Source organism: Sapajus apella, unplaced genomic scaffold (assembly GCF_009761245.1).
Source record: "Sapajus apella isolate SASKATOON/1434 unplaced genomic scaffold, GSC_monkey_1.0 scaffold27, whole genome shotgun sequence".
In the NCBI taxonomy this organism is placed as follows: domain Eukaryota; kingdom Metazoa; phylum Chordata; class Mammalia; order Primates; family Cebidae; genus Sapajus; species Sapajus apella.
Window position 1 is genome coordinate 14,044,785 of NW_022436967.1, and position 72,089 is coordinate 14,116,873.

Below are 72,089 nucleotides of genomic sequence, written 5' to 3' on the forward strand. Positions count from 1 at the left end.
CCACCTGCTGTTTTGGTCATTTTTTGCAGAAAAGGCAAGTGCTGGGAGCCTCTAGTCAGCCATCTTGATGTCCAGCTCCCTAGTCTTTTTCTTGAGGCCCTGTCACATAGACAGTTGACTGTCCATGTGGCTGTTCTAAGCCTCCAGCACTTTCAGGGGTTGATTTGATACTGCATGACCCAAAGCCTCACTAAATCAAATTGTTGGACATCGGGCATGACCCAAGGATCCCAGGGAAATAAATTTCTACTAGGCATGAAATTCCAGTGGCTTAGAGATTACTTCCCAAAAGCTGGGAGAAAAGGCTAGAACTCTTTTTAGTCAAGGTTAATTTCTTAATTATACACTATCTTATCCTCTAAATTTAGAAAAACATCAAGAAAATCCCAAGAAAATTTATTTCTATTCAGTCAACATAATTGAATGTTTATCATAACACTTGCAATACAACATGTATCAGATTTTGGTGCCTATCATATGGACAGAGCCTATCATATCATTGATGAGTGGTTGTGCCTATTGTATCAACAACCATACAGCCGACGTCCAGAACTCCTTCCGTCGAATTATGCATTTTTCATATGGCATTGGCTATATTAAGAAATGTTATGAAGAGGAGCATTATGAAATCTGTCACTGTGTTTGTAAAGGATTTTGCTCAATATCTTACATTATCACATGTGTTCTTTAACAGGAACTCTAAGGAAAGTAATTTTTTTCTTTATAAGCAATATGTATCATAATTGATCATGCTTTACTCTTCATGTCGACTGTTTAAAAACTTAGTCACATAACTAATCCAAATTTTCTCAGAATATAGTTTGCATAAATTAGAATAAGTTTGGCATCAAGCAACCTAAACCAAAACTAACTGTGGCTTGCACAAACAGGGATGTATTTTATCCTATAACAAGTAACCTATGGTGCATAATTGTTGGTAATTGTTTTGCAGCTGTAATTTATAGGCATGAAGTTGAGATCTCTGTTGTTTGCCTAGCCTTACCCCATGGCTACAAAATGACTGCAAGAGATCTAAGCATCATGTTTCCATTTCACTTTCAGAGGCAAAAAGCAAAGGGAAAGATTTTTGCCAGAGATAAATACACAAATTGTTTCACAATTACTGGAAAGTAAAAATTCTTTCTGATGAGTCATTCAAAACAATTCTGCTTAATTTTGTTATGTAGAATCACATCAGTGATGAACTGTAGCTGAAAGGCCAAGTCTGTACAAAATAGAAGGAAGTTAAAAATGGCTCTGGGGAAGGAAAATAATACATCTGTGCCCTGTAAATTTTCATAAGTGTAATATCGATACTGTCCTTACTCATAGCTCTATTTTCATTTGTACTTTTATTTTCTATTCACCTCAGTTTCTTATTTTTGGTGTATTTTCATGTTGCTTCATGTACCTTTGTGAATCCTCCTAAATTTTTTTGGAATGAGATACGTATTTGTTCCTATACGTACATATACATACAAAGTGAACTGATTTTAATTGCTTCTCTATAACACGTTTTATAGAAGCCAATTTGGAAATCTTTGTTGATTTGCTTCCCACAGGCATCATTAAAAACCTTTCCATAATGTAGGAGTAAATTTGATAATAACAAATCATATGGACAGTTTTAAAGTTTTTCAACAGCAATGAGCAGCATTCATTTAAAAAGTTAGCACGGTTTTCAAATATTTTTAAAAATAGTCTCAATGACAGGAACATTTTTATTTTGTTTTCTTTCATTCTTGTTCTTCAATCTCTCTGGAATTTTCAGTGAACCATGAGATTACTGATCTAGGAATAACAGCTCCCGGGCATCACTAGCTCATAATTCAGCAGAGTAATGCAGGGTATACTCTAGCTCTCCTCCCTGCCTTGGCAGATGGGTGGTGGGTTTTGTTTGTTGTTTTGTGGCATGTAATTGTGTGGGTTTGTATAAGAGAGGTAGGTGAGAAAAGCAAAGGGAAACAAAGAGAAGACGAAGCCAAGTTTGTTTTTTTTTTAAATCTAGAATTTTGTGTCTTGACTGTAAAAATAGTGTATTTAAATATTTAAAGGACTAGATTGGGAGATAACTGGCATATGTAATTACTACCACTCTGACAAAGAATCTACTAAACTTGAAATTAACAGAAATAAATAGAATATAGCTATATAGAAAAATACAGTTATGACTGACTCGGCAAAGAGAAAATCCCTTGAATAATGATTACAAGTACTACTCTCAAAGGTTGTGTTTGTTTTGTTTTTTGACTATAATAATAATTTTAAATTAGTTTATGTCATTTATGTTAATGTGACAAATATTAAAGTATTTGGGGAAATTTAGATTAACTTTAGTGAAAGGGATTTTTTAAAGTACCTTTTAAATATTTTTCTTAATTTTAAATGATGATAGTATATTCATTAAATACATTTTAGATCACATCTAAATGATGACAAACACTATGGAAAATTATTTAAGCATATAGATGAGCACTGGAAGGGAACATCAAAAAACTCAACACTGATATATTAGGGTTATATGAATACTTGTTATTTTCTATTTTTAATTCATAACTACATGCTGTTGCAAAAATTTTTATTGAAATAGGTAACATGTTAAGAAACTTCTTTACGTTGTTTAATAATATATTACACAATTGGCTTAGCACCTGACAATAACATCTAATAAAATTTGAAAATATGTACATTTATATCAATTAGAAAAAATATTGGTTCTAGTAATTCAGATACTTGAATATCCCCATTCATGTAGAGAATCCATCTTTATGTACAATTACAAAGAAAGAAGAAGAAAACCCATGTGATCTTGTAGGGATTGTTGAAGAGCTGAAGTCTACCTTGAAGCAGAAAAAGCTAATTCACTATGCATTACTAAGTAATGGCAAATAGCCATTCTTTGAAAGTAAATGTGGTTTTTGGAAATATTCCAAAGTCATTGGTATCCAAAGAATGGAGGTGATTAGATTGTTACAATTCTTAAACATAAAATTGAATGGACTTACTTTCTAAATAGACTAGACTGACTGAGTTTGGAAAGGCAAGAGGTAGCTTAATAAATATTTGTAGGTGTCTTTGCCTTTTTTAGGAAGTTGTGCTGTCCTAGGAGGTTGTGCCTATCCTCTCCAATTTGTTTTGAGAATAGACTAAGGAATGAATATAGCTTTGAAAGGAGTTGGAATATAATTCTAAAAGGCATACTCTCCAAGTGCCTTGATAAATGGCAGTAATATTTCTAAAAATCTACATAAGTTACCAGTGTGACAATTTTGAAGACAACATTCTTATGCATCTTTAAATTCTGATTAAGGTGCTTTTCTAATAAATTTAAAAAATAAATAAAAATAAACTAATAATACAAGAAGTTCTTCCATCAGGCTAACAGGTATCAGTTATGCAAAGATATTTCATCTCCAATTTAGTGGCTGAGGGTGAAGCAATTCCAATCTGACCAGGGCAGGGAGGGGGGCCTGGGCAAAACACTGCTGTGCTGATTCTGAGGAATTCTAGTAAGAGTTCTCTTCAGAAGTCCTGGCATCTCACTGAGAGGCTCTCACTTCTGACTCCATTGGCTGACATGTGGCTTTGAAGATCTTCCTTGTTCTCAGTGGAGGCTCACTGTCTGGTTACTGGAAATTCTGATTCATGAGCCAAAATATCCATTACTTTCTCAGAAGAGAAAGGCAAAACTTTTTGCTCTTTTCCTCTCAATAACATCTCAATTTTCTGTACCCTTACTACAAGAAAATTATATTAAGTATTGTTATTGTTTTGCCATTCATTTTCCTCTTCACAGAGATTCTCATGCTCAGTTGAATCTGAGCTGTTTTTAAATGGTTCAACTTTCTATCTTCTATTAAATGCACAGGAAAAAAAACCTCAATATCTTCCGCATTTACGTTTCAACACTTTTAAATACATATATTCTAATACAGTAAACATAATTTCTGCCTTTGCCTTTCCACATATATTGTTTAAAAAATGATAAATTATGTACTTGATATGAAAGAGAGGTTTAAGTTATCTGGTATAGGATGGGTAGATAAAAATTAGGTGACTTTGAATAGACTAAGAGAAGACAATCACTTCTCAATGAATTTTCCTCTCTCTTAGTACAACTAAGTTAAACCAAGTATAATTTTATGAGCAAGACCATTAATGAGGCTTGCTGTTGTAGAAACCATCATTAATTTGGTTCTTATCTTTACATAACTGTATTACTGTGGGGTAAACATTTCAAAGCATAATATGTATTTTCTCATTTTTAGAACATAGGTACAAAGAATGCCTAATTGCTTTAAGATTATTATGAATATTGCTCATGGTCACTTTGATTAATATCAAGGCCTTTGTAACATAAATGCTGAAAAAATAATGTGTGTAAAACCAGCAACATTTGTTAAATGGTAGTTATTCCTGAAACAGATCCTATCATTTGTTTCCCAAATCAGTAGATGAGCAATGAAAATCATTGCTGCTCATTGTACAAAACATATTCCATTAAAAAAGTAATTAGATTCTCTAACTATAGATCTGTCATGGCATCGCATGCTCATTGGCCTTTATTTTCTTTAACCAAATTCCTGTTTGTTTTGTATGGCTCAGTTCTGTCTTTGATACGTGAATGAACATAAACAAGGGGCATGATCTTTGTTTAGAAATGTCTTTCTTTTGTAATCACCCCTTTTAAGGGCTAAATTTTCCCCAGCTGCATGCTGCTACAGAAAGTAATTAAATGTAATAGTAGCTGCCCCTAATTTACAGCCACAGAGGGAAATAATCACATTTAAAGTAAAAGCCATGGATTTTAAATGGACACATATGACATTGCAGCATGTCCCCAATAAAAACAACTATTCACAAGGACCATTCACATTGAAGGTATTTTTTCTTTATTCTTGTCCATTTTTACTTGTAAAGAAAAAGTGATCTTTTTATTGACAACATTACCATCCTCCTGACAAGCACACTAAGAACAGTTTTTCTTTTCTCTCTTAAATGCCTTCATTAATCCTTGACATCATGTTTTTTGTTTTTGTTTTAAGGCTCTTCCTCAGCTTCTGCTTTGGCATTCCCATATGCTCCAAAATAAAGCATTTAAACAGACATTAATTTGCCTCTTAGAATCTAATGAGATATTGATTTTCACTGAATCTTGGCTTTAGATAATTTATGTCTCAAAATCAAGAGATGTGCTCATTAAATCCCAGTTCTTTATAGAACCGGGATACTTTGCAAAGTCAGGGGTAGCTCATATATCATTTTTACTTGGATAAAAATTAAATATATTTAAAACTAGATTAAATTACGAGAATGATCTAAGTTAATCTCTAAAAAAGTTAAACTCCTTCAGGCTTGTTTTCTAAAGTAAAATAAATAAAAGGAATATATTTTCCAGAAAGTAACTATTTTCATAATATAAGGGGTTAGAGGCATTTTTGATAGTTCCATGTTTTACAGGCTGAGATGATAGGAGGACATATGATTGATAATAAGTAAATTTAATAAAACACTGCATTTATCTCACAGTCATGCTGAATTGGTCCCAGAGTACAAATCTAGGAGAATGTATAGCTAGGAAATTTTAAGTACTAAAAGTGTTGAAAACAGTTTCAATTTTACTTGCTTAAATTTGGTCTTTATTCCAATATATTTCAAACTTTGAATAAATTGATACTATTTTCTACCACGTACTCCTTTTAATAATAAATGTTTCTTTTTTTTAGAAATTCATGTTGCATTTCTTTGATGTTTTCTAAAGTTTTTCCTAAAATTATCTATCAGTGAAAATCAAATTAAAAGTGTTAGAACATCATGAGGAATTGATAATTCACATAAACTATTAACACTTTCATTCTTATATATTCTTGAGGGTTTCATGAAGAATAAATGAAATAATCTTAAAACAATGTCTCTTACATAGAAAGCACCCAGTAAGTATTAGTTATCATATTTACCTAACCTTTAATAAAATATAAAATAAAATATTGATATAATATTTTCCACTAAGCTCTTATTCTTATATAAAATCAAATCATTGAATTTTTAAAAATTGCCAAAACTTTGCTTTGTGAAAACTATCATGTTAGTGGCTAAGGAAGCTGCAGAGGCCCAAGAAGCAAAATTCTGTCTATAAAGATTTTGTACCCTAGAAGGTAAATGCGATATACATTACAATTTGTTTCTTGTATTATATATTTTATATATACGTATTATTTCTCTATATCTCCACTGAGGCAAAAGTATGCCTCAGTGATGTTTAAGTGTCAGAATTCATTTAGAGCATTCATCTTTGGTATTTCTATCCTGTATATTTTTGTAAGCTCCTTAGCCAATTTTGTGAAAGATATCTTCTCATTCAGTTTTTAATATTTGCAATGAGTGATGATTATGCTTAAATCAATAAAAATAATATTACAGAAGAGCTCAATTTTATGTCATCATGTCTTTAATACACAAATGTATTTTTAATATTTTTGCAATGTCATTTAATAGGGTTATTTGTACTCATAGATAATTAAAAGGCTATTCAAGAAATGGCCTTAATACTTCCACTGTTGTTGCTGTTATTGTTAGGAAATATATCTTTATCTGCCATCATAGAATAAAAGATATCAGTTATCCTAATAAGAAATAAGACCCTATGAAAGTATAATATCTATTATATAAGGATAACAATTTAACGGAAAGACTAGTTAATGTGTGTTCAATAATTAAATTTATAAATATTTAAGGGATAGCTTTCTACTAATTGATAGACATAAGACTGATAAGTACTAAAAATTGCTTGTAGAATTCTACACAAGCACATTTTTTGAAGTAGAGGTATTCTTTTTGATGGTAACTGAAATCTGGTCATAAATATACTAACCCATTCATTTCTTACAAAATTTAAAAATGAAGGTATGTGCATATGAATTTGAAAATATTCCACAGAGAGTGTTTTATGAATATATACATGCAATTTATTACTCACAGAAGGTAATCATTTTGAAGACGAAATTACTTTGCTGACACATTTTTTATGATATTGCCCAGAATGCATTACAAACTCTAATGGAGGTCATTATTTCCAAAAGCCCATAAACTCAGAATAGTTTATAGCTTTGTAAAGTCAATTTATTATACAAGAAAAAAAATTATCAAATGTCTATTTGTGTCTCATCTCCTGAAAATTTTTCCTCAGTTTAAGTGTTATCTCTTTTTTGAGGGAAGAAAAAGGAATATACAAGTTAATTAGCCGTAACAGAAAGGTTAAATTGGCATTTTTAAAGCTCATATATATTACTCATATTTTATCTAAAAATATTTTACTTTGAGCAAGCTTATTATGCTGATATGTAACATCAAGGTAGAATAGAGGAATTACAACTATTTCAGAAAAAGAAAATAGAATTGCTTTTACTGATTATATACAGACTTAATCATTAATAGTGTTTAGTGTAATAAAATTGCTGAGCTTCATTTTGAGGACAATATGCTTCATTTCTACTTTCTTAATATATTACATTTTCCTAATCTCAATATATATTTTGCTTATAAAATACTTTACATACATAATATATGCCTTTCTTCTTGGAGAAATAATTGACTTCTAGTCTATGATAAATGAGAACAGCTCAGCCAGGTAAGTATCTCATAAATGCTCAAGTAACACACAAACAATAATAGTAAGAAATTGCAAATATGGGTTTATAAACTTATCTTTGGCACCTAATGTCAGAAGATGATAATTCAATGTACTAACTACTGTGCACAAATTTCTTAAAATACTGTCCAAAAAGATGACAATTTCTATTTTATATATGCCACAACTGTAAAGTTGTTTATTGTTGTTTACAGTTATAATTGTAAGGTTTATTGTCGAGTCAAAATGAGGAAACTGAGGCCAGTATAAAAAAGTGAAAAGCCAATTTATTCAGCTCCCAGGCAAGGTTCTATGGTCGGGGAAAGGGGCCAGAGAAGTCCTGTCTGACTTTCCAGGGCTTGAGGGTTTTATAGGGAGTGGAGGCGATTGATTGGTTATTGGGGAAACAAAGCGAAGGCAATTTCATTGGTCATAGGGAGACAGGACATGGACGGGTCAGGCTGCTATTGGTAGGTGGGTGGGACTACCGGTAAGTTGGCTGGCCAGGGACTTACTGGGCGGACTGCTATTGGGCAAGTTTAGGCGGGGCTTCTTTTAAATTTTGGCGGGGTTTTTCCAGCGGTGGGCTGGGGGTTGAGTGCATAGTTTGGTGCTGAGTGTAGACTTAGGTGTGGTATGCAGAGGTGGGTGTGGGGAAGCCACGTGGAGGCCAGATGCTGAGTAATGCCCTTGGAATGATGACGTAGTAGTTATCAGGCATGGAGAGGGATGGGTGTGTCCATTTTGCCCCAGGTGAGGCAACCGGTCTTACAATAATCATTTGATTAAAAATCTTAATCATTAGTAACAAGTGGACAAGGAGGGTAAAGTAGACATGGTACTAAGCAAGGTGTCAAAAATATCTTAGTTATTTAAAATTATTTTTAGCTATTTACTAGCATTTATTGAACACATAGAATAGTGCTGTATGGCTTACTATTGATACAGAGATTAATAACAACAGAATTTTTCATGGAGTTTGCAAATTAGAGAGAACCACATTAAAAATATTTAGCATATTTTTGTACTAGAAATCTGTCAGATTTGTCAGAAGTATATAAACTAAAATAGCATTCTGGAATGCGTTATCCATTTCTAATGGAACGACATATAGTATCCCTTTCCTTTATGGCTTGATTTTTTTCAAACCTTTGATGGGTTGGTCTATTTCAGTATTGCCCTTACTCCTAAGGCATAACTTTTATTGGATGATGCTGTTCTTAGTATATGAAGTAACCTTTCTTCTTAAAGCATGGATCTTCTGCGTTCTCAACCTGAAAACAAGGGTGTTTATCAAGGCTGCCTCTTCTCGGGAGTGTTTGAACTACAGTCTCTCTTCCCAGCACCAAACTTTCGACATGCAGCTCGTCAGCTCTTTAACTTCCTAGCTGCTGCTACTGAAGGGGTTCTTGGAGTCTTACTCTGGACATTTCAAGTTCAGGGATAGAAGCATGACTTAAAGATGGGGGGAATTGGTTTGCAGTTCTCTCCTTTCTAGGATTTTATCATTCAGGATTCAGTCTCTGGCAGCCCAGAGCGCCAGCAGTAGTTCCGTGGTACTGTAAGCCTGCTGCTCTCTCTTTGTGCTCTTTTCCACCTGTACTGTTGTTTGTACAATGCTCCTAAGAAGAAAGCTTAGGCGAATGCCCAGTTCACCTTGTCTGTGCCCCTTCTTTCAGGGATCATACCCCTTAAGTCATGCCTCTTTGACAGTCCTCCAATACCTTCAAACAGTAAATGTGTATATTTTATTCAGCTTACATGACTGTTTTCAGAGGAAGCATTAGTTCTTTTATGAAGGCCAGTTTGTCATGGCCAAAATTAGATGTTATACATAGGCTTTTAGCTTCCAGGTTAATTCGAGGCAAAATTTGTTAACCTCAAATCAAGAGTGCACTTGAAGTTTCAGGGCATCTGCATTGAATTTCTCCTTTTATTTTGGAGAATATTCACATCTTTATAATATTAATTCATTCCAGAAAATATCATTGGAGAACTTCAAAAAAGTCAGATTATATTGTTATCTTTACTAAGGTTTTAAATTTTCTCCATAGAGATCACATGCACACCTGTGATTTTTAATTTAGTTTTAAGTTAATTTTTAGGTATTTTGTAATTGTTGCTGCTGATAGGAACACTTTTCAATTTTATTTTCTAATTGGAGAGTATTAGAATAAAGAAATGCCATACTTTTGGTAAATTTTAAAATTTTCACAGCTTTTTAACCAATGCTTAGTTTTACAGATGTATAATCAAATCATCTCTAAATAAGAGTTTTGTCATTTCCTTCCAATCCTTGTATCTTTGTTTTATTTTACTTTTTAAACTCTTTATAGCTTTGATCAGTACTTTTAGTATTATGTTAAACCCTAGTACTATCTTGAGTATCTTTTTTCCCTGAATTAAATTGAATGAATCTAAATTTTCTCCATAAAGAATAACATCTGTTATAACTTAAAAAATGACCTATATCAATTAAAGAAAATTTTTTTATTCTGTTTGCTAATAAAAAATTTTTATATAAATTTTGATTTAAATTTTAAAATAGAATGTGAACTTAAAAGATTTTTTGTGAGTCAACTGATTCTTTTCATTTGATAATGTAGTGAATGATTTTGATAGATTTTCTGATGCCAGAAGTTTCTTACATGTGTGTGACCATGTAACAAACTCATTGATTATTATTATTACAGATACTATTGAATTTAATCTGATACTTTTAAGAATTATTCCATTTACATTTATATATTGAATTTGGCCTATTTTATTTAAACTAAATTATGAATCTAAGTCTTCTCTTTCTTTGAAATATGTTCTTTCTCATTTTAAAAAGCTGTAGGAAAATTTATTAATAGTTCACCAGTTGTGAAACTATGCTCACATACCATGCTCAGACCTCATGTATATTGTTTTACAATTCTAGCAATGTTTGCCTTTAAGAGAAAGCACTAGAAATCTGTCACTATTAAATTTATGCATTATAAAAGGCAAAATCAAACCAAAAAAAAAAAAAAAAAGAATAATGTAGATATATCAAAAATAAAGGTAAATATATTTTCTAAATGGGCTTTAATTTGACACAAACTTCTTGGCAGTGAGAATAAGAAGATAAACGAAAACTTAGATTGCTCTTTTTATCTAGAAGAAGAAAGGACAGCAATTTTTTCTTGGAGAGAACATTCTTTTTTCCCGGCAATAAATTCTAAACAAAATTTATTCTGTAGGGAGATTTATATAAAAAGAATCCAATATAATTATAGATGATACTATAAATAATGGTGATATAAGCTAACACTTACTGGATACTTATTATGGGTTTGGGATTGTGTGTGGTGGTACAATATTTTATTTAATCCTGGCATTGACAATTAAATCCCTACTCCAAGAATGAAGAAACCAAACTTAAAGAAGATACATAATTTTCACATGTACCTGCACCAATATTAGGCCAATTCTGTCTTTGACTCAGGAGCTCACATTTCAAATTGCTCTGCCATTTTTATACTGCTTTGTTTATTCTTTTCAACTTGCTTAGAACAAATACAGAACAGAATCTGTTATTGCAGCGATATGTTATGAAAGACTATAGCATTACAATCTATGAAAGACATTGTCTGAGGAATTCAGCCAATATAATTTAACTTCCAGGGATCTAGCCAAGCTTTAGCCATATGTCAAGAGAAATTCAAGACATTTTTTTAACTTGTGCATTAAAAATAAAAAATTCCAAAATAAACTTTTAAAAATATCTAAATACTTATTAAAAATCAATAGTTTCCAAAAAGAAAAAAAAATCTTTGATTTAAAGTATAACTTCACTTATAGAAAATACAATTTTAAATCTGAAGGTCTTAAATTAAATGTGAGTCTGTGCTAGCTAAATGGTCCCAGCCTATGCTTCTCTTGCCAGCCCTTTTACCACCAAAAATATGTCTTAACAATCTTCTCTAAATGTCATGATGTTCATCTTTTTAAAATCATCTGATATTATGACATTTTATATGGTTTAAGGAAGGCTGGTTTATATTCTATCAAGGTCAAATGTCCAGGATAAAGGTGGAGCTCTATTATAAAAGTCGGAAAGCATGACTATTCCTTTTTTCCCAGATGGAAAGCCAACCCTTCTTCATATGGAAATAGGCCACTGTGATGCAGCCAGGGAAAGTAACAATTTTTTAAAGAATATGGTCAAGTAAATTTTGATTCTTGAGCAACCACACAATAGAGTTAACACAACATGTGTTAAATCAGAGAAGGACATTGGGTCCATAAAAGTTGCCCGCTCAAAATGTGTAACAATCCCAGTACATTTCTCCATTTTACTTGGCTCCCAAGTTGTCTGGGGATAATATTCTTCTATTCAGAATAGGAACAACTATTCAATTGACCTATTATTTTCTTATATTTACCTATATGTTTTATTGGGAACATAGAAGCAGTAAAGGCACATCAATCCAATGAGTATCATTATATCAGTATGCTTTGTTTCAAACTATTACAAAAGGATGTTTTCTTTGTGTTATAATATACTTAATATTTTTACTTATGTTGCTTATTAGTGACAAGCTAGAAATAATAGCATTTTTATTATTTTATATATATATATATATATATATATATATATGAGACCATTTATTTTCTTGGTGTTTTTGATTTAAGTATTCAGCTTATGAATAAATTTAGAAAATACACTATGTAATAAGGAATAATGTGAAGATTTTGCCTTTTTAGCTATCTAGCTTTTGAAATCCAGTAACTCAGTGATACTTAACTGATCCCAAAGTTTATATGCCCAATAAAATATAGAGAAATGTTTGCTAAATGAAGTCCTTCTAGCAATAAACTTTTTTCAGCTTTTAGTAAGAGAATAAATATAAATATTTTATTTTCCTCTGTCCAATTTTAAGAATTGTCTTTTTTTGTAGTATCTTCTCTATTTGTGTGTGTGTGTGTGTGTGTTTTCTTTTCTGAATAGTGCCATCATTTTGCAATGACAAAGTTTGCCATATATGGTTTCCTAAGAATCAAATCACCATGTGTCCAGTGAAATCTGATGAGTTTGTACATTAACATTCCCTAAAATGGGCTTACAAAATAAATCCACATAATGATAATATGTGTACTAATGATAATGACAATATAGGATTCATTTTGATTCTAACAAACCCCATACTTCTATGTGTAATGTATGTACAATTGTTATCACAGGCTAATGTTCTGATAGGGGAGGGTATGTAGGATATTAGCCCTGAAGGAATCAGAAGCCAACTATGGAACCCTAATCTCCCTGTGATGGTCTGCAGTAGCATGATCTTAGAAAGCTCCATGGGTTTCTAAGACAAAAAAAATGCACGTTTTTGTTGTCATTCATAAGTGGGAGTTGAACAATGAGAATATATGGGCACAGGGAGGAGAGAATCACATGCTGGGCCTGTCAGGGAGTTGGGGGCAAGGGGAGGAATAGCATTAGGAAAAATACCTAATATAGATGATGAGTTGGGTGCAGCAAACCACCCTTGCACATGTATACCTATGTAACAAACCTGTAAGTTATGCACATGTATCCCAGAACTTAAGTATAATTTTAAAAAAAAGAAAGAAAGAAAGAAAAAGATGCATGTTTTAACCCCGAACTTTTAGTTGAACAAGACACCTTCTGTCAGATTTTGAACTAAAAGAGAAGACCTAAATAAATAGAGAAATATACCATTTTTGGCTGGGCATGGTGGCTCACGCCTGTAATCACAGCACTTTGGAAGGCCAACGTGGATGGATCACGATTCAGGAGATCGAGACCATCCTGCCCAACATGGAATGGTGAAACCCCATCTCTACTAAAAATACAAAAATTAGCTGGGCATGGTGGTGCGTGCCTGTAATCCTAGCTACTCGGGAGGCTGAGGCAGGAAAATCGCTTGAACCAAGGAGCTGGAGGTACGGTAAGCCAAGATTGTGCCACTGCACTCCAGCCTGGTGACAGAGTGAAACTCCAGCTAAAAAAGGGGAGGAGGAGAAAAAATAGATATAACATTTTTACAGATTGGAGAATATACTAATGTTAATATGTCCATTCTTTGCAATGTGTTTTATGTGTTTAAATGCAATTCCAATCACTGTTCCATACACCAAATTTTTGTGTATGAATTGATGAGCTGATTACAAAATTTATATAGAAATGCAAAGGATCTAGAATAGCAAAATTAATTTTGAAAAAAAAGAACAAATTTGGAGAAGTTAGACTACCTGATATCAAGATTTACTATGAATTGATAGTAATCAAGACAATGTCCTATTAGCAATAAAATAAGTATATAAATGGAACAGAATCAAAGGTCCAGAAAGAGACCCATAAACATTTTGTCATTTTTTAACATCAATGACAGGAACAACAAAAGATAGAATTTCAACCTTAATCATTACTTCATATCATACCCAATAATTAAAATAGTTTACAGGTAGAAAACAGAAAAGAAAAAACTGTAACATTCTAGGATATAATATTCTTGACTTATTTTGTCAAGAATAACAGAAATGGATGGGGATGAATAAATCTTCCATGTCATGACACAAAATCCCTAACCATAAAAGTAAAATTTTAATAAATTGGACTTGAAAAATACCAAGTGCTGCTGATAAATGGAGAAAAAAGACACTATTAAATTCGTATGAGGTGTGTAAAATAGTACAGTTTTATATTCTCTAATAAAGTTAAATGTATTTTCACTTTAGGATTCAGAAAATTTACTCTTGAGTATGGACCCAAGACAAATAAAAACAGGTGTCCACAAAAACGCTTACACATAAATGTTCATTTTGTTGATAATAGCCAAACTTTCTACTAACAGGTGAAAATCTAAACAAACTGTAGTATAGTAACACAATAGAATTTTACCCAGCAATAATAAGAGTAAATGAACTACTGATTATGCAATTACATGGATGCATTTCAAAAACTACTGATTGCAAAAAGCCAGGCACAAAATAGAATTAAAAAATACTGAGTATGCAAAACTAATCTCCAGTGATAAAGACTATAGAGCATTGGTTACCACAATCAAATACATATCCACAGAGAAATAATGAACTTGATTCTTATGTCATAATATAAACAAAACTGAATTATTGATGAATTTTTACCCATATGTGACAGATTAAACACCTTGAGTGTCTAGAAAATAGCAGAAAAGATCTATGGAGTAAAATATTTAGCAGATTTTAAAAACTTAGAATAAAGGAAAATATTGAGCAAATGCCCTACATTGAAATTAAGAATATTTCATAGAAATCACTTTTAATTTTTTAATTTTTCTATTTTTAATTTGTTGGTACAGAGTAGGCATATATATTTATGGGATAAACATGATACTTTAGTACAGGCATGCAATGGGAAATAATCACATCATGAAAAGTTGGGTATCCTTCCCCTCAAGCATTTATCCTTAGTCTTACAAACAATCCAATTATACTTTTATTTATTTTTTAATGTGCAATTAAATTATTATTTACTATAGGTCCCCCTGTTGTGCTATGACTAATACTAGGTGCGTGTGCACATTAAATATCCTCACCTCCCCACAATCTACCCACTACTTTTCCTAGCCTCCAGTAACCATCCTTCTGTTGCTTATCTCCATGAGTTCAAATGTTTTGATTTTTTACATTCCACAAATAAGTGAAAACATCCAATGTTTGTCTTTCTGTGCCTCGCTTATTTCACTTGACATAATGACCTCCAGTTCCATCCATGTTGTGGCAAATGACAGGATTTCATTTTTTTTATGCCTGAATAGCACTCCATTGTGCATATGTACCACACTGTCTTTATCCAGTCATCTGTTGATGGACACTTAGGTTGTATACACATTTTAGCTATTGTGAATAATGCTGAAACAAACCTGAGAGTGCAGGTATCTCTGTGATATACTGATTTCCTTTCTTTTGGGTGCATACCTAGAGTGAAATTGCTGGATTGTATAATAGCTCTAGTTCTAGTTTTTTGAGGAATCTCCAAATTGCTCTCCATTGTGACTGTGTAGTTTACATTCTCACCAACAGTGTACAAGAGTTCCCTTTGCTCCACATCCTCACTGCCCTTTTTTATTAGCTGATTTTTGGATAAAAGCCACTTTAACTGGGGTGAGATCATATCTCCTTGTAATTTTGATTTGCATTTTTCTGATGATCAGTGATTTTGAGTAACTTTTCATGTGCCAGTTTGTCATCTGCATGTCTTCTTTTGAGAAATGTGTATTTAAATCTTTTGCCCATTTTAAAATCAGATTTTTTATTTTTATTTTTTCCTGTAGAGTTGTTTGAGCTCCTAATATATTCTGGCTATTAATCGCTTGTCAGATGGGTAGTTTGCAAATATTTTCTCCAGTTCTGGGGATTATCTCTCCACTTTGTGGATTATATCCTTTGCTGTGCAGCAGGTTTTGAAATTGATGTGATTCCTCTGTCCATTTGCTTTTTGGCTGCCTGTGCTTCTGGGGTATTACTTAAGAAATTTTTGCCCAAGCCAATGTTCTGGAGAACTTCTCCAATACTTCCTTACAATATTTTCATAGTTGGAGGTCTTTGATTTACAACTTTAATCAATTTTGACTTAATTTTTGTATATAGTACGAGATAGGGGCCTAGTTTCATTATTTTGCATATAGATATCCAGTTCTCCCAGCACCATCCGTGAAGAAACTGTCTTTTCTCTGATGTGTGTTCTTGGCAACTTTGTCAAGTTCAAAATGAGTTCACTGTAGGTATGTGGATTTTTTTTTTCAGTTCTCTATTCTGTTCCACTGGTCTTTGTGTGTCTGTTTTTATGCCTGGACCATGCTGTTTTGGTTACCATAGCTCTGTAGTATTTAAGTCAGGTAACATAATTCCTCTAGTTTTGTTCTTTTGCTCAGGATATTTTTGGCTATTCTGGGTCTTCAATGGTTGCATATAAACTTTAGGATTTTTTTTTCTATTTCTGTGAAGAATGTCATTGGTATTTTGATAGAGATTGTATTGAATCTGTATATTGCATTGGGTGATATGGCCATTTTAATAACAGCAATTTTTCCAATACATGAACATGAAATATTTTTCCATTTTTTGGTGTCTTCTTCAAGTTCTTGCATCAATGTTTTATAGTTTTTATTGTAGAGATCGTTCACTTCTTTGGTTAATTCCTAGATATTGGTAATGGTCGCCACTCCTTCGCAGGGCACACACACACACATGCACACACATATACACGCACTCTCACTGGGACCACAGAGACACACTAATTCACCTAATGTGCACAGCTTTGGGGTGCGGGTGGAAATGGGAGTACTTAGAGAAAACAGGCAGATATAGAAAGAATTTGCCACCACAAAGACGGTGGCCTCACTAGGAATCTATTATTTTTTTTCCTCATCAACATTATAACAAAGTGGTGTTGACCAAAATGACATTTGGGGACCTGATATACAATGAAATATTAGGCCATTTTTTGCATTGCTGTAAAGAAATACATGAGGGTATTTAACCGCAGTTAAAGTGGCTTTTATCCAAAAATCAGGTAATAGCAAAGGGCAGTGAGGATGTGGAGCAAAGGGAAACTTTGTACACTGTTGGTGAGAATGTAAACTACACAGTCACTATGGAGAACAATTCATGAAAAAAAAAGATAATCTACAAAGAAAAGAGGTTTAATTGGCTCACCGTTCTGTAGGTTTTACAAGAAGCATGGTGTCAGCATTTGCTTGGCTCTGGGAAGGGTCCAGGGAGCTTTTTTTCATGATGAAAGGAGAAACAGAAGCAGACATATCACATGGTAAAAGTGGGAATAAGAGAGTAGGGAAAGGTGTCACCCACTTTTAAACACCTAGATCTCATCAGAACACACTATCACGAAGACAGAACCATGTCATGAGAAACCCACACCCATGTTTCAGTCACCTCCCTCCACGCCCCACCTCCAACACTGGAGATTACATTTCAATATGAGAGTGAAGAGAAAATTATCCAAATTATATCAAGTATGTGCCAATACAAATGAAATATTGCTACACACAATATAATGCGTGAATCCCACAGACACAGTGTTAAGAAAAACAAGCCAGACACAGTAGGAAAAAAGTCTACTGAATTCCATTTACAATTATGATTGTAAAAGTCAGGATGGAGATTACTTTTGAGGGTGATAACTTGAGGAGAGCACAAAGAAGGGTTCCATAGTGTAAAAAAAAATTTTTATCAGAGTGTAGGTTACTAGGATAAAATTATCTGTAAAAATTTTTGAGTTGTACATTTCAGATTTATGCAGTTTATGTCAATACTTTAATGAAAATTTGTACTTAAAATATAAATCTTTGTACAATTTTAGAGAAATTTTAGCATTAAGAAATTAACACAGCCAGGCTTGGCGGTTCACACCTGTAATCTCAGCACTTTGGGAGGCCGAGGTGGGTGGACCACGGGAGGTCAGGAGTTCGAGACCAGACTGGCCAACATGGTGAAACCTCGTCTCTACTAAAAAATATAAAAATTAGCCAGGCGTGGTGGCAGGTGCCTGTTGTTTCAACTACTCAGAAGGCTGATGCAGGAGAATTGCTTGAACCCGGGAGGCAAAGGTTACAGATTACACATTTGCTCCTCAGCCTGGGTGACAAAGCAAGACTCTATCTCAAAAAAATAAAAGAAGAAAAAAGAAAAAAAAAAAGAAATTAATGCAAGTTTAGCTAACTTTTATCCCATGTTTTCCTTTTATCCTAATAAATTAGTTTTCTGATAAAATCAATTTTTAAGCAAAATCATTCATTATGTTTTGCCACTTCTCATTATTAGATACACAAATGTATTCCTTGCAGTTGCCTCACATTTTATGTTATGCTATTCCACTATTTAAATATCTAACTCAAGTCTTTTTCTTTCATATGAATTTAAATGAAAAGTATAGAGCATAAAAGTTTAAATTAGTAGGTATAACCACCATTTTATCCATATTTTACATCTTTTCTTGGAATCCTATTACTGATGATGCTATTGCTGAACAATATTTGTGTTCTTAAAAAAGTTTAGTTATTTCAAAACTACAAGGGCTACAGTGTATGCTAAAATAAAAAAAAAAGTATGCTAAATGTACAAATTTCCTACTTAAAAAAATCTCTAAAGTTTTTGTTTCCCTTGATTTACTTGGAATTAGTTTTAGTTAAACAGTGGCAGATCTTAGTTCATACTCTGTACATTTCATAATAAAGTAAGGGTTATATTGCTAAACTATGAGGCTTCCCAGCACATGATGTCCTTGTTCCTATGTGAAAGGCATTCTGGATGCTTTTAACTTTCATTCATGTATTTATATTTATACAGCTACATCTATTCCAACTTGGCTTTAACAGCTGCAGGGCCAAACTTCTCTGACAGGAATTCTCTTCTTAGTTTCTGTCAAAAGATTATTTGCTTTTTCCAGTTAGTGTGTGATAAGGAAAAGTCAATTAGTCATCCAAAATTATCTGATGTTATTTGCCACATCATGTTGCTATTGCTATTTATAGAATATATATAAATTTTTACTCTTTCTTTTAACTGTGATCTAAAGATCCTGCCATCTAGTTCATTTAATTCAGCATTTTAAATTGTGACCATTTTTTATCCTAATTTACATAAGATTCGTGCTGCAGAAAAAGGATACATTTTCTTATCTCAGTTTTCTCTAGATGTGCTTGATGTGTTCTGCAAGATAAATTATAACATTATGGCCATTATCCTGTTTTGGTCTAGCTGTGCTGCCAGAAAAACCATCGAAAACAAATCATGGCAATATAAATCATCCATACAAAATAAAGAACAATGTATTCCAGACAGTCTGAGGTGCTAAAATGATTAGGGAAGGATAGTTTTGTTTTTCCTTTATATGAGGGTTAAGAGACTTAAATAAGCGTTTGCTACTTGCCAATTTCTTTACATATGATATATAATTAAACATAACCAGTTTTTGTAAAAAGGGTAATATTATTTCTATTGTCTTGATGAAAAAATCTGAAATGCTATCTGACTCTCATTCAGTTTGATAATAGTAAAACGAGAGTTCAGCTCATATCCACTTGCCTGAAAATTCCTCGCTTTTCTTTTAGAGAAGGCTTGCCTCTATAAAAAATCTTAAAGGGGAAGAACTCACACACTTATATAAAAAAATAGCAATTCCCTAGTAGGTAAGTGCTTCTCAGGGATGGGAATTAATTTTTTTGAAGCTATAATTTATACAGTATTAGAAACTGAATGAAATTAGTAACCTCCAGCAAACTGAAGAGAGTAAAGACTATCAATAGCTAAAATACCCTTCAAGTCACTGAGAAAGAAAGAAAAGAAGCTCACTTTTTTTTTTTTTTAATTTTTTCTTTTTGGAGACAGGGTCTTGCTCTGTCACGCAGGATGGAATGCAGTAGCATGATCATAGCTCACTGCAGCCTCATTTTCCTGGGCTAAAGTAATCCCTCCCGCCTCAGGCCCTCAAGTAGCTGGGATTAGAGGTGTGCATCACCATGCCCTGCCCAGCTAATTTTTTTTAATTTTTGGTAAAGGTGAGGGTCTCATCATATTGTCCATGCTATTTTGGAACTCTTTGGCTCAATCAATCCTCCTGCCTCAGCCTCCCAGAGTAATGGGATTACAAGCATGAGCCACCACCCAGCAACCTAACTCACTTTTAGAAAACATTAGTGTTGGTTTATCTGAAAAGCAATCATGTGAATAGTAATTATCCCCAGGAGAGCTTCTCATTCTATGATCTGTTATTTCCACCCCATTTTCAGTTGATTTCTTCATTGAAGTCTTAAACCCCTCAAAGTCATTCGTGAGTGTTGTAATTAACTTCTTCAAAACTGTTAATTTTCATATTTTGACCTCTTCCCATGAATCACAAATGTTCTTAATGGTATCTGGAATGGTGAATCCTTTTTAAAAGTTTTCAATTTACACTGCCCAACTTCACCAGAGGAATCACCATCTGCATCAGCTATAGCCTTACAAAATACAATTCTTAAATTGTAAGACTGAGAAGTCAAAATTACTCCTTGATTCAAAGGCTGAAGAATGGATACTGTGTTAGCAGGCATGAAAACAACATTAAGTGTCTCATACATTTCCATCAGAGCTGTTGGCTGACAAATGCATTATCAATGAGCAGTAATATTTTAAAAAGAAATCTTTCATTGTTTGAGCAATAGGTCTCAAAAGGACACTTAAAATATTTAGTAAACCATGACATAAAAAATGTGCTCTTCCCCCAGGCTTTGTTGTTCCATTTATAGAGCACGGGCAGAATAGACTTAGCATAATTCTTAAGGGCCCTTGGATTTCTAGAATGATAAATGATCGTTGGTTTCAACATAAACACCAGCTGCATTAGCCCCAGCAAAAGAATCAATCTGTCCTTTGAAGCTTTGAAGCCAAGCATTGATTTCTCCTCTGCAGCTATAAAAGTCCTAGATGGTACATTCTTCTAACAGAAGGCCATTTCATCTACATTCACAACCTGTTGTTTAGTGTAGCCATCTTCAATAATCTTAGCTAGATTTTCTGGATAACTTGCTGCAGCTTCTCCATCAGCACTTACTGCTTCACTCTGCAATTTTAGGTATAGACATAGTTTTTTTCCTCATGAATCAACCTCTGCTAGCTTCCAACTTTTGAGTTTCCTCATCCCTCTCAGCCTTTATTGAATGGAAGAGAGTTAGGACCATACTCTGGCTTAGATTTTGGCATTAGAGAATGTTGTGGCAGGTTTGATCTTCTATCCAGACCAAACTTTCTCCATATCAGTAATAAGGCTGTTTTACTTTCTTATTCATGTGTTCAATGGAGTAGCATATTTTACTTCCTTCAGTAGCTTTGCTTTGCATTCACACCTGGCTATTTGGTACAAGAGGCCTATCTTTTTGCCTGTCTCAGCTTTCGACATGCCTTTCTCACTTTGTTTAATCATTTCTTGCTTTTGATTGAAAATGAGAGACATGGGACTCTTCCTTTCACTTGAACACCTAGAGGCCATTAACAGGGTTATTAATTGACCTAATTCCAATATTCTTTTGTCTCAGGGATTAAGAAGTTCCAAGATGAGGGTGAAGACCAGGGGAACTGCTAGTCAGTGAAGCAGTCAGAACACAAACAACATTTAATAATTGTGTTCACTGTCTTACAAGGGCATGGTTCATGGCACCCCAAAACAATTACAATAGTCACAGCAAATATCCCTGATCACAGATAACCATAATAAATATAATAATAATGAAAAAATTGAAATATTGTGAGACTTACCAAAATGATGACACAAAGACATGAAATAACCACATACTGTTGGAAAAATGGTGCTGATAGACTTGCTTAATGGAGGGTTGCTACAAACCTTCAACTTGCAAAAAACACAGTATCTGTGAAGCGCAATAAAGCAAAGTATAATAAAGCAGAGTATACCTGCATATAGTATTTTATTGGTTCTGGAGGACCATGACTAATACAGGTAATGATCTTAAATATCCTTTATTAATCACGTTGAGCTGTCAGGGTTGACAAGTCCAGGCTGGACTCTGAGAATAAATAAGTCCTAAGGCCAAGAGGAGAACATCAGATCCTAATTGGAAGAGGGATTAGCTGTGATATTAGAAAACCCAGGAAAATTTCACCCCTAGTGAAAACAAAGGATTGATCCATTATTGAATGGTAAAGAACTAAATTCACGCAGACTACTATCCGGTTACCAAAATACCACCTCAAATACCGATTAAGTGCATATTAGTCATTGGACTTTTTTAAAAAATGAAATTCTGCCTTTGTGGGTGAGTATCTCAAGATTTCAAAGGCAGAGTTAACTGATGTTCACACCTGATGTCAAGTCCAAAAATGCAAAACAAAAAAAGATTACAGCTGAGAGTGAAAATTCTTCTTGACTAGAAATGTTGACACATCTTTGACATATCAACTATGTGTAAGTATCAGCTTGGAATTTATACCTATACAGTCACACAAACACTCCGTGATAACACATTCCTGAATGACTCAGAAGTATAAATGGGAAAGAACTGTGAAAGCAGTTTAACCCTATAATCTTTGCTTCGATTTTACCTTCAGGGTCCTCAGAAAAAAGGATTCAGTGTATAATTACAAAAGAACACTATTTAGGCTAATGCAGATGAATTTGATTCCTAGTCCATCCCAATTGCAAAGAATGAGGTGTCTCGGCAATATACTATTCTGATTCATTCTTTTACCTGTGTTTTGGGTTGTACTTTCTACCTACTCTTATTTCTAAACCTAGCTTAGTCTATTGATAATCCAGTCCTTCTCATTAGAATATAAACATACTCAGTTTTATAACCTGAATACATTTTTATATTTAAAAATATGAAATAAACAAATAAAATTCCCCTTCAACCAATGCCAAATTCTTTTGTTACCACAGCTCCATACTTCCTGGCCATTTCACATGTTGTATATTTAGAAGAATCATTACATTTCTTCCACCAAAGCACTGTGCAGTTGAATGAATTCTGATTCTGCTTTCATCCCCTATTAAAACAGCCTCCTCAGGAAGGCACCAAAGATAAGACTCGTACTTGTCCTTTAACATTATTTCTCCTTCAAAGTGTTGAAAGGGGTCCTAATCCAGGCCCCAAGCGAGGGTTCTTGGATCTCGCACAAGAGAGAATTCAGGGCGAGTCAGCAGTGCAAAGTGAAAGCAAATTTATTAAGAAAGCAAAGGAATAAAAGAATGGCTACTCCATAGACAGAGCAGCGCTGAGGGCTGTTGGTTGCCTATCTTTATGCTTATCTATGGATGATATGCTAAACAAGGGGTAGGTTATTCTTGTCTCTCCTTTTTAGACCATATTGGGTAACTTCCCCACATTGCCATGGCATTTGTACACTGTCATGGTGCTGGTGGTCTTTATGACCTGTATTTTGTGCTGACTTCCTATCTCATCCTGTGACTTAGAATGCCTTAACAGTATGGGAATGCAGCCCAGCAGGTTTCAGCCTCATTTACCCAGCTCCTGTTTAAGATGGAGTTGCTCTGGTTCACATGCCTCTGACAAAAGCACTGATAATTATTGTAAAACATTAATTGTGAAATGTGTTTTTTAAGAGCACTGGAATATTTCTTACATCAGAGCTTCATGAGTGATATTCTGTCCACCTCTTCTGCTGTCCTACTCTTATTCATTCTTGAATAGGAGTTTCCATGCATATATATTTTCCCTAATCCTCGAAATAGCTTATAAAGTTGATATTATTACCTCAGTTTTCCAGACAAGGAAAACAAAACCTCGTTGTTAGTGTAGACAGAAGAAACACCTTTTTGTGATGGTGCCAAGAATCAAAAGCCTAATTAATGAGCTATTAAAAATAACCTCTAGATTTCCAGTCTGGATAATTGTTAAAAATGTAGATATTTTGTTGAGCTTCTTTCTAACATCAGAGAAAAATATTAAATTATGTAGAAAATACCACTTTTACTAAAAAACAGTCCTTTCTTAAGAACTGTTTCACAAACTTTAGATTTTTGTATCTGAAAGTTTTTTTTTTTTTTTTTTTTTTTTTTTTTTTGGAGACAGAGTTTTGTTCCGTCACCAGGTGCCAGGCTTGAGCGGAGTGGCATGATCTCGGCTCACTCTAACCTCTACCTCCCAGGTTCAAGCAATTCTCCTGCCTCAACCTCCTGAGTAGCTGGGACTACAGGCGTGCACCACCATGCCCAGCTAATTTCTGTATTTTTAATAGAGACAGGGTTTCACCATGTTGGCCAGGATAGTCTTGATCTCTTGACCTCGTGATCTGCCCACCTTGGCCTCCCAAAGTGCTAGTAATTTGTAATATGTTGCATCCTCCTCACAAATGCAGGTTTGTGCTTCTTTAAATTTGTATTGGATCAAGAGCAAATTAAAATTTTATGAATATTTGGTTACAAACCTATTGCACAGGAATCACAAACATGAGGTTCAAGTGTTTATTAACTGTTGATGTGTTTTGGGAGGCATTTCATCCTGTGTTTCTGCTCATTGAACTACCTCTAAAACGTGTTACAACATAGGGAGAAGCACTGTTCTTAATGGTTAAAAATGTGGGCTATTTACTCCTGCATTCAAATTTAGCCTCAATTTGCTATCTCTGTAGCCCTATGCAAATTTCTCTGAGTCTTCAAAAAGGGAAATAATTAACAAATAAATATTCCTGCTCCAGACGGTGGTCTGGAAGTGAGATGATGTGTGTGAGGTGCTTCCAACACATGCTCTCTGCTCATTCTTGCCAAGACACATTGACCCACACTGCTCTGTTCTTTGGCAGTATCTTTATCTCCCTTTCTTCTCCTTTCCCTAACCAAAACTACTCCCCGGAGTAAATTTCAATTTCCTTAAATAATATCCTGATACATTCCAGATTGGGTAATATTCCACTAATTTTCCTTTGGTACCACCATTCCTTCAGTGAAAATATTTAAACTTAACCCTTAGATCAGCTATTTGTTTAATGGATTTCTTTCCTTGGAAACTATATGATAAAAAATAGAAAAAAAATAAGAATAAAAAAAAAAAAAAAAAAAAAAACCTTGTCTGCAATATTGTCTGCTCTAACACAGTGGTATATGCAGCGAATAAAGTGAATTACATAATCAACATGAGATAAAAAATAATTTAAACCATTCATTCTACAGCATGTGGAATATGTAAAAATTAAGAAATATTAGTGATTTTAAATTATATGCTATATACAAATATAGGATGTCTATAATATTAATCTGTATAACATGCATATATTAACCCTATAATATGTTTCAGGTATTGTGTTTAATATTATTTTAAAACATCAACCTCTTAAGAAAAGCAAAATGTGACTATTCTTTAGAATTGCCATTGTATTCAGGATATACTTCTCAGAAAAAAAAATTGCTTTTATTTCTTAAAAAATAGGGAACATAAATTCTGGAAATAAAAAACACTTGACTATAAGATGCCTAAGGAGGGAGAATTTTTTTGTACTAAATGATATAATATGCTATATTTATAGCTTAAACAGGAATGTAGATAAACAAAGAAAAAATAAAGACTAGCATTTACATGAGTATATAAAGCTGAACACAGGCCGGGTGCAGTGGTTCACGCCTTAATTCCAACGCTTTCGGAGGCTGAGGCTGGTGGATTACTTGAGGTTGGGAGTTCGAGAGCAGGCAAGCCAACATGGTGAAACCCTGTCTCTACTAAAACTACAAAAATTAGGAGAGTGTGGTGGCACATATCTGTAATCCCAGCTACTTGGGAGGCTGAGGCAAGAGAATTGTGAGAATTGCTTGAACCTGGGAGGCAGAAGTTGCAGTGAGCCAATATCACACCACTACATTCAAGCCTGGGCGACAGAGTGAGGCCCTGTCTCAGGAAAACAAACAAACAAAAAAGCTGAACATATCAATTATATCAACTCCAACATTGATGGCATATACAGATTACTCTAGCATATTCATTTGATGTGTGGGTGCTTGTGTCTGTTATTAAGTTATTGTTTCTCAACTCCAAGTTCACCCTTTTATATTCTGCTTTGTAATTTGAGGACAAGGACTCTACAAATCATATTTCTGCTTTGCTAGATGCCTTTTGTTAGGCCGTGTCAATACCAAGTGCAAGCGGGAACACGGAGCTAGAGGAGAGAGCAGGGTCTAGCTCCCTGATGTTTCCTTCTGGTGGTTTATTGTCACCTTTCTCTTTCTGTGAATATCACCCTAGCAATGATTCTTCACCCTGGCAGCAAAAATTCATCCCACAGCATCAGTGGAATCCATTTGCATAGCTCTTCACATACTTGCATAACTAAAGAAGTTATGTGCCTTCTCATCACATCAGATCCCTGGGCACTTGATAGAACATGAATTATCACCTGCGATGTCAATTTTGATCACTTGCTGGGTCTGCCCTGTTTTCCACTGTAAAGTTATTTGTAGTTCTCTTTCTCTGCCTTTTTCTTTGCAAGTGAATCCCCAAGTCCAGCCTGCAGTCAAGAGGAAAGAAATTGAACTTATATCCTGAAGGCAAGGGTGTCTATATTACTTGGACGTCTTCTAAAACAAAAATTTATCCCTTTCACTCTTTTTTTATTTAATGATTTATTTATATCTTTTCTGACTTGTGCATATGTATTTTACTCCTTTAGTAAAATAATTATAAATTTAGTAAAATAACTAAAATTATTGTTGCTTACCTTGTTCTATTTTTGGTGATTATGAACTCTTTCTTGTTGACTCCTTTTGATACGTCTCATCTTTTATAAATTTATTTTTTTTAGCAGTTCATTATTCTGTGGCACTGCAAGATGCTCCAGAATTGTCTTGTGTTTTTCCTGCCCCAGTCCCACCCAAATCAACCATTTCTTCAAGGAACACCATTTCCTTATTGAAGAATACAATTTAGAAACCAATATCTAGTGGCTGGGTCAGCTCATTGCTACTGAGGTTTCATTAATCTATGTAATTGTTTATTTTTATATGTGTGTATTTTATATACTTATGTATTTATATTAATATGTGTATCAGATTTTCATATATTCATGGATGTTTCATACTTATACAAAATATATCAAAGACATATGAAATATATAAACATATAAAATATATGTACAACCTATTTATAAGAGTATATGATACAGTTTGGCTCTGTGACCCCACCCAAATCTCAAGTTGTAATCCTCCTATGTAAAGGAAGGGACCTGGTGGAATGTGAGTGGATTGTGGAAATGGTTTCCCCCATGCTGTTCTCGTGATAATGAGTTCTCACCAGAGATGATGGTTTTAAAAGTGTTTGGCAGTTCCTCCTTTACTCTGTTTCTCTCCAGCTACCTTGTGAAGGTGTGCTTTGCTTCCCCTTTGCCCCCTGCCATAATTTATAAGTTTCCTGAGGCCTCCCCAGCCATGTTGAACTGTGAGTTAATTAAACCTCTTTTGTTTAAAAATTGCCCATTCCAAGAGTATCTTTATAGAAGTGTGAAAATGGACTAATGCATTATATATATATATTGCATTGTGTGTGTATATATATTGCATTGTGTGTGTATATATATTGCATTGTTATCCATATATGTGTATGTGTGTATATATATATACTGCATTATATATATATATATATACTGCATCCATATATATATGTGTGTGTATATATATATATTTCCTTGCATATATGTACATCTATTTTTCTATTTATACTTCTGTGTGTAGCCATGTTAAAATTAACATAAGTTTATATCAGTGTATCTTACTCTAATCCAGCCCACAGGATTTACTACAAATGGAATTTTTAGTTTAGTTTTGAAACAATTGACACAGCTCAGAGTTGGATAACGTGAATGTTTATCAGAAATGAACATGATTCTGGGGATTTTGAGACTCCTCACTTTGGAGAATGTCTTTGTGCTGTGAATAGTAGTTGCATCTTGTTAGGCATTGTGATTGTATGGAAATTTAAATATGTATAGGAAATGTGAGGATGCATGCACCGTTGCTAAAGAGGTGAACTGTGTCCAGTATCAGCTACTACTGTCTTAGTATCTACTTGGTGACGCTGCAGCGAAGAAGACTCGGGAAACATTTCTGCTTTGTTGGTTGGCTCCCTGTTAGGCTCTGCTCATAAGGCACACATGGAGATTGCAAAACTGGAAGAGAAAGAGAGCCTTTTCCTACTGTCACTTCCTGCTGCTCCTGACTGTTCTCTGATCCTGTGAGCATCACCCTAGTAATTTTTCTTCACTCTGAGGAGCAGTTTCTTTCTAAAGTATCAAATCTATGGTGCAATTTTTTTAATCACTTGCAGGGCCAGCCAATTCATGCACCTCATTGGTACCAGCTCCAGTCAGATGTGCCCTGTCTTTAGATACACTGAATTTCTGTTCTACACTGCCCCTTCTCCCAGCTTTCAAGATTTAGTCATTCAAATGTCTTTCCAAAAATGGGAGCTGCTTTCTGCCCTTGCTGCTTCTATCATAGTTAGGCCTTTTCAGTACCTAGAAAACAACTTTGTACTTAGTTAACAATTTTTTAAATTATCTCTGCTAAAATATCTACAAATGCTTCTTTCTCTCTGACTTTACTAATTATATATGTGTGTGTGTGTGTCCGTGTGTATATATATTCACACACTATTTACATGTATATATAGTTAATATTTTTTACTTTTTAGAGACAATGTCTTGCTTTGTCACTCAGGCTGGAATGCACTGGTGTGATCATGGCTCACTGCAGCCTTGAGCTCCTGGGCTCAAGGGATGTTCCCACCTAGGCCTCCCACAGTGCTATGATTACAGGTGTGAGCCATTCTGCCCAGCCCCTTTAACTATACTTTTGAAAGAGTCTTCATTATCTGTCGTAACAGATTATTGAAAACATATCATGTTTCAGTAATGTATCATTTGATGATATAAGATGTGGTCCTATGCTTATAATCTGATGCTAAGTTGAACAATTTGATCGTTTCAGTTCTTCCTATACTTGATTTTTGGAATTCTGTCTTTTTGACATTTAAAGTTTTATCTGTAAAATGATTTTTCTCATTCTTAAAATCTACTGAAAACTTTATTATACTTTTTCACATTCTGAGGAAGTCTTCAAGGGTAAAATAAATGTATGTATCACTTTTCAGCTGTCTAGATGTGTTCTGACTTGATAATATTTCAAACTGACTATTTTATGAAAGGTGATAAAATAGAACAACAAATTAAATCAGTGGTTGATTAAGTGAATCATACTGCCTTGTCATTCAAGCAATAAAAGTAACATTTTACAGAACTTAACTTTTTAATCTCACATTTAGTTCTTCTCTTTTCTGTTTGTCTCTGTCTCCCTCCTCATCTTCTTTCCCTTTTTCTCTCTCTTTTAGAGTTGACAACTTGAGGAAGAAGGAAAGAATGTAAGAATTTCTTGCCCTATTCTAACATTTTTTTATGTTCTGTACATGCTTTGCATAACTTATTTCTCAGCAAATCAGTAGCTATATAGAGTAAATTAAAGGAAAAAGGACCTAATATCAGGAATATTTCATTTTAAATAAAAATGCTCTGCATGTTATCTCTGAACTATCATCAAATTGCATAAACCTTCTAATCTCAATTTTATATTCTGAAATATGGAAGTAATAGCTTCTATCTAGTAAAATTCTTTTAACAGAATAAGTGAAAGAATATATGTGTGTAACACATGTAGTTCCTGATTTAAACATTCAAATAATGACAATATTATTGGCAGTGATATTTTAATCTCATTTTAAGGAAAACTTACTATTTTAATATTCACCTTAATAATGTGCAAAAGCTGTTTCAAAAACTTATCAAATAACTCATGCATGTTTAATTTTTTTTTTTTTTCTATTTTAAAAGTCTGGCTCAAGACAGTTACCTTGCACATTGTCTGAGTAAATTGGCCTTTGTAACCAGGGAAACAAATCTGATTTCTAGCCTGAAAAGAAACTTGGAAAATACTTTACAAAACAAACAAACAAAAAACATGGGTATGCACTATTTCCCTAGACTGAGTTCTCTGGGTGCTCAGAGAATATAAATTTTAGCTCATAGTAATGATCCAGACCTGCTTCTAGTAGTTGTAGTTTTAATAACCAGCCTCAGATTAAGGTATTTCCTTACACTCTTCCCAAAAGATCAGCAAATAACTGATTACCCTAGTCTCTTTCTGCAAGCTAGTAATTAAAGGAGAAATTGAATCAAATATACAAACCAACTAATGGATGAATTGAAAAGAACCAGTTTTATAGAACATGCCTAGTATTACATGTTGAGTCTCGCAATTGAATTTACACTATACTTACAAGCTCATTATTTAGCCTGTTACTATCTCATGGATGCTGGCAGAAGAAACAACATTCCTGGGTCAGACACAGACTTTATTACTTAAGCACAGTAGGCATCATGAGCATCAGCATTTTACATCAGTTTTCTTTGTCCCTAAATCCAACAGTCATGGGTAGGAGTGGAGACAACATGAAGTTCCAGATAAAATCTGCACATACAATGGAATATATTAGGTTGGTGCAAAATTTATTGTAGATTTTCCTATTAAAAGTAATGGCAAAGACCGCAATTACTTTTGCACCAACCTAATAGTACAGGAGAGAAACTCTGAGCTGGGGTGCGTCCACCACTTTTATACCAATCAGTAAGCAAGCCTTATCTTTGTCCCATTGGTAGATGTTATCTCATCCCTCAATGTCACCCTTAAAGGCACAACTTGAGTACTCCTGAGAAAAACCCTGAAAACACAATCTAGTAATGCAACCCTGAAAAAGTGGCCCAGATAAAGAGCAGACAGGGTCTACTTGGCACATCCAGCAAGACAAGGAATGCAGAAGACCCATTAATAACTCCCAACCATCTCCTCCATTTGGTCCTAATATGACTTGGCTTGTAGCAAATTTTTGAATGACTGTACTACCCCATTTGTCACTTGGATTAATCTGACTGGCAGAGGCTGTAACCAAACCTAATCAATTTATTGCAAAGCATTTCATTAACAATATGTCAACCAGTTGGATTATTCCAACCCACAGTATTGAACTCACGTATGCCCCCAGAATCCCAAAATCAGTCAATAATGAATGTGTTCCAAGAGGATCAGTAAGTCATATTTCAGGCAGCCAGGTTGCAGTCTAAGGCCAGGTCTTTTATCCATTATGATTCATATAAGGAAGCTGTAATCTGCTGCTCTTTTAGTATCATTGCCAATAAGTACAAGGGAGCAATACATGGGCTAGAAAGGAGTCCTTACTCCCATCAAGAGATTTTGTTCAATGATCTCCAACATACAAACACAAAATCTGAATGTACACAGGTCATTCTTGTCTGTATACATTTTGAACCTATTCTGGATGATCATTACATTGATTTGGTGAATACACATGGGCAGGGTTACCTAGAAATTGTAGTCTCAACCATTATATATGACAAAACTCATGGCACTTGGACATCAAGGCCATTGATAGCATCAGGAACAGCAAAATAGTTCAGAACTGGACAGGTACACATAACTTTTTCTGTTTTCTCAGCAAAGGGTCAGATTGTCAATGGCAAATGCTGCTTTACTGAGGCAGACCATACAATTGTTTTGCCAGGTTTCAGTGTCATATCTAGAAGACAAAGACAGCATTAATCATTCCTTTTTCTTTGCAACCTGTGGAATCTGATGCCTCATTAGGTGCTGAAGTTGCTTCCTTTCATGACCACAACCTTGGTGTGCTCTATCCCAACATTATAAACTTCCTTTTCTCCGATCACTCTCTACTCAAAACCATACCTTTTGTCCAGGGTAGTCAGGTGCAAGTAGGGCAAGATTGATTTTGTAAGATATGTAGAACCTATTTTAGTTCTCACTTTGGCACAGGAGGACAACCACAGGAGAACTTAGGGGGCAGTATGCTCAGTGATGTAGTCAGTTTCTTCATGATTTTAATCCATGTAAATTGAAAAAGTGAATCCAGATGGCTGAACCAAAATGAATTTTGAGTTTCTTTAGGCCTCTTTCTGGCCAGGCTTCTAACCCAGAGGATGTGGGGTGGCAAGCTCACCTGTGGTTAAGAGAAAAAACATGCATCACACCCAAGAATTGTCAGGATTGGGAACAAGAATTTTCAAAATAGTTCTACATATCTCCTACATCTTTCATCCTTGCCATTATCCAGGGGACAAACCATTTCTGGGAATAGCTGCAATCAGTAGCAAAACTGCCTTAGTTTGAGAATGTAAGACAGGCCAATTTAGAAATATATTTGCATTAATTTTTAAGATGGCTGTTTCAGTGATCCATAATAACAAATGCCTGTAAATGGTAGTGAATATAGAATGTTGTTTAAATATCTTAACTCTTGGGTCATTGTTGGATGGTCTTGCAATAAAAGTCACACAATTATAGACTGTAGATGATCTAAAAAGCCAAAAATATGGCAGTTTATTTTCAAGGGTTCCAGGCCACATGCTATGGCTGGAGTCAACCATTAGTACTAAAACAGCAATTCTAACCTTAGAGTCTACATCAGAAAGTCACAGATGATGGACATGAAAAAGGTTAAACTTACAATGCAGTTACTTTTTTCAAGAGCTGCTGGGAACAATGCCTTCCTGAAATGTGGCTTTCATCACCCCAAGAAAAATGGGTCTACTTTTGGCAGGAATCACAGGTCTAGCATGTAAAATTGGTGCCATTGCTTTCCCTCAGAAGCAAGATGGAAGTTACCCAAAATTTGGTTCAAATGTTGACACTGATGACTCATACACACCAAAAAACTTAAAAATATTTGCTGCAGACATGAGACTTTCTAAGGGGAGAACAGATTAGCTTTCAGAAGGATTTAAAACATCTTGAGATAGTAGGGAAAGGTGATTGACTTGGGTTTTTATCTAAGTTAGGAAGTGAGATCAGAGTGAAGGTTTCTACATAAGGTTGGTTCAAAGTTCTCACTAATGCCTTCTTACCATCTTGCTGAGATACAGAGCAGGAGGGAAAGAGGAAAGAGGAAAGCTTAAAAGCTGTCAGTAAACAAACACTAAAAAATGATATTGGAACTGATTCGTGATGTTTGACTGTGACTGAAATTTACCATTTTTTTAATTGAATTGAGTTTGAACTGTTTAAGTACACCATATGGCGCTCTATGAGGCCTGTAGCTTGAGACAGGTAAGAGAGGGGAAATTTCTATTAAATGCCTCATCCAAAAGCCCAGGCTTACATATTCTGAGATGCAAATATGTATCTTGGTCAGTATTAATGATGTCTAAAATATGTATGTTTACCTATTCACACAACAAGGATTCACCAATACACTCATTAACCCCTTAGGGTTAACCTTGATTTATATTTTATATATCTTTTGAGCAAGAGATACCCAGAGTTATTTACTCTGGATAAGAAATCATTGTTGCCATTCACTGTACCAGACAGCCAGACCTTGGTAATAGCCCAAGAGGATGTAAAAGTTTGGAGATGGGGCCAGTTGTTGACCAAGTCATCCAGTGCTAATATAACTTTCTCAATTTTGGCCAATTATGCTGACCCCTTGGGTCCCATACTTTACTAAGGACATTCTGGTTAAGAATTGAAAAGCAGTACCTTCATCATGTGTGAGGTGGTGATGCTATCTCTAAAGTTTACAAACTCCTGCTGCTGTTTATTCAATGATTCCAAACAGCCTCACAAAGTCAAAGAATCTGGAAAGGGAGTTACATCCTTTAGCACCATAGAATCTGGCAAAGGACTGAACACCCCTCCTGTAAGAGAAATATGTCAGGAATCCATCTTTGGCTCTGTTCAGTAGCAGGAGACCTCAGTGGCTATGCTGAGCTTTTGAGGTGCTGCTTTCATGCCCCAGGGCATAACAAGCAGCTGAATATGGTGGGTCATGACTGTAGGACATATGTATGCCTATATTTCCAAGAGAGCTCAGTATGGACAGCAATTGTGATTCTAATAGCATGTCATGTGATATGTCCCCAACTGAATCTCACCTTGTAGCTCCCATAATTCTCACCTGTTGTGGGAGGGACCCAGTGGGAGATAATAGAATTATGGGAGCAAGTCTTTTCTGTGCTATTCTTGTGATAGTTAATAAGTCTCATGAGAGCTAATGGTTTTAAAAATAGGAGTTTCCCTGCACAACCTCTTTGCCTGCCACCATCCACATAAGATGTGACTTGGCTCGTCCATGCCTTCCGCCATGATTGTGAGGCCTCCCAAGCCATGTAACCTTAAGTCCATTAAGCCTCTTTCTTATGTAAATTGCCCAGTTTCAGGTATGGTTTCATTAGCAGTATGAAAAGGGACTAACACATCATGGAACTGAGGAGGAGAATTTCTTGCCTCAGAAGCTCACTGATAACTTATGGTCATCATAGGTAGTCCAGAGACTCCAGAAGGCATGAGAAAATGTTGTTAGGGCCTCTACAGTGAAGATTTCTCTAGTGAAAGTTTTAGACAAAAAGTGTTTGCTTTATTGCAATTCAGACTGATTTTAGAGCCTTTTGTCGAAGGAGGCCCCATTCAAGATAAGCCAGTTTACATGAAACAGCAAAACTGGAATTACATAAAATTTGTAAGTGAAGAATATGTTGACTCTTGAACCCAAAAAGGCCTAAAGATGTTGAGCTTGTTTTCATGTTGTGGGTGCTGAGATGGTCTAGAGCTATTTATTGACAGTGTCAGGTCTGAAGCAGATCTTGATTTATCAATGTTTAGGAATCAACCAAGGTAGGTGGGCCTTGAGCCACGTGTGAAACAATGGCTCATGCCATTTTTATGAGCTACTTTGGTAGTATTTGTTTGTCTTTAAAGAGAATACTATGAATCTTCTCAGAAAAGGATGTCATCAGTGTAACATCATGCTTGCATCTTTAGAGAAAACTGGATGCAGTCAAGCTATTACTTGCAAAGAATGTGTGCAATGGCAGGGTAATGGAGATAACCTATTAGTAGTCAGGAAAAAGTATACTGTGTACCTTGGAAAGTAAAAGCAAACTTCAGCTAATTAAATCTTTAATCAAAACTGAGATTTTCCTTATTAGAGTCAATTTTATTTCTGCTTGGACAGCCAGGATAAGACAGGGAAGGAGCTGAGGGAAGAGGAGAAGTTATCTATCTGGTACATTATTATATTTCTTCTTGCAGCAATCTTCTAACAGGATAATTTTTCCTAATCCTTATGGGATAGTGTATTAGGGTTCCCTAGAGGGACAGAACTAATAGGATAGATACATACATGAAGGGGAGTTTATTAAGGAGTATTGACTCACACAATCACAAGGTGAAGTCCCACAATAGGTGGTCTTCAAGCTGAGGAGCAAGGAAGCCAGTCCAAGTCCCAAAACCTCAAAAGTGCGGAAAATAACAGTGTAGCCTTCAGCCTGTGGCCAAAGGCCTAAGTGCACGTGGCAAATCACTGGTATAAGTCCAAGAGTTCAAAACCTGAGGAACTTGAAGTCTGATGTTCGAGGGCAGGAAGCATCTAGCGTGTAAGAAAGATGGAGGCCAGAAGAGTCAGCAAGTCTGCTCATTCCACTTTCTTTGGCTGCTTTATTCTCTCTGTGCTGGCAGCTGACTATATGGCGGGTACCCAGATTGAGAGTGGGTCTGCCTCTCTCAGCCCACTGACTCAAATGTTAATCTCCTTTGGCAATGCCCTCACAGACATACCTAGGAACAATACTTTGCATCCTTTAATCCAATCAAGTTGACACTCAATATTAATCATGAAAGAAAGGAACTACAAGCATAACACAAATTCAATGACATGGACAGATGTCAAAGCCACCACACAGTGAACTGAAGCAACTAAAAGGATCAATTTCCAAGGTCATTGTACTATCCCTTCCCCCTGTGACATTTGCCCAAACTCCATTAGTTAATTCATGTTTCTTCCCTGCCAAACAGACTTGTTAGGTGCTGACTTACAGGTTGCAGACAAAGTGAGAGCATAAAAAGGATCAATACCCTACACGAGTTGCAATGTGCAACAGAGAGCATAGCAAGGAACCAATTATCTGGAGTGAATGGTGTCTGTGTCCAGAGCGCAGGATTTGTTCAGCCTCCTGAGTTGACTTTTTCAGCATCACTCAGGTAATGTCCAGGGCTTGTGTCATCCAGGGAAGCCACATCATCCAGGGTTGCAAGTCCTGTAGGGTCAGTTTCTTCATTTCTGGTACCAGTTTGGGTCCTAGCCACATCATGTAATGTTTGATGTGTCATGCTGGAATCCAAAGAGGGTCTGAGGGGGTGTGAACACAAGCATATCCTCTTCCCCATGTTAGCAAATCATTTGGACCATACCATACGTTACTGTTTATATCCTTCCATAAAACTGTGGGGTTTATGTCTTGAGAGATTTTAGCAAAGTGCTTTTCTATAGCTGATTAATATCTGTCAACTAAATTTTTTAAATTAAGGGTAAGTAAGGCTTGTACTAGTGGTGTTGCAGGGTCCTTACCCATACTCCCTCTTTTTTTGTGTTTTTAAGCATATTTTTAAGGGTGTAGTGGGCACATTCTATGGCCTGTCCTTGGGGGTTACATGGGATGGCTGTGGAATGTTGGATGTTCCATGTGTGATAAAATCGTTGGAATTGTGAGCTGGCATAAGCTGGACCATTATCAGTTTTTTGGTTTTTTTTTTTTCTTTTTTTTTTTTTTTTTTGGGACGGAGTTTCGCTCTTGTTACCCAGGCTGGAGTGCAATGGCGCGATCTCGGCTCACCGCAACCTCCGCCTCCTGGGTTCAGGCAATTCTCCTGCCTCAGCCTCCTGAGTAGCTGGGATTACAGGCACACACCACCATGCCCAGCTAATTTTTTGTATTTTTAGTAGAGACGGGGTTTCACCGTGTTGACCAGGATGGTCTCGATCTCTTGACCTCGTGATCCACCCGCCTCGGCCTCCCAAAGTGCTGGGATTACAGGCTTGAGCCACCGTGCCCGGCCATTATCAGTTTTAATTTTTGTGGGTCACCCCATAAACACAAAAGTTAAGAGATGTTTAGTGACATATCGAGTGGATTCTCCAGGAAGAGCATGTGCACTAATTAGATGTGTGTCAGTATCAATGGATACATGTATATATCTTAGTTTTCCAAATGCAGGAACGTGTGTAATACCTCTTTGCCATAACTGATTAGGTTCTAGTCTAGGGCTAACACCTGTTGAAGGAGGGGACATGCCTGTGAGCTGGCCATCTGGGCATTGCAAGATAATTTGTGTAGCTAGTCTCTAGGTAAGTTAAAATTGTTAAATTTTTCCAATTTTGGTGGAAAAATTGATGTGATTGGGTGGCTTGGTCAAGCAGTGATGTCATAAACCTGTAGGTCTGCTTGTTCATTGCCGTAAGCCAATGGGCCAGAGAGTGAGCTATGAGCTTGAATGTGTGTGATAAAAATAGGATGTATGCATCAATACAGTAATTGCTGAAGTTAAAGAAAAAGCGCATACAGGGTGGGCTCCAGAGTAGATTTTATGAGGCTATTTTAAGGTTCTGCAATAAATAAACAGTAAGCAGAGTCACTAACAATGTTAAAAGGGCTGAGTGGGAAAAGTTTCCAAGGCCAATATCAGAGTCCCAGTCTCAGCTCTCTGAGTGCCAGTAAATCCAGATCAAATAAGAAAATTATGTGTTCTCCACCACATTGCTACTTTTCCATGTTTACCTGAATCATCAGTAAACAGTGTCAAAGAATTAGATACGCGGGAGTGAACTATTTTTGTAGGTAAGATCACAGAAGTAGGAGATAAGAACTGAAGGAGTTTAACAGCAGGAAGGGCATTCTCTATTTGACCTGTGTAATTGGGCAAAACTGCTTTGAATTGCTTTTTACTTAAAGGAATCCTGATGATACCAGGATCATAACCTAGCAACTGATTGCATCATTGGCAGCCTGAATACATGGCTTTACTGATTAACTGAATATAGGGAGTTAGAGTTTAGTTCCAGTATATGAGCAAAAAAAAAAAAAACAAAAAAAACAATTTGGAAAGCACAGTACCAGGGTAATCTGTCCTATTAAACCTGTAAAGGAGTGTTTGGTGGGAAAAATAGACAACTGAACCTAATAGTCTGGGACTGTGTGCTCTAGTGTCTCTGAGAGATGATTTCTTCTATTTCTTCAGTTTCCCTATTTGTTGCCAGTGTTGAATATCTGGGAAAATCTAAAGCTGTATTGCCCTTTAAGATAAAAAACAGGTTTTGCAACTTCTAAGTAAGAATGCCCAAGACAGGGTAAAACCAATTAATATCACTCAGTAATTTTTTTATAATAATTTAAAGTATGTAAGTTGCCAGTATTTAATTTAAACTTTTGAGATCTTACTAACTGGGAAGTTAGCATGTATCCAAGGTATTTCCAAGGAGAGGACATTTGTACTTTTTCAGGTGCTATGATTAAACCTCTTAACTGTGTATTCTTTGCAGCAGAGGCATATAACTTAAAAGATCCCTGTTGAACTCTGCTTTCAGGAATTCAGTCCCAAGCCCTAAGAGTACGCAAAGACACATGAGCCTAGGCCTGGGGATCAAAAATCTACTTCTTGTTGTACATCAGCATGGGGAAGCCTCCCCTGGAGCATGGCAGCTGCTATGTCTTGCCTGGCCACCTCATCATATTCTACCTTGCAGAAGAGATATTGGCTGGGCTCCAAAGTTGTTTTAGCTAGCACTGACAAGTCCCATGGGGTCCTATGGAAGTTGTCTGCCAAGGCTTCAATCATTCCTTTCATGAATGGGCTAGTGACAATTTTTTTTTAATTGTACTTTAGGTTCTGGGGTACATATGCAGATCATGCAGGATTGTTGCATAGGTACACACATGGCAATGTGGTTTGCTGCCTCCAACCCCCCATTACCTACATCTAGCATTTCTCCCCATGTTATCCTTCACTGACCTCCCCACCCCCCCGCTGTCCCTCCCTTGGCCCCCATAACAAACCCCAGTGTGTGATGCTCCCCTCCCTGTGTCCGTGTGTTCTCATTGTTCATCACCCACCTGTGAGAACGTGCGGTGTTTGATTTTCTGTTCTTGTGTCAGTTTGCTGAGAATAATGGTTTCCAGATTCATCCACGTCACTACAAAGGACACACACTCATCATTTTTTATAGCTGCATAGTATTCCATGGTGTATATATGCCACATTTTCCTTGTCCAGTCTATCATTGATGAGCATTTGGGTTGGTTCCAAGTCTTTGCTATTGTAAACAGTGCCACTATGTACATACATGTACATGTGTTTTTATAATAGAATAATTTGTAATCCTTTGGGTATATACCTAGTAATGGGATCACTGGGTCAAATGGAATTTCTATTTCTAGGTCCTTGAGAAATCCCCACACTGTCTTCCATAATGGTTGAACTAATTTACACTCCTACCAACAGTGTAAAAGTGTTCCTATTTCTCCACATCCTCTCCAGCATCTGTTGTCTCCATATTTTTTAATGATCGCCATTCTAACGGGTGTGAGATGGTATCTCAATGTGGTTTTGAGTTGCATTTCTCTAATAATCAGTGGTGATGAGCATTTTTTCCTATGTTTGTTGGCCTCATATATGTCTTCTTTTGAAAAGTGTCTGTTCATATCCTTGCCCACTTTTGGATTTTTTTTTTTCTTGTAAATCTGTTTTAGTTCTTTGTAGATCCTGGATATTAGCCCTTTTGTCAGATGGGTAGATTGCAAAAATGTTTTCCCATTCTGTTGGATGTCAGTTCACTCTAATGACTATTTCTTTTTACAGAAGCTCTGCAGTTTAATTAGATCCCATTTGTCTATTTTGGCTTTTGTTGCCAATGCTTTTGGTGTTTTAGTCATGAATTCCTTCCTATGCCTATGTCGTGAACGGTTTTGTCTAGGTTTTCTTCTAGGGTTTTTATGGTGTTAGGTCTTATGTTTAAGTCTTTAATCCATCTGGAGTTAGTTTTAGTGTAAGGTGTCAGGAAGGGGTCCAGTTTCTGCTTTCTGCACACTGCTAGCCAGTTTTCCCAACACCATTTATTAAACAGGGAATCCTTTCCCCATTGCTTGTTTTTGTCAGGTTTGTCAAAGATCAGATGGTTGTAGATGTGTAGTGTTGCCTCCAGCACCTCTGTTCTGTTCCATTGGTCTATATCTGTGTTTTGGTACCAGTACCATGCTGTTTTGATTACTGGAGCCTTGTAGTATAGTTTGAAATCAGGTAGCATGATGCCTCCAGCTTTGTTCATTTTGCTTAGGATTGTCTTGGCTATGCAGGCTCTCTTTTGGTTCCATATGAAGTTTAAGGTGGTTTTTTTCCAGTTCTGTGAAGAAGGTTGTTGGTAGCTTGATGGAGATACCATTGAATCTATAAATTACTTTAGGCAGTGTGGCCATTTTCACAATATTGATTCTTCCTAACCATGAGCATGGAAAGTTTTTCTGTCTGTTTGTGTCCTCTCTTTTTTCATTGGGCAGTGCTTTGTAGTTGTCTTTGAGGAGGTCCTTTACATCCTTTGTTAGTTGTATTCCTAGGTATTTTATTCTCTTTGTAGCAATTGCTAATGGGAGTTTGCTCATGATTTGGCTCTCTGTTAGTCTGTTGTTGGTGTATATAAATGTTTGTGATTTTTGCACCTTGATTTTGTATCCTGAGACTTTTCTGAAGTTCCTTATCGGTTTAAGGAGATTTTGGGCTGAGATGATAGGGTCTTCTAAATATACAATCATGTCATCTGCAAATAGAGATAATTTGACTTCCTCTTTTCCCAATTGAATATTCTATATATATTTTTTTTCCTGCCTAATTGCTCTGGATCAAACTTCCAATACTATATTGAATAGGAGTGGTGAGAGAGGGCATCCTTGTCTAGTGCTGGATTTCAAAAGGAATGCTTCCAGTTTTTGCCCATTCGGTATGATGTTGGCTGTAGGTTTGTCATAAATAGCTTTTATTGTTTTAAGATATGTTCCTTTGATACCTAGTTTATTCAGAGTTTTTAGCATCAAGGGCTGTTGAATTTTGTTGAAGGCCTTCTCTGCATCTATTGGGAGAATCATGTGACTTTTGTCTTTGGTTCTGTTTATGTGGTGGATTAGGCAAATTTTCTTTAATGCTTGTTCTTAGCTTTTTATGAGCATTAAAAGAAATGGGTTCATGTACCTGATTGGCTTGTCAATCTTGCATTGCCGGACAGGATAAAAGCTCCTTTTCTAATGCCGCTTGCTTAAAACCGAGTCCCATAGCTGCAGTGTATCCCTTGTCTTTTCTTCTATTTATTGGAGGAGGGGGCTCAGGCAAAACCTCCATTTCCCCTTTGTTATTTTTGCCCAGTGATAGCGGGCTTGAGGGACTAGGAGTGGTAAAGTAGATGATAGTTTTCTTCCTCCTTCCACTTTTTAGGCTTTTCTGTGTGTAATGGGAACAGAACTGCCCTCACTAAAGCCCAAGTTTTAGAAATGACATTAGGACCCATTGCCCTTGTGCATGATGTTAAGATTTCTTCCTACTTCCCCAAGCTCTACATCTATCTTACCTTCCTCTGGGAACCCTGGGTTAAGTGATACAATAATTTACATTAGGTTTGTTAATTGAGCCTGCAAAACTGAGGCTCTGCTGGCTTTAAGCAGCTGTTTCAATACTTTTATATATTGCTTCTGTTGTGCTGATAACTGTTGTCCCATGTTGAAACTTTAGCATGAACAGTCACCCCAAACTTGGAAATCCTGAGCAGGCACCAATGACTTACCAACTGCACAGTCTTTACCTTCATTTTTGAGGGATCTGTCACAATTCACTGCAGCTTTCCTCACATGAGTCATCAACTGCTGAGGTCTGACCCACAGATCCAGACTTGTGCAATGGATGAATAACATACACTGGGCACAGATATTTTGCCTGTCAGTATAGCAAAAGGTCCGGGCCACTCACAGATACCAAAAAAGGTCTGGTAAAGAGCTGGCAGCCACAGCCCTGATCAGCCAGAGAAGTTCACATTTATTTAGTACAGATTAAATGAAAAAGGTCTTGAGTAAACACTACTAGAGGGTAATTGACATTGCTGACCTCCTGAGTAGAGAGCAATCATGCACCTTCAGATAATCAAAGGTTGGTTTTAAGACCAAAAGAGTCAACAAGCCATAGATAAACTCGTCTACATTCCTATGTATATACACCCTAAGCTTTTAAGAGAATTCAGCTGCCTTTGACCAAACCTTTTACCGAAGCTATGCAAACCTCCTGGCCTTCCAAGAAGGCATATATTTATTTTTCCTACAACCTTTGAGTGGTATCTTTGCTATAACCTTTCTTGCATACTCACAAACCAATCAGCATGCACTCCCCATTCTGGATCCATAAAAGGCTCCAGGCCCATACACAGGGGAGAAATTTCCCACCTTCAGGTAGAGGGACCACCCCCATGTTCCCTCCCTGATGAAAGCTGTTTAATGGCTCAATAAAATTCTTCTCTGCCCTCTTCACCCTTCAATGTCCAGCATGTCCTCATTCTTCTTGGGCATGGTACAAGAGCTCAGGAACCACCGAACACAGGTACAAGCTTTAACACAGGTGAGCTTGGGCACACCAGCATGCCCAAGTGGGGCCTAGGTGGGGCATTACCTGCCAGAAGTCCCCAGTTTGCGAAGTGACCAAGAAGAAAAATCCTACATCATCAACTTTTGAGACTCTCTAGCTACATTCTCTATCTGCCGGAGTCACAGTGCTTGCTGTTTCACAATCACAATATCTCTCTGCATACTTAGAAGAGCATAAGCAAGAACCAAGGAAGCCTTCTTTGATCTTTCTTGCTGCTGCTCAGTCCCACTAAGAGTTAGAACATAGGGAAAGCTTATTGTCTTCATTCTTGAAAATGATTTGAGTAAAAATATTCTTTAACAGATCTTAGTGACTCTGAACCTTTAAGCTCTGAATCTTGATTGTAGGATCTTGTACTTTCTTTTCTGAAAAGTCATGTCAGAATCCCATCCTCATCATAAGAATGGGTCTGATGCACAAGCTTGCCCTATAGTTATGAGTTAAAATGTTAATCTATTTGTTTCTTTGATGCTGGTAAAGAAACACCCGAGACTCTTGGTTTAGAGAGAAAAGACTATTACTCAACTCATGGCACATCAAGTAGCATGAGCATTAGTATGTTTGTTTTAGTTCTTGTCCCTAAATTCCTTGAGAATGATGAGGAACACTCAACTGATATCTGCACAAAAAGTGACTTTAATTTTAGAAAGGAATATTGAGTTTGGGAAATCCACTGATTTTTGGAATAACAAGCAGTAAACAAATATGCTCTTTATCCAAGAAGGAGATATACCTTACCACTCAAGATTAGTGTCTGAAAGCACAAACCTGAAAAATAGCTCAGTGTCTCATATTTTTGGCACATTAAGCAACAATGAAGAACTGAGTGTCCCATGAAAAACTGTTTTCTAAAACTATAGAACAAATAAAATTGACCAAAGGAAGGAGCTTTTTCTCATCATTATGAAAATCATGAACTATAGATTCACCAGCAACCTTATCACCAGGTTCTAATTTTTTTTATTGCCTGATGTATCTACTATTGTTGTTGCAGTAAGTTTACTAGAGATGAAATATCCTCTGTTTATGAAACATATTTATGACTGTTAAGAGCAGCAGATCTCACGGAATAGCATTTGAGTTCTGATAAGGGACAAACTCCCTCCTCAAGTGAATCCTTGACCCCTGGTATCTTAAATGGGCAATATCTCTCAGGAGGAGACAACAGACACCTCATACAGGATAAGGATAGTTCTGGCTAGCATTTGGCAGGTACCCCTCTGGCACAAAGCTACCAGAGAAAGGAAGAGGCAGCAGCATTTGCTGTTTGGCAGCTTCTGCTGGTGATACCCAGGCAAGCAGGGTGTGAAGTGGACCTCCAGCAAACTCCAGCAGACCTGCAGCAGCAGGGCCTGACTGTTGAATGGAAAACTAACAAATGGAAAAAATTAGCTTCAATATCCACAAAAAAGACATCCACTCAGAGACCCCATCCAAAGGTCGCTGACTTCAGAGACCAAAGGTAGATAAAGCCACGAACATGGGAAGAAACCAGAGCAAAAAGGCTGAAAATTCCAAAAACCAGAATGCCTATTATCCTCCAAGGGATTACAACTCCTTGCCAGCAAAGGAGCAAGACTGGACAAAGCATGAGTTTGACGAATTGACAGAAGCAGGTTTCAGAAGATGGGTAATAACAAACTCCTCTGAGTTAAAGGAGCATGCTTTAACCCAATGCAAGGAAGCTAAGAACATTGAAAGAAGGTTAGACAAATTGCTAACTAGAATAACCAGTTTAGAGAAGAACATAAATGACCTAATGGAGCTGAAAAATGCAGAACAAGAACATTATGAAGTGTACACAAGTTTCAATAGCCAAGTCAATCAAGTGGAAGAAAGGATATCAGAGATTGAAGATCAATTTAATGAAATAAAGCAAGAAGACAAGAGAAAAAAGAGTGAAAATAAATAAAGTCTCCACAAAATAGGAGATTATGTGAAAAGACCAAAGTTAGGTTTGATTGGTATACATGAAAGTGACAGGGAGAATAAAACCAAGTAGAAAAGCACTCTTCAGGATATTATCCAGGAGAACTTTCCCAACCCAGCAAGGTAGGCCAACATTCAAATTCAGGAAATACAGAGAACACAAGTTTCTCCAAGGTGAAATAAAGAAAAAAATGCTAAGGGCAGCCACAGAGAAAGGTGAGTTTACCCACAAAGGAAAGTCCATCAGACTAACAGTGGATCTCTCAGCAGAAACCCTACAAGCCAGAAGAGAGTGGGGGAAAATAATTTACAGCCCAGAATTTCATGTCCTACCAAACTAAGCTTCACAAGTGAAGGAGAAATACAATATTTTATGGACAAGCAACTGTTGAGAGATTTTGTCACCACCAGGCCTGCCTTACAAGAGCTCCTAAAGGAAGCACTAAATATGGAAAAGAACAACTAGTACCAGCCACTGCAAAATCATACCAAATTGTAAAGACCATCAACACTATGAGGAAATTGCATCAACTTATGAGCAAAACCACCAGTATGCATCATAATGGCAGAATCAGATTCACACATAACAATATTAATCTTAATGTAAATGGGCTAAATGTCCCAATCCAAAAACGCAGACTGGCAAATTAGATAGAGTCAAGACCCGCTGGTGTGCTGTATTCAGGAGACCTATCTCACATGCACAGGTATATATAAGCTCAAAATAAAGGGATGAAAGAATATTTACCAAGCAAATGAAAAGAAAAGAAAAAAAGCAGGGGTTGCAATACTAGTCTCTGATTAAATAGACTTTAAACCAACAAAGATCAAATGAGACAAAGAAGGGCATTACATAATGGTAAAGGGATCAATGCAACAAGAAGAGTTAACTATCCTAAATATATATGCACCCAATACAGGAGCATGCATATTTATAAAGCAAGTTCTTAGAGACCTGTAAAGAGACTTAGACTCCCACACAATAATAGTGAGAGACTTTAACACCTCACTGTCAATATTAGACAGATCAATGAGGCAGAAAATTAATAAGGATATCCAGGACTTAAAGGCAGCTCTAGACCAAACAGACCAACTAGACATCTACAGAACTCTCCACTCTAAATCAACAGAATATACATTCTTCTCAGAACCATATCTCACTCCTTCTAAAATCGACCACATAATTGGAACTAAAACTCCTCAGCAAATGCAAAAGAATGAAAATCATAACCAGCTATCTCTTAGACCACAGCACAATCAAATTAGAACTCAGGGTTAACACTCACTCAAAACTGCACAACTACATGGAAATGACTACTGCTCCTGAATGACTACTGGATAAATAATGAAAAGAAGGAAGGGATAAAGATGTTCTTGGAAGCCAATCATAACAAAGAATATACCAGAATCTGTGTGACACATTTAAAGCACTATAGAGGGAAATTTATAGCATTAAATGCCCACAAGAGAAAGCAGGAAAGATCTCAAATCAACACCCTAACATCACAATTAAAAGAACTAGAGAAGCAAAAGCAAACTAATTCAAAAGCTAGCAGAAGACAAGAAATAAGCAAGATCAGAACAGAACTGAAGGAGATAGAGACACACACAAAAAACCTTTTAAATAGTAAATGAATCCAGGAGCTGTTTTTTTGAAAAGATCATCGAAATAGATAGACCACCAGCCAGACTAATGAAGAAAAGAGAGAAGAATCAAATAGATGCAATAAAATATGTTAAAGGGGGTATCACCATCAATCCCACAGAAATACAAACTACCATCCGAGAATACTATAAACACCTCTACACAAATAAACCTGAAAATCTGGAAGAAATAAATTCCTGGTTACAACCTCCCAAGACTAAACCACGAAGAAGTTGAATCCCTAAATAGATCAATAACAAGTTCTGAAATTGAGGTAGCAATTAATAGGCTACCAAAAAAAAAGTCCAGGACCAGACAGTTTCACAGCTGAATTCTACCAGAGGTACAAAGAGGAGCTGGTATCACTTTTTTCTGAAACTATTCCAAATAATAGAAAAAGAGGGAATCCTCTCTAACTCATTTTATGGGGCCAATATCATCCTGATACCAAAACCCGGCAAACACACAACAAAAAAAAATTTCAGACCAATATCCCTGATGAACATCAATGTGAAAATCCTCAATAAAATAGTAGCAAACCAAATCCAACAGCACATCAAAAAGCTTATCCATCACATAAAAACAAACCAAACACAAACATGACGTGATTATCTCAATAGAAGCAGAAAAGCTCTTTGACAAAATTCAACAGACCTTCATGTTAAATACTCTCAATAAACTAGGTATCAATGAAACATATCTCAAAATAATAAGAGCTATTTATGACAAACCCACAACCAATATCATACTGGATGGACAAAACTGGAAGCATTCCCTTTGAAAACCAGAACAAGACAAGGATGCCCTCTCTCGGTATTGGAAGTTCTGGCTAGGGCAATCAGGCAAGAGAAAGAAATACAAGGTATTTAATTAGGAAAGGAGGAAGTCAAATTGTCTCTATTTGCAAATGACATGATTGTATATTTAGAACACCTCATTGTCTAAGAGCAAAATCTTTGTAAGCTGATAAGCAACTTCAGCAAAGTCTCAGGATACAAAATCAAGGAGCAAAAATAACAAGCAATCCTATATACGAATAACAGACAAACAGAGAGCCAAATCATGAGTGAACTCCCATTCACAATTGCTAAAAAGAGAATAAAATACCTAGGAATACAGCTAAGAGGGATGTGAAGGAACTTTTCAAGGAAAACTACAAACAACTGCTCAAGAAAATAAAAGAGGACACAAACAAATGTTAAAGTATTCCATGCTCATGGTTAGGAAGAATCAATATCATGAAAATGGCCATACTGCCCAAAGCAATTTATAGCTTCAATGCTATTATCATCAAGCACCACTCTTCACAGAATTGGGAAATACTGCTTTAAATTTCATGTGGAACCAAAAAAGAGCTCACATAGCCAAGACAGTCCTAAGCAAAAAGAACAAAGCTGGAGGCATCATGCTACCTGACTTTAAAATATACTACTATAAGGCTAGAGTAATTTAAAACAGTATGGTACTGGTACCAAAACAGATATGTAGACCAATGAAACAGAACAGAGGCCTCAGAAATAATGCCACACATCTACAACCATCTGATCTTTGACAAACCCAACATAAACAAGCAATCCTTCCTTACACCTTATACAAAAATTAACTCAAGATGGATTAAAGACTTAAACATAAGACGTAAAACCATACAAACCCTAGAAGAAACCCTAGGCAATACCATTCAGGACATAAGCATAGGTAAGGCTTTCATTGCTAAAACACCAAAAGCAATGGCAACAAAAGCCAAAATTGATAAATAAGATCTATTTAAATTAAAGAGCTTTTGCACAGCAAAAGAAACTATTATCAGAGTAAATAGGCAACCAACAGGATGGAGAAAATTTTTACAATATATCATCAGACAAAGGACTAATATCCAGAATCTACAAAGAACTTAAACAAATTTACAAGAAAAAAAAAAAGACATTCTAAAAAGGAGACAATTATGCAGCTAACAAACATATGAAAAAAATCTTATCATCACTGCTCATTAGAGAGATGCAAATCAAAACCATGTTGAGATACCATCTCATGCCAGTTAGAATGGCCATCAATAAAAAAAGAGGAGACAACAGATGCTGGAGAGGACGCAGAGAAATAGGCACACGTTTACATCGTTGGTGAGAATGTAAATTAGTTCAGCCATTGTGGAAGACAGTGTGGTAATTCCTCTAGGATGTAGAACTAGCAATACCATATGACCCAGCAATCCCATTACTGGGTATATACCCAAAGGAGTATAAATCCTTCTATTATAAAGATACATGCACATGTAGTTTATTGCAGCACTGTTCACAATAGCAAAGACTTGGAACCAACCCAAATGCCCATCAATGACAGACTGGATTAAATAAAGTGACACATATAAACCATGGAATACTATGCAGACATAAAAAAGGATGAGTTCATGTCCTTTGTAGGAACATGGACGAAGCTGGAAATCATCATTCTCAGCAAACTAACACAAGAACAGAAAACCAAATACCGCATGTTCTCTCTCATAAGTGGGAGTTGAATAAGGAGAACATATGGAAACATGGAGAGGAACATCACACACCGGAGCCTGTTGTGGAGTGGGGGACTAGGTTAGGGATAGCATTAGGAGAAATACCTAATGTAGATGACAGGGTGATGGGTGCAGCAAATCCCCATGGCATGTGTATACCTATGTAACAAACCTGCATGTTCTGTACATGCACCCCAGAACTTGAAGTATAATCAAAAAAACATTAATGTTTAATTGTATATAATACATATAAATTATGATGTATAAATAATAGATATATAAATATATAAACTATTATGTAAACTATAATTTTATATATAAACTGTTATTGTATATATTGTTATAATACATAAAACTATATTACAAACTTTATAGTTCATATTGTGTATAATATGCAACCTATTAAAATATATAAGCTCTATTTTAATATATCTGCAGTAGTAAACCTTCTAAAATATTACACACAAGTAACCACATCTGATAAAACTGTTTATGATTTGTATCAGTTTTCCATGTAGCTATAGTAATAGCCGTGTTTTCAGACAGAAAGTTTCTAACGCATTTTCATCTGTTAAATTTTGAAATGTCATTTCTTTTTGATTTTTCTCAAATTTGTTTTAAATTTAAAATTATCTGTATAGTCCTAATATAAACAACCTTTTTTCAAAGACAGATTGAGGCTTACTACATTTTTATCTAAGATATATTTTAATTGATCAATAAAACTGTTCCTCATAATTATAGGTTATAGATTCACCAGCAATATTATCACCAGCCTCTAATTTTTTTTACTTTATCACTTTCTATACTGTTTTATTACATTACATGTTAGAATAATGTATACTATTATATATTAATTTATATGTTAAATTATAAATCAGTTACATATTGAATAATTATCACATTATAATATATAAATGTATATGTAGGTGTGAGATAGAATTAATACACGGTAGTCACAGGAGAATAAAATACCATAGGCAGAAGTTTTACGAGACTAGAGGCTAAAGACTAAGACTCTGAAAAAACAAGGTGTGCAAGAAGCTAAGACTGTTTGGACCCAACATGGTGCTGGATTTGATCTAGGCTTCTCCAAAGACCTCATTATACACTCAAAAATGTACTAAATCACATACCCACCAGCACCATGACAGTTCTGAGAACACTCATATTTGGTATAAAAATGGATGGCATCAAAAAAATCTCTACCTTTCTATGGAAAATATTTTAAATATTCCATCCCTTGGTTAAAAACTCCCCATAAAGATAAAAACCCCAAAGGCCGCTGTGCAACTCTCGAGTCTGCCCACACTCCCTTTCTTGAGTGTGTACTTTTTGCTTTGCAGTCAATCTTTGTACTCTCCTATCTGACTCATCCTTGAATTCCTTCTCTTGATGGTGTCAAGAGCCTAGAATACTGGCTGGGTTGGAAGTCCCACAGCATTTAGGAACCTTCCCAAGCCCACCAGCGACAAGTGTTTGAAATATTCTTTCTGCATCTGGCAAGCTGGTTACTTCTATACTGTATTCTCTTTTTGTTTAAAATATTAAAAAGAATTCAAAATGTTTGTAATTCTCTTATTAGTTACAATCACTGAAATATTTATAATTTAAAATACGTATGTTTAAAAAACTAGAAAGTAAAAAATAATTTGAGAACCAAAAACTGTCCAATTTTATATATTTATTTATAAAATAGCCTCAGATTTTTGCTTAAAAATCTATTTAATTTTACTCTAACAGTTAAAAATCATAACTATTTCACTTAAAATGGGAAAAAAAAGTCCAGTACAAACCATAAAGGAGGATATAATTTACTATTGACAGACACAAAGTTGAAGAAAGTAACAGATAAGAACTTAGTAGTGGTAAGAAAATAGCAGATAGAAAGGAAATTTATCAGAAGAACTAGCAAAAAGTCTGCCAATTTTTCTATGTTGCTGTCATTCTTTTCAACCAACACATACTCATGAAGAAATGGACAAAGAGGACACTGGTAGGGCTCAGAGAACAATACTCTAAAACGAAAGCCTCAGAAGCAGCCCTCTCTGACCTTCTGCCCTCCTGTCTCTGCCCCTAATTCTCCCTCAAGGCCAGCCATAGAAACTAGAATCTCTCTTTTTCAAGGTGGTTCATAAAAACCAAAATCCCTTTCCCCCAAAGCCAGATATAACATCTAAAAATATTACATTAACTGTACCCTGCTTTTCTGTGTAAAAAATGGACCACAAAGAAATTAGCTGAATACTTTATCTAACTGTAGGTCATAAGACCCCCATTCCAGATAGGATCCTGACAAATGTCCAGAAGGAAGGAATCCTGCACAGTGAGGCTGAGAAGAATCTAGACAGACAGGTCTTGCTGGGTTTCCATATTCAGTCAATTAGTATTAGATCACACCATTATTGTTCAATGATATTTCTACCCAGCTGCCCATACTTCATTGAACCTAACCATGAAAATTGAAAGTTTTCTTCTGTATCTTTGGGGCTTCACTCTGAACACTCCTGTGTCACGTAAAACTGTGCTTAAATAAATTTGTATGCCTTTTATTAATCTAGCTTTTTTCGGCTGATTTTTAGCAAACCTTCAGACTGCCAGGGGAAGCAACTTCAAAGATCAGGATAATGCTAAAACTCCTACTCATGTCCTCACACCTAGCTGACTTGTTAATTATGGCATGCAATAGTCCAATATCCTTAAAACAAAGGATATGCATATATATTAAATTACATATGTAGTGGCTAAATAATTTTCCTACTATCCTTCTGAGGGACTATGCTAGAGGAACTTCCAGGGTTGGCTAGAGGCTTTGTTCCCAGTGCCGGGAGTTTCCCACCTCTGGCCAGCTAGGGCCTTTGTTCCCAGCAGTAATTTTCCCGCCTCTGGCTCCTAAAGCGGAGGCTCAGTGACTCAGGGTCTTAAAACAGTAACCAATCCAGTAAAGGATTCAAAGATCAACTGATCCAGAGAAAGTCTGAAAAAAACCCTCTCATTGGATGAGAACAAGAAAGGGGAGGGAAAACTCAGGTCTATAAGCTCCAGCTGCCCAAACCTGCAGTGGCACCCTTTCCTGGTTCCCTTCCATGGTGTGGAAGCTGTCCTTTTGCTCTGCCTAATAAACTGCACTACTGCACATTCTTTGGGTCCATGAGTTCTATGTGAGCTGTAACAATCACCGTGACACTGAGGACCCCTTCTCCATTCATCGGGGTTGGAGAGGCCAAGAACTTGAGTTCAGGAAAATTCAGTTGCATTGAATCCAGTTACAATTCTAAATTTTCAGCTGGTACCTTGTAATAAAAGATAGGTTAACAAGAGAACAACAAACAGAAGTTTATTAATGGGTATATTTTGTATATACATGACAAACTCAGGGAAAGTGTGACTCTCAGAGATAGCCTAGAACTGCAACTTATAGCATCTTTAACAAAACAACGAAATAAGACTATGGGGGAAGTAAGTAATGGGCAATTAACCAGGAAAAGCACTGTAAACAAAAAGAAGGTTTGTTATACAAATATAAGTTCGTGGTTTTTCCATTGAAAAGAGTCACTGGTGATTTAGTCATCCTTCAAAATGGAGATTTTCTTTACAGATGTAAATTTCCCTACAAAAGAATAACTTCTCTGTTTCTAGAGCTTCTTCTATTGTTGTTTCTCAAAATAATCTGCTCAAAATAATTCTTATGACAAAGAGTCCTATTTTGGGGTGGCATATTCTGATCTCCTACATATATGTTATGCAAATATCCATTTAAGAAGTTAGGTAGTGTGGTGAGCAATTGAAAAATTGTTCTGCTCAAAATACTTATAATTAAAAAGGGAATTTAGACATCTGTAAAGTCATTAGCTATGTAGAAATGAAATGAGAAACTGAAGATATTTATAACTAATGCTTTTCTGTATCTTAACAATATAGTTCTAATTGGAAATTTACAAGAGAACTTTGCATAGGCTGCATTTCAGACAGTATTTAAGGAAATGTAGAGTTAGCTCATGCTGGTCCTTCCTATAGAGAGAATCTGGCGAAAAGCTTAGATCTTTGACCTTCAGCAAGTTCTAAATGACTCTATGCTTAACTCCACTTGCCTGTTGAGTTACTCATTAGTATATTGAATCTCTTTTATTTTCCTTTCTATAGGAACAGAAAAGCGTCAAGTAATATCAAATATGCTTACTTCCTCTGTCTGTTTTCTAAAGCTGTTTATGCTACAGAGACATCTATTGTCAGCAGAATAAAAATCTTTTGCTTTGTTCTCGGTCTGTATTTCCAACCTTTGAGATCTGGAATATGGGAAGTAATCACTAAGTATTTATTGAATTGTCTGCTTACCCTGTCTATATGTCCTCCTACTAACTGCAGCAGTCTTATCTTACGTTAGCATTATTATTTTAATTTCAGTGTCACCTTTGTTTGGCCCTTTCTATCCCCTTTTAAACAGGTCTTGTTGCTGTTAAGTTTAGTCTAAAGCTGCCTTCTTACATATTTCAAGTTTTTTCTAAAGGTTTCTCTGTACATAGTGAACTGGAAACTAACCAGATGTGTAAACAGACCGTAACCTATTCTTGTAACAGGTAGCCATGTTTTGGCCAATCACAGAAACCATATGCAACCACCCACAAGCAGCCAACTGTTAAAACTTTGTTCAAATAAGGCAAACATCAAGCTGTAACCAATCCAGCTGTTTCTGTACATCACTTTCCTTTTTCTGTCCATAAATCCTCTCCACCCACATAGGCATGCCAAAGTCTCTCTGAACCCCTTTTGTTCTGGGGGCTGCCTGATTCAAAAATCCTTTTTTTGCTCAATTAAATTCTGTTAATTGGTTTAAAGATTTTTCTTTTAACACTGATTATCCTCAGAAATGTGGTATCTGTAGGAAACGATCATCATGATAGACTATTTCTTTTTATGACAATAAATATTAGTGTTCTATTCTTTTTAAAACTATCTTTATTTTTATAAGCACCCTATCAGTAGTGTATGCATTTTATTAATTTCTCAGTTTATCTAAAAATTGTTGACACTAACTTTCTGATTAAAAGACTGTATTTAGCATTTTTAAATACAGAATCAAATTTTGCAATTAAAAATGTTGCATGTGTTTGACATAAGATGATATATGAAACGTGAAATATAATAAGGGCACAGAAATTATCAAGGAAACATTAATGTAGGCAGGGTGAGTTTCATGTTCCTGTAGCCTGTGTAGTTGAAACTGGCCCAATTGTCCCCTAGAAATGATATTTGAGGGTTTTTGAATAAACATGGAAATTGCCTATCTTGATCTTAAAGCTTACCTCTGTCTTATCTGAGTTCCTTTCTCATGAAACCCACCCTCAGGCAAGGGACTGAAACTCATCAGATTACCACATCCACATAATGAGATTCCAGATTCCTCATGATTGCTTTCTTCACCACTATATAACGCCCCCGCCCCCCAATTGTAGTCAGTCAGGGAGAGAGATTTGACATTGATCTCCCATCTCCTCAGCTGCAGCACCTGAAAAAAGCCTTATTCCAATATGGAAATATTCATTATCTCAGTGATTGGCTTTCTGTGCAGCAAGCAGTGAGGCCTAGACAGGACATTTGGGATTTTGGTAACATAGTAGTACTTGGCCCTGTTCTCAGAAAAATGATTTCAAAGTGTCCTGCATATATATTTTGGACCCTGCAGATTACCTACCAAGTTCTGAGTACAGGAGAAGGCAGTCCACCTAAACTAGTTCATGAAACTCTAAATCATGTATACGTACATCACATATATCTTAATGTGTGTCAAACTTGTTTCACAATTTTTAGAGACCTGAACATTCACCTTAACTTGGGTGACAGAGGTATTTAGTCATTTTTTCTACATTCAGGCCTAATTTACAATTATGGAAATATGTTACCTTCTCACATTTTGCCTGATATAAAAAAAAATCACATTAGAAACAATCACTGGATAAGAAATCAAAACTTGGAAAACAAAGTGAGAATATGCTGATGCATTCAATGGAAAGACTAGATTTTTGTTTGAATTTACCAAGACGTTATTGATTTTTAGTTTAAAAGATACTTTGACTTGTCAATGGGACACAGTGGATGTCATTATCATTTGGATTAATTTCTATTTATGTCCTATCAATATTCCCTAGGACAAAAGCAACACAAAGAGAGCATAGAGAGTACATGAAAAATGCCTACAAGCCAATGAAAAGAGCAAATAATTTGATAAAAATATATATAAATGACATGGACAGACTCAATGAATAGCTAATCAACATGTAAAAATGCTCACCCTCACTAGAAATTAATCAAATAAAAACTGCAATGAAATTACATTTATTCCATCAAATATAAAAAATTAAGGGTCTGAGAATACAACTTCTCAGGCAAATTTTCATACTCCCTACTGAGAGTATAAACTGGTACCACTATTTGGAGAGCAATTTCATATTATATAATAAATCTGAAGAAATAGCCAAACTGTAATGGAGTAACTCCATCTCCAGGTAAGTGCTCTATAGAAATTCACAGATGTATGTACAAGCATGTATGCACAAATCTTCATTCAGCATTGTTTATAATGGAAAAAAATCTTAGTGTTTATTCAGAAAATGAACAAACAAATTGCATTATATTCATATGGGAGGGTATTATATAGCAGCAAAAATCAGTATGACCAACACCAATCAGCAAGGATAAAATTTTTTTTTTTTTTTTTTTTGAGACGGAGTTTCACTCTTGTTACCCAGGCTGGAGTGCAATGGCGCGATCTCGGCTCACCGCAACCTCCGCCTCCTGGGTTCAGGCAATTCTCCTGCCTCAGCCTCCTGAGTAGCTGGGATTACAGGCATGCGCCACCATGCCCAGCTGATTTTTTGTATTTTTAGTAGAGACGGGGTTTCACCAAGTTGACCAGGATGGTCTCGATCTCTTCACCTCGTGATCCACCCGCCTCGGCCTCCCAAAGTGCTGGGATTACAGGCGTGAGCCACCACGCCCGGCCAAGGATAAAATTTTAATACAAATAATGTTAAATGAAAAAAGTCAGTTGCAAAAATGTATAAATAGTGTGATGAAATTTATGAAATTATAAAACCCACTAATACAATGTTATTAAGAGTTTTTGAATACCTAGTATATATAATACAAATATAAACAAACAGATGGATAGCAAAGATGACAATTTGAGGAAAATAATTATATCTGGGGAGATGAAGGATTAGTAAGGGGTACAAAGAAATTCAACTTTTATCTGTGGCCTTTTATTTAAAAGCAGATCTCATAAATGTATGGCATAAATGTCAATTTATTAAACCAGGAAAGCAAGATTAATAAACATTTGTTATTGTATTCCTTTCAGGATGTTTGAAATTTTACTTAAAATAAGATGGAAAAGAGGGGGCAACATTTGGGAAATGAACAAATCTTGTATACATGATATAATGTAAGCACCTCCTGACAATTGACAATATGTGAATGGAGCAAAATGTAACAGCTGTTTGGAAGCAGAAACTGATATACAGCACAAACTATCTGGGCTTTTTCTTGAGTTTTGCCTCATTAGCAATCATCTCTAGCACCAATTATAATGACAAAATCTCCACACAAAATTACATGGGATCTGCAATTAAAACAAAAGCATAGATGCCGGTGGTGGGGCCCTTCCTCCAAAAACAAACCTTTCTGAGTGGTTGTGTGCTCAGAAAAGAGAGGGGTTCTGCTGGATGAAGTGGAGCACGGTGTACACAGATAACTCATATGCTTCCTGTATGCTTTCTTCTCTTTGCTCCTTTCCTCTAAAATTCAATTTCCCAGCCTTGCCTTGAAAGTGGAAAAACTTGTGTGTCATTCTTCATGACAGTTTGGCTCCAGCTAAACTTTAAGACATTTCAGTGGATAGGAGGTCAATAGGGACATAAGAAGAGTATGCTGTTAACAGTTCCCTGTGCTCATTTGCCCCCTCCCAGAAGCTGTCATGCACACAGCTCTCAAGGTAAACAGTTTGATGTGTTACAGGTGCTGGAAATGGATCTATGCAGTGACATGTACCATGTGAGTTGGGGTCAACACCATCTGTGTGTGCATTTGATGGCAGATGCTTATATGCACTTTTGTAAAGAGAGAGACAGAAAGAAATCTTTGAGATTAATTCTCATTGTCAGCAGTTTTAGAGACAAGAGCTATCCCATTACATCTGCTTCTGTTCTAATTTGAGGCAATCTTGGAGATAATTTCATCTGATGTGAGAGGAGAATTTTTAAATATAGATATGTAATTTCAGAATATTAAAACAAAGAGAAAGCCAAGCTGCTACAGTATTACACACATGCCTACATAAATACACATTGATCACTTTGCACTTAGAAACTTATTTTCTTCAATGCTGAAGCTGCATCTTCACCTAGTTACTGGACATTATATATAAAACACTCCTCATGACAGAGGTAGTCATGCTAAATTTTACTCAGATTATGGCCTGCTATTGAAATGGGTGGTGATAATGTGTTAATTGTAAAAATAGAGCCATTTGGAGTTAGGGTAGAGATATTCTCTATCAAACTATCATTTCATTGAATAATTATTTTCACAGTGTTTCATGTGTCCATTTGGCATTATTGTTTATGAAAGACTAACATAATCTGTAATGACAGATTGAAAGAAATGCAGATATCCAGTGATAATGAAGAATGTGAAGGATATCATTATGGTTTTAACTCTGATTCGAGTTTATAATTTTATTGTCCAAGGTACTTTGATCCAATCTGGCAAAAACTAACCAGTGTTAAAGAATTCCTTAAAAAGGAAACATTACCTTACAAATGTAATGGCAGATATCAAGTAGGGAATCCTTCCCTTTGAGATCTAAATGAAATTGACTTGAACACCATTCAAGGGATTGGGAAGCCTCATATTCTCCCAGATTCTTTTCTAGAATTCTGGAGGATTAGGGTCAGGTTGACAGTGTATAAGATAATGGGGACCCAGTTCCCATGTCCTTATATATCTCTCAATTTTTGACAGAACAATGTCAAACCTTGCTATACACTTCACTGTTTCATTTCCAATAAAGAATACTATGCATAGGTTGTTGCAAATGTAATTGTGGTTTTTGCATTGTTGAAATTTGCCATTTGATATTGCAAAACTTTCTTAAATCAATGCCATTATGTTATACATCATTTTAATGTACATATTACTTGCTGTTTATTTCATATTTATTTTAGCCTATGAAAATAATGTTAAACAAAAAGAAAAATCAAATGATATTCAAGTTCAAAATGTGTCTAAAGCAGCAGAGACAATTCACAACATCAACAACACATTTGGCCCAGGAACTACTAATGAACATAGAGTGCAGTGGTGGTTCAAGGAATTTTACAAAAGAGACAAGAGCACTGAAAGTGAGGAGCATAACAGCTGGCCACAGGAAGTTGACAACAACCAATTAAGAGAAATCCTTGAACCTGATCCTCTTATACCTACACAAGAAGTTGCCAAAGATCTCCATGTCAACCATTCTATGGTCATTTGGCATTTGAAGCTAACTGGAAAGGTGAAAAAGTGTGATAAGCAGTGTCTCATGATCTAAGCAAAAATCAAAAAAATCATAATTTTGAAGTGTCATCTTATTCTACACAACAATGAATCATTTCTCAATCAGATTGTGATATGCAACAAAAAGTGGATTTTATACAATAACCAGTGATGACCAGCTCAGTGGCTGTACTGAGAAGCAGCTCCAAAGCACTTCCCAAAGGCAAACTTGCACCAAAAAAAAGGTCATGCTCACTATTTTGTGTCTGCTGCTGGCCTGATCCACTACAGCTTTCTGGATACTGGTGAAACCATTATAACTGAGAAGTATGCTCAGCAAATCAATGAGATGCACCTAAAGCTGCAATACTTGCAGCCAGCAGTGGTCAATAGAAAGGGCCCAATTCTTCTTGACAACACCCGGCCATGCGTCACACAACCAACCCTTCAAAAGCTGAAAGAACTGGCCTACGAAGTTTTGCCCCATCCACCATATTCACCTGACCTCTCGCCAACCAACTAGCACTTCTTCAAGCATCTTCAAAACTTTTTGTGAAGAAAATACTTCCACAACCAGCAGAATGAAGAAAATGCTTTCCAAGAGTTCATCAAATCTTAAAGCATGAATTTTTACACTACATAAACAAACTTATTTCTCATTTGCAAAAATGTGCTGACTGTAATGGTTCTCATTTTGATTAATAAAGGTGTATTTGAGCCTAGTTATAATGATTTAAAATTCACAGCCAGAACCACAATTACTTTCATACCAACCTTATATTTTATACATATATATATAGACAGATAGATATGTACATACACACACACACATGCACACACACACATATAATGGGATATGGGAGTCTGGGTGGTGGCGGAGGTGGGTTCTTCTTCCCAAGGGACTTGTCTTTTAGAACACTCATGTTGTCTGCTCCTCCATGCTGTAAGCTTACCAGGTATGGCTTTACCCTAGAGGGAAGCTGGTTCTACAATCTACAGTTCTGGGCTGGTAAATTTAATCCAAAGGGAAACATATGAAAAACACTGATTATTGGCACAGGCCAGGTAAAATTCTCTCCAATTTAGCTTCATCAGCCACAAAGCAGATGGATTGTCCTTCACCCCTCTGACTTCAGTGTGTATTTTTTACTGGTTCAGAAGCTGGAGAGAAAGACACAGGTTTTCTCTAATTCTGTGTATTAGTCCATTGACCAGGAAATTTTGAGAACTATGGAAACATTTGGAGACCATAGCAATATGCTGAGAAGTTAAACTTGCAGGTTGGACCAAGAGAGACTGTTTTGCCTTAATGACAGTGAGTCTTTGAGCTTTATGGCTCATAGCCACTTACTTGTGACTGGCACAGTCAAGGGGCTGACCCATAATGGGACTGCCTGAGGAGGGGAGCCTCAGCATCCTCCCCCACTAGCAACTTGGGCAGGGGAGATGAAGCCAGACAGACATTCCATTACACAGAAAGCCTTATTTGGCTGTGCTGGTGCCTCATCACCTTCTAATGTGCATATGCACTTCCTGTGCCTTTTTCTGTACCTTGGCCAAAACAAATTTATTCCTGTGTTAGGATCTTTGCACTTGCCGTTTCCTTTAGCTGAATTGTGTCCCCAGAGATATTTGTATGCCTGGCCTTTTGACTTCATTTAATTATCTCCTCAAAGCCACATTTCTAGAACTTTTCTTTTTTTAACATCTTTCACTAAAATAGCACAGCTTTCTCAGTTTTCCTTCATCCTTTTTAAATGTTTCTTTATACAATGTATTAACTTCAGATATTCTGATATATAAGCCTTTAAGTTTAACATATATGTGTTACCTGTCTCTTTACTGTCACTAAGGTGACAGAACGGGAGTTTTCTTTTTGGCTACTGTTGGCCCACAGCATTGCATAGTATGTACTTTGTAAATAAAACAACTCTTCCAATGGAATTGTTTTGTTTTTCTTTCTTTTTTTCTTCATTTCTTTTCTTCTGACAATAAACCAAAGCATATGTTCCAAACCAATTTGATTCTTCCCTAAACTGATTCTAGCAGCCTTAAGCCTTTTTCAGTTACATTTTGGACCTTGGGTTAATGATACTTTCATAGTACTCTCACCCCAAGAAAATGCAATATTTCTTATCTAGAAAGCTTTCTGTTTGTTTATTCATGAGATGAACCTCACTTTTGTGAGTGAAACTGCAATTAAAACCTCCAAAATCCCAAACTTTGGTCATAGATTGTATTATTAGTAAATTAGAGTAAACATCAGGTTGATAGAGAGTGGAGGGCAGGGTGGCCATAACCCTGAGGATCAGTGACAGACTAAAGGAGCCCAGATACCTGTCCTTGCCCTTTATGCAGTTCCAAGGAAGACTGAGAAACCTATGTCAAGTAATCTACCTTCTAAGGCCTATCACCTAACAATGTAAAGACCAATTCCTAATGTAAGGCCGGCTACCTCGCAGAAGGGTAAATGAACACATCCATCACTCTCTGCGTCTGATAACCACGTCATCACCCGAGCTTGTTATCTGGCCTTGCCGCACAGCTTCTTTGCACCCACCTCCACATACCAGACCCAAGCCCACATTCAGCACTAAATTATGCATTTAAACCCCAGCCTGCTGTTAATAAACTCTGCAGGAAATTTTTTTAAAGAAGCCCCATCAGACCCTGCCCAGTAGCAATCTGCTCTGTATGCCCCCAGAAGGCCTGCTTACCTAAGGTCCCACCCACCTACCCATGACCACTAGCTCCAGGCATTTCCTGCTTCTTAATAGCCAATAGGATTGCCTTCACTTTGTTTCCCCAACAGCCAATCAAGACCCAAGGTCCCACCCATCTACCCATAACCACTAGCTCCAGGCATTTCCTGCTTCTTAATGGCCAATAGGATTGCCTTCACTTTGTTTCCCCAACAGCCAATCAAGACCCACTTACCCAAAGTCCCACCCGCCTACCAATAGCAGCTAGTGTCAGGCACTTCCTGCTTCCTAACAGCCAATAAAATTGCCTTTGCTTTGTTTCCCCAGTAGCCAATCAATCGCCTTCCCTTCCCATAAAACCCCATGACCTAAACAGCCGGGCGTGACTTCTTTGGCCCCTTCCTGGACCACAGAACTTCGCCCGGGAGCTGAATAAATTGGCTTCTCATTTTCTCATACTTGCCTCAGTTTCCTCATTTTACATTGGCAATAAACCTTACACCTAATATTTCATATTCAAATGATATTCAGTATTCTATACTGAAGAGCTGACTTTTGATCTTTAGAAACCTAGACAGCTAAAGAACTGAGAAATATCCTGCAGAGACAACAAAATATATATTCTACCCCCAAATGACCAAATAGTCTGTTTGCGGAAGCATTGCCTAAGTCAAGACTTTACAGTGATCTAAACCTTGTCTTGGCCACATGTATCTCTGTGTAGTTCAAAGTTAACCACAGCAGTCTACATCCTAAGATCAAGGTATCTTATTGAAGATCATGCAAGCTTAAAATATATATACAGCTATACAAGTTCACTATAAATGACTGCAAACTGCCAAGGAGAAATAAATGGTCAAGTCTACATCAACAAAAGTACCGAAGGCTGAAACTTAAAACCCTTTGCTTGACCATAGAAGAAGCCTCATACTCCATATCCACATATTCTTTTGGGCCTTAAATGCCAAGACTTTTCCATTTCCCAAGGTTACTGGCCATGCACCAAGACATTAGAGTTTTATAAATACACAGAAATAATTTTCTGCTCTTCTCCTTTTGAGTTCTGAACCAACCCTGAAAGTAGACATTCATGTAAGAGAAATAGAGATCTATTATCAACTTCATTATGAGTACAGTTAGATTAGGGAGTGAATATTGGAATTAGCACCACCATCAACTTCTAAAATTTCTCTTAATTAAGCCTACCATCCCAAAATACTCTGGGTCTAAGCCATGGTCTCAGAAAGAAATTAGAGTCATTTAAGTCAGTTTAAATAAAGGAACTATTTAGAAATGTATGGACAAGGCATAGGAATGCCAAAGTCCCATGGGCTTGTTACAGCAAAGCTATTTTGATTCCTAAAACCCAAAGCAGTTATAAAACACAGGAGCAAGTCATGCAGGGAAGGCCAGGCTGAGAAGAGATGGGCATCCCTGCCGGGAGGCAGATCAGAGCAATAAACAACTTGAACTCAATGTTCTGCTTCTATTCCATCTTCTGCCAGGACTCCATATTAGCCATGTACACTCAGAAGCCAGAGGAAAAAAACAGCCATTTATATTTCAACCAAGTCAGTATTCTGGGATGGATGCCAGGCTAAAGGAAAGTAGACAGTGGGACTAGAGGGCAAATAGAAGATATCTAGTCCACCTGGAAAATATGACACATGGCTAAGCAGAAAATGGCTACCTCCTGAGCACAGGTTTCACTGAAAGTAATAGAGAAAAGAAACCCATGACTAGTTCCCTTCTCAGTCTCCTCAATCTTCCCTAGGGAAAACAGTACACAAATTTCCCCACCCTGCATATTATTCCTGCATAGGGGGAATTTCCTTGCCATTATAAATATGTGAGAAATGGGGAACAGGCGTTTTCCTGAACACTAACAAGTGGACCCAGAAGAAAACACTAAGTACGACTGCTGACATGAGAACCTAGCTGTTCCCTTCCCTGAAGGAGCTACATATCTGGACCCCACAGCCTTGATTGTAAACTCCCCTACGTAAAGAAGGCAACTCTCTCAGTAATATTATGGTGAACTCTAGTACTCTTGACAACATGTTTTCATGAGAAGATTTCCTGGAGAACTTCTAGTGTCTCCCTAAACAAAAAATACTAATTGTCTTTCAAGAGTGTGAACAGAAAGAAGGAATTAAGCTTGTAAGGAAGGCCTCATCTAGGTTCTCCCTTTGGAAATGTCCTGTCCTGAGGCCACATGCTTTCTCTTCCCTCAAAAAGATAAACTTCCAGGGAAATATGTGGATTCAATAAGCCAAGCATCCAGGTGTGAGCAGAGGAAAGGCAGTAGAAGGCAACATTCTAGCTCTAGAACAAGGTAAGTTCTCTAGTTCAGCTAATCCTGCTATAAAATGTATACAGCAGAACCAATAGTTTAATTTCCTTCTATCTGATGACTGAATCTATTTCTTCACTGATTGAAAACTTGTAGGGGAGAAGATCTATGTTGTTCATTACTCATTTCACTACCATCAAAAGCTTTGTAGCCTCTTCTGGTGCTGAGTTACAGCTTCCACTGATTTTTTTTCCTTACTACTGGACATGTTGCTAGTCTGTAACTGCATTACCCAATCAACTCCTTCTCTTGATTTTATATGGGTGGGAGCATGGCTAGGCGAGGCTTACAAAGTCCTTCTGTATGTTTGCGTGGAAGATTTTACTGAAGGCTTACGGAGAAAGAGGGAGTTATTGCTCAAAAGCATAATTGAATATTAGATTTAATATATTAAACATATTAAAGTTAAATATTAAAATCACTCTGCTTATAAACATCTTCAGCCATTACCAAATATACATGCCTACAATTTCATCAATATTATATAAAAATTGTATATGCCAGTATATCATCATTTAAAAAAGAATGTTGTTTACTTTTTCTCCTAAACACAATTCTTTGCATATTGTTATATATAACAATTCAACAATTGCTTTATTCTGCTCTTTCATTCTGCATTCTGCAATCATTTGGACTTTGAACATGTTTGTCTTCAGGAAGGCTTCCTTAAGAGAATTCTAGTGCCAGTTATTAACTATGCTAAACATTTGTAAAAAGGAATATTAGCTATAAAGTCTTTGAAATCCCACAAGGTGCTAATAGCATCTCTATAAACTAGACCTGCTGTATAGATTGTTCAGTAATTTTTCAAAAACCAGGAGGCTTATAAGTGGTAAATTCGGAATCTGAAAAATAGCTACTTCAAATTGTATAGCTTAATGAATTGATATGGTTGTTCATTACAGAAAGCAAGCGGCATTATTTAGGTATGTGGCTTATGAATGATACTCCCAAAATAGGTCAAAGTTTCACAGATTTAAAGGATTAAAAAACAATAACATTGAAGACTCAAATGTCATATTTACTACCTAAATGTAGTGCCCTTTGGGAATTTAGGTTTTTATCTTAAATAAGAAATTATTTGAAATGCACTTTTTCATTTTCTAAATATGATTTTTAAAATCCTGTCCATTAATTATTCAAGAAGCATTTACATAAATTATATACAATTCATTTCAAAATGAGTATATATTCCAAATTTTAAACATAAGTAGAATCAAAAATAGTGCAATTATTTTGTTTAGAGTAAAAAATTATCCTGTAGAGAATACATCCTATCTGTATCTGGTAAAAATAAAAATGAACAAATAATTTTATTATTTTTACTTTCATTTATTTATTTAGAGAAAGAGTCTTGTTCTGTTGCCCAGGCTAGAGTGCAGTGGCATGATCTCAGCTCACTGCAACCTCTGCCTCCCAGGTTCAAGCGATTCTGCTGCCTTAGCCTATCAAATAGCTGGGATTACAGGAGCCTGTCACCACGCCCAGTACATTTCAGTAGTAGTAGTAGTAGCAGCAGCAGCAGCAGCAGTAGAGATGGGGAATTCATCATGTTGGCCAGGCTGGTCTCGAACTCCTGACCTCGGGTCATCTACCTGCCTCGGTTTCCCAAAGTGCTGGGATTACAGGTGTGAGCCACCTAGCCTGGCCCCACAAATAATTTTAAATAATGAGTTTAAAGAAAATCAACAAAAATTTGAAAAGAATTATAAGTATTGTAAGGTGTTTACAAACATTTTTCAAGATGTCAAAAACCTTCAGTAACTTGTGTATACCATTATCTTTTTTCATAACAGAGTATTCTAAGATTAAATCTATTGTTTGTGTTTAGTTATTAAATCCAAGATTAGTTTATTTTAAACTTTATTAGCAGTTTTAGATAGAACTGTATTTGGTGTTCACACTAGGTTGATATGAACCAACTGCCTTTTAATGACTTTTAGACTTGACAATACTTGAAAAATTAAAATGGATACCAAGATAAACCTCATGATCATTTTTAATTTCTTGTCCAAAATCATGATTAATACAAATTTTAGTAAATGTTTATTAGATACTCAGCGAAGCCAATTACTATGGCATAGACCATAATGATTTGAATTGAACTGACACAATCAGTGAGGGAACAAGTCTAAATTTTAAAGGATTTTATTTTATATAGTTTTATTTGTATACCAAGAATAAACCATGAAATTTAGATGATGGTTTTTGCCAAGAAAATTAGCTACATTTTTGTGTTGCTGCCAGTTAGCTTGCTTTATTTTATAAGGCAAATTTCCTATAACTATAAATGCAGCGGCTTATACAGTTATCTAGCAATCTAATAAAAGAAATCTGCTTTGGCTTCAATTTTATGGACTGGCTTCCAGGGACATATTATTACAGGAAAATTATATTGCTCTTCTCTTTGTTTTGGCACTGGTGACAAGGATCATAATGATTGTAACTTGGTGAAACTTTGAAGAAATATAATCACTACCTATTTTCAAAGTAACAAATACATAATTAAATCCTTATTCTGTTTTTGACATAATAAATAATCTTTAAAAATTTTAAAATTTTATAACAGTTATTTCATTTTCTCAGATAATGAGTTCAAGGCCACTTGTGGTAGTATCATTCTCACAGAAAAATACAGAACAGACTGTTTTTGGAAGGAAAACCTTCTCAACACCTGGAGGATAAATGTGGCCCAGAGAATGAAACAATAGTTTGATTCTTGTGACTCAAATAGATATTACCTTTTTATTTAGGTTTCCTTTCCTGAACACTTTAATATAAGCCTGGCACCTCTGAATTTCAGGTACTGACATTTTTATATTAGAAATTTTAGACTTTTTACAGACTTATTTATTTGTAAGTGGAAATCGAAAATATTTTGTTTAAAGGAATACATATAAATACTGAAGTGACAGAAAACGACTCTGTTGTGGGTAAAATTTTAAAATGGTGAATGCAATGGGATATTACTATAAAAGCCTTTGAAGACCTTGCTTTTTCTTTGGATAACGATCATTCTATTCTATTAAAAGCCATCCTTAACTGTTATTTTCATCAAAGAACCTTTTTCTTTCTGAATCCCTGATCAAATCCCTGATTAATGGCTTCAAAGATACAAATTTATGTTAGGAATACCAAGGAATAGTACTTACATAAAATGTGTGACATTTATGAATTCAACTATTGATTTAAATAGAAGAGATACAAAAGTGGCGTTTTCTCAATAGTCAACAGAACAATCATTAGTTGCTTTGCACTAATAAAACATGTATCTAATATTTACAAATATATTCAAGTTGATGGTCCATATACTTATCAAGTTCAAAACAACATTGTTGCAAATTAACTATTGGAAAACTAAAGCTTTATTAATATGCTTTCACTAAACTGTTCAATTCATAATAGAGATATAAAATAAAATGTGCACTTAGTAAAATTATATTTTGTAGTTTCTGCATCAAATTCTTTTAAAAATTTCACATGGTTTATACGTTTGAAATAATTTTTAACTTATGTGCTTGTAAAGTTTCACCAAAAAATGATTACATATGAAAATAAAAAAGCATGTTCCCAAACAAATTCCAAGATTGATACAGAAATTCCCTTTTTGTTGGTACCTGTCATCTACCTATTTTATGATATTATTAAAAAATATTTTTATGCCCTCTCAACGAAAGATTGATAAAATTTATGAAAATTTACAATATTAAATGGTGGCAAAATTGTTGGATCAATGGGAACATTGATAACATATTGATGGGAAGATTAAGTGAATATAATACTTTTGGAATAACTAATCAAGTTAAATATGAACATAGCCTGTGATCCAAGAATTTCCTTTAAATACATACTCTACAGAAGCTCCTGCAGATATGCTATGGGAAATATATACAGAAATACAACTAACAGTGTTGTGGGTAATACATCTTCCTCAAATGGAACTATCCCAAATTTCAATCACGAGAGAATGGAAAATAAATTATGGTCTGTTTAACCAATAAAATATTATATGTCAATAAAAAATAATTAACTGTGTTTATGAATCTCAGGAATATTGCATGTAAATGTGGAAGACTACAGGGCACACACTTTTTACAAACATCAACTTCAATCAAAATTAAATATATCATTCATAGTATATTAACATACATGTAACAGAATTCTTAATGAAATAATGGAAATTCAAAAGTGTAGGTACAAGTTTCCCAAAGATTTATTATGTTTTGCAACTTACATATGCATATTTAGCAAATATCACATAGTTCTTAAGAAATATAAACTTCAGTATTAATTCTTAATATTCCATAAGCATATTTTGAAAATATATCCAAAGTACAGATGTTCTTTGATTATGACAGAATTACATCTCAACAAATCTATCATACACTGAGCATATCATTAAATTGAAAACGCATTTAATACGCCTAAACTTCCACTTAGCCTAGCCTACCTTAAATGTACCCAGAACACTTATATTAGCCTACAGTTGGCCAAAGTCTTCTAACACAAAGCCTATTTCATAAGAGTGCTGAATATCTCAGGTAATTTATTGATTACAGTACACTGTAGAGTACAGTATTGGCTATTTACTGTCATGATTGCATGGCTGATTGGGAGCTGTGGTTGGCTTCCACTACCCAACATCACAAGAGAGTACCGCACTGCATATTACTTGCCCAGGAAAAGATCAGAATTCAAAATTTAAAGTGTGATTTCTGCTGAGTGCATATCACTTTCATATGACTGTAAAGTCAAAAATTCTAAATCAAACCATTGCAAGTAGGAGATCATCGGCACTGTAATTGAGAATCAGGGTAATGTAAAAGCAAATCTTAAAGGACAAGTTATGTAAAATAGTTTATTTTTTATTTTTAGGAAATTAGTTTAAACTTGAAATATATTTATAAGATTATATTATAAGGCTGGGAAGATGGCTGAATAGGAACAGATCCAGTGTGCAGCTCCTAGCAAGATCAACACAGAAGGTGGGTGATCGCATTTCCAACTGAGGTACCTGGTTCATCTCACTGGGACTGGTTGGATAGTGGGTGCAGCCCAAAGAAGGCAAGCTGAAGCAGGGTAGGGCATAACCTCACCCAAGAAGCACAAGGGGCTAGGGAACCCCTTCTCCTAGCCAAGGGAAGTCATCAGGGACTTTACACTGCACTCCAGCCCAGATACTGTGCTTTTCCCACACCTTGCACCCTGGGTTTCCAGCACAAAACTGGGAGGCCATTTGGGAAGACACTGAGCTAGCTGCAGCAGTTTTGTTTTTTTTCATACCCCAGTGGCACCTGAAACACCAGTGACACAGAACCGTTTACTCCCCTGGAAAGGGGACTAAAGCCAGGGAGCCAAGTGATCTGGCTCAGCAAGTCCCATCCCCATGAAGATTAGCAAGCTAAAATCCACTGGCTTGAAATTCTTGCAGCCAGCACAATAGCAGGTTAAGCTCAGTGGGGGTAAGGGGCACCTGCCATTGCTGAGGCTCCAGTAGGTGGTTTTATCATCACAGAGTAAACAAAGCCACTAGGAAGTTTGAACTGGGCAGAGCCCATGGCAGCTCAACAAGGCATCTGCAGGCAGACTGTGTCACTAGATTCCCTCACTGGGCAGGGCATCTCTAAAAAAAAGGCAGCAGCCCTTCAGGGACTTGTAAATAAAGCCCCTACCTTCCTGGGACAGAGCACCTGGGAAAAGGGGTGGTTGTGGGTACAGCTTCAGCAGACTTAAACATCCTTGCCTGGCAGCTCTGAAGGGAGCAGTGGATCTCCCAGCACAGCATTTGAGCTCTGATAAGGAACAGACTGCCTCCTCAAATGGCTCCCTTGACCACCATATATCCTGACAGGCAGATATCTCCCAGTAAAGACTGACAGACACCTCATACAAGAGAATTCTGGCTGGCATCTGGTGGGTACCTTTCTGGGATGAAGCTACCAGAGGAAGGAACAGGCAGCAACCTTAGCTGTTCTGCAGCCCCTGCTGGTGATTCCCAGGCAACCAGGGTCTGAAGTGGACCTCCAGAAAATTCCAGCATACCTGCAGCAGAGAGGCCTCACTGTTAGAAGGAAAACTAACAAACCGAAGTAAATCATTTCAACATCAACCAAAAAAATGTCCATTCAGAGACCACATCCAAAGGCCACTGACTTAAAAACCAAAGGCAGATAAATCAGTGAAGATTGAAAAAAACAGCACAAAAAGGCTGAAAATTCCAAAAACCAGAATGCCTCTTCTCCTCCATGGGATCACAACTCCTCACCACCAAGGGAAGAAAACTGGATGAAGAATGGCTTTTACAACTTGACAGAAGCAAGCTTCAGAAGGTGAGTAATAACAAACTTCTCTGAGCTAAAGGAGAATGTTCTAAACCAAAGCAAGAAAGCTAAGAAACTTCAAAAAAGGTTAGATGAAATGCTGACTACAATAACCAGTTTAGAGAAGAACATAAACGACCTGATGGAGCAGAAAAACACAGCATGAGAACTTCATGAAGCATACACAAGGTTCAGTAGCTGAATCAATCAAGTGGAAAGAAAGGATATCAGAGATTGAAGATCAACTCAATGAAATAAAGTGAGAAGACAAGATTGGAAAAAGAAGAGTGAAAAGAAATAAAGCCTCCAAGAAATATGGCATTATGTGAAAAGACCAAATCTACATTTGATTGGTCTATCTGAAAGTTATGGGGAGAATGAAGCAAAATTGAAAAACATTTTTCAAGATATTATCCAGGAGGACTCCCCCAGCCTAGCAAGGCAGGCCAACATTGAAATTCAGGAAATACAGAGAACACCACAAAGATACTCCTCAAGAAGAGCAACCCCAAGACACATAATCATCAGATTCACTAGGGCTAAAATGAAGAAAAAAGTGCTAAAAGCAGCCACAGAGAAAGGTCGGATTACCCACAAAGGAAAGCCCATCAGACTCACAGTGGACCTCTCAGCAGAAACCCTACAAGCCAGAAGAGAGTGGAGTCCAATGTTCAACATCATAAAAAAAAAATCATTTTTAACCCAGAATTTCATATCCAGCCAAATTAAGCTTCATAAGCTAAGGATAAATAAAATTCTTTACAGACAAGCAACTGCTGAGAGATTCTGTCACCATTAGGCCTGCCTTACAAGAGCTCCTGAAGGAATTACTAAACATGGAAAGAAACAACTGGTACCAGTCAGTGCAAAAACATACCAAATTGTAAAGACCATTGATATTATGAAGAAACTGCATCAACTAATGGGCAAAATAACCACCATGCATCATAATGGCAGGATCAAATTCACACATAACAATATTAAACTTAAATGTAAATGGACTAAGTGCCCCAATTAAAAGATGCAGACTGGCAAATTGAATAAAGGGTTAAGACCCATTGTTGCTCTATTCAGTAGCCCCAACTCACATACAAAGACACACATAGGCTCATAATACAGAGGTGGAAAAATATTTACAAAGCAAATGAAAAGCAAAAACAAACAAACAAAAAAAAAACAGCAGGGGTTGCAATCCTAGTCTCTGATAAAACAGACTTTAAACCAACAAAGATCAAAAGAGACAAAGAAGGGCATTACATAATGGTAAATGAATCAATGCAACAAGAAGAGCTAACTATTCTAAATATAAATGCACCCAGTACAGGAGCACCCAGATTCATAAAGCAAGTTCTTAGAGACTTAGACTCCCACACAATAATAGTAGGAGACTTTAACACCCACTGTTAATATTAGACAGAACAATGAGACAGAAAATTAACAAGGATATCCAAGACTTGAACTCAGCTCTGGACCAAGCAAACCTAATAGACATCTACAGAACTCTCCACTCCTAATCAACAAAATATACACTATTCTCAGTACCACATCACACTTATTCCAAAATTGACCACATAATTGGAGATGAAACACTCCTCAGCAAATGCAAAAGAACTGAAATCATAACAGTCTCTCAAACCACAGTGAAGTCAAATTAGAACTATGGATTAAGAAACTCACTCAGAACTGCACAACTACAAGGAAACTGAACAACCTACTCCTGAATGGCTAACGGATAAATAAATGAAGGCGGAAACAAAGATGCTTTTTGAAACCAATAAGAATGAAGTCACAATGTACCAGAATCTCTGGCATACATTTAAAGCAGTGTGTAGAGGGAAGTTTGTAGCACTAAATTCCCACAAGAGAAAGCAGGAAAGATCTAAATTCGACAACCTAATGTCACAATTAAAAGAACTAGGGGAACAAGAACAAACAAATTTAAAAGCTAGTAGAAGACAAGAAATAACTAATATCAGAGCAGACCTGAAAGAGATAGAGACACAAAAAAAAAAAACCCTTCAAAAAAAATCAGTGAATCCAGGAGCTGGTTATTTGAAAAGATCAACAAAATACATAGACCACTAGCTAGACTAATAATGAAGAAAAGAGAGAAGAATCAAATAGGTGCAATATAAAATGATAAACAGGATATCACCACTGATCCTACAGAAATACAAACTACCATCAGAGAATACTACAAATAGCTCTGTGCAAATCAACCAGAAAATCTAGAAGAAATGGACAAATTCCTGGACACTTACACCCTCTAAAGACTAAACCAGGAAGAAATCAAATCCCTGAATAGACCAATAACAAGGTCTGAAGTAGAGGCAACATTTAATAGCCTACCAACCTAAAAAAGTCCAGGACCAGATGGTTTCACAGCCAAATTCTACCAGAGGTACAAA

At 36.0% G+C, this 72,089-nt stretch overlaps 1 long non-coding RNA gene across 1 annotated transcript; it reads left to right on the plus strand.

The window, feature by feature from the left end:
• The first annotated feature begins 39,555 nt into the window (after nucleotides 1-39,555).
• On the plus strand, nucleotides 39,556-47,403 carry LOC116560782. Its single transcript, XR_004273133.1, has 3 exons — nucleotides 39,556-39,568; nucleotides 41,729-41,733; nucleotides 47,221-47,403. It is a non-coding gene; the product is annotated as an uncharacterized LOC116560782 (long non-coding RNA).
• The last annotated feature ends 24,686 nt before the right edge of the window (nucleotides 47,404-72,089 follow it).